At 46.8% G+C, this 71,381-nt stretch overlaps 1 protein-coding gene and 1 pseudogene across 2 annotated transcripts; both read right to left on the bottom strand.

Moving 5' to 3' along the window:
- Window positions 1–14,738: 14,738 nt before the first annotated feature.
- On the bottom strand, window positions 14,739–15,903 carry LOC113195467 (bone morphogenetic protein 4 pseudogene; annotated as a pseudogene).
- An 8,977-nt stretch (window positions 15,904–24,880) lies between these two features.
- Faim2 (Fas apoptotic inhibitory molecule 2) lies at window positions 24,881–53,441 on the bottom strand. Of its 2 annotated transcripts, none has more exons than XM_026407096.2 (12): window positions 53,427–53,441; window positions 50,815–51,010; window positions 47,644–47,747; window positions 47,205–47,269; window positions 46,773–46,826; window positions 41,257–41,307; window positions 40,950–40,989; window positions 40,440–40,477; window positions 39,821–39,908; window positions 39,503–39,598; window positions 37,839–37,892; window positions 24,881–25,030 (listed from the first exon to the last, which is right to left on the bottom strand). In XM_026407096.2, exons 1-12 carry the CDS (start codon window positions 53,439–53,441, stop codon window positions 24,881–24,883), a joined length of 951 nt encoding a protein of 316 aa, XP_026262881.1. The 2 variants fall into 2 exon arrangements, with proteins under 2 accessions (XP_026262881.1, XP_026262882.1); XM_026407097.2 differs by having other exon boundaries at window positions 47,644–47,711.
- Window positions 53,442–71,381: the final 17,940 nt, after the last annotated feature.

Here is a 71,381-nt window from a genome sequence, read left to right as displayed (position 1 = left end):
TTCTGACAATAAACCTGCTTCTTATCCCAGATGTGTGAGTGATCAGTTCTATGTCACTTTTCTTTCATCTGTGCCATAAAATAGGTTCCTCTCATGTCTAGAGATAAGTTTGGGCTCTGCACCAGGACTCTCTGGAGATGGCATTTAGCTTGGGGCCAGTGAATCATGTGGTGATAACCCCCTTCACTGCTGTCCTCTCTCACTCTGGTTTAGTCTAGAGCCAGGAATGCCTGACTCTAGTCACCCCAGCACTCCAACTCCTCCCAATCCAAAATCCCATCTGACTCACTTCTTGCCCATTTAGTTCCCTTCCATTTGGCTCCAGATCTAAAATCCCATCAGCTAATTCAAATTTCCACTCAGCAATGGCCCTTCTATGACTTGGACAACGAATCCTAATGGCACCTTTGATCCCAGTATTTTAGGGATCTTTACAATTTTTGACAGTACTCATGTGAGGGCTTTCTCCTTTCTCTGCTCTAAGCCTTCCCTTTGCCCCTTTTGCTCTTCTGCCCAGCTTTTACTTGCCATTAAGGCTCTGGATTCCTTCAGAGAGCCTACTTCTAGACAAACAAGGGACCAGAACCCTTCTCTCTTCTTCTATTGGCCTGCTATATTGTAAAGCCCATCAAACAGATAATTCCATTGTTATAGCAGGCAACAACGTGACAGATCAAATGGCCCAGCAGGTGGCTCTATTTTTCCTCCCCAACAAAGAATCCAACACCATTCTCCTTTCTACACTCCCAAACACTGCCCAAAACACATCTACACACCCCTGACACTACCCAAGATACCTATCACATCCTCACCTATCTAAACCACTTACTTCACCCTAACCTGTCTTCTCTAAGGAACTTTTTCAAACAATCTCTAACCCTCACCCAGACCAAATCAAATCCCTCCAGGACCTCTCCTCTTCCTGCAAGATATATATATATATATATATATATATATATATATATATATTCCTTTCTCTAACATTCACCCTCCCTCCTTTCCAACTTACCACGCAAGAGGACATTTACCAGCCAGTAGTTGGCAAATTGACTTCACATCCCCACTGTAAAACATTTCAAGTATCTCCTAGTCCTGGTTGACATATTCTCTAGAGTGGTTGAGGCCTTTCCCACCACTCACAAAAAAGAGCACAAACCATTTCTAGTGTTCTCCTTAAAGATCTCATTCCTCCCTTTAGCCTCCCTCCTTCCATCTGATAATGGGCTCCACCCAGCAACTTCAACAGCTTCCTTCACTCTCCTAATGGTACCACTCTTCCTCATCTTTACTAATAATGTTTCATAATTTTATACATTCAAACCTGGCCTAATTACCAATTGGAAAAATAGGGTTAAAAAGCCCTAGGCAGGGGCTGGGGTTGTGGCTCAGTGGTAGAGCACTTGCCTAGGACGTGTGGGGCCCTGGGTTCAATCCTCAGCACCACATAAAAATAAATAAATAAAATAAAGGCATTATGTCCAACTACCACTAAAAAATAAAATATTAAAAAAAAAATCCCTAGGCAGCGATCTCCCTAGCCAAGGCCACACTGAAGCTAACAATGAAATACAAATGGCATACTTAGCAGGTTTGATAAGAGGCCTAAGACTAAAGGAGAAAAAAGTGTCAATTTAACTTTTAGCTTGGCTGCAACACAGAAAAATGACTTCAAAACTCTCTCTCTCTCTCTCTCTCACTCCTTCTTCCTTTTACTCTCTCTCTTTCACATTCTCTCATATCACCTTAATGAAATAATTAATAATATTTTTCCTAGGACTCTTATTTTTTATATTTTTAAAAATATTTTATTTACATTTTAGTTTTCGGCAGACACAACATCTTTGTTTGTATGTGGTGCTGAGGATCGAACCCGGGCTGCACCCATGCCAGGGGAGTACACTACTGCTTGAGCCACATCCCCAGCCCCATAGGACTCTTATTTTTAAAATTGTGTATTTTTGAGCTCATACTTTTGTTCCTGTGCACCAAAATTATAATTTCTGACATTCTGCTTTGCTCAGAGACTAATTTACAAAAGTTGGCTCTTAATCTAATAAGGTTTTTTTTTTTTTTTTTTTTTTTTGTGGTGCTGGGGATAGAACCCAGAGCCTTGTGCATGCAAGACAAGCACTCTACCAATTGAGCTGTATCCCAGCTCAATAAGTTTTAAAAGTTATAAGACCTTTACTCATTTGTTCTGTGTACTGTCTTGTCTACATGTGTGTGTGTATCAAAACCAACATATAGAGTGCTTATAAACTAAAATTCAAGAATAGATCCAAATACCTTTGATTCACATGATTTAAAGTTCAATTTAAATTGGATAAAACAAGGTAATGATATCTTCAAAATCAGTAACACTTTTTTCCAGATGATCAACATTAGAAAATCTCATTTTCTATTAAATATTTTAATATAATGTCCATTGCTTCTAATGTCCATTACTTCTTCTAGGATTATCCTTCAACAGAAAAGGATGACTTAAAATGTTAACTAAATTTGCTTTTCATGGGTAACCTAAATTAAAAATGGGTGAATCAGATTTAACGTAAATGTGATAAACATTATAAATGTGGTTTTCAAAATTTGCTGCTCAATGGAAAGTTTAAGATTGCTTTATTTCTGATCTCTGCTAAAAGCAAGATAATTAAAGGTTCTAACCCAGGTTTTAGGCCCCTCAAAGTCAACAATCTTGCACTCCTGATTCTGAGAATCATACCAGCAATGAGGGAGAAGAAGCCTCTGAGCTAGCTGCAGTGGCTTCCACTCCTCCACCTGCCCTACATCCTTCACTATCCAAGCTAAGAAAAAAATTTGTATGTACAATTTTTTCTATTCTAAATGTTCTCGCCCTGTCAGCCCTCTCATCACCCAATCTCACACAGCCATTTGAGAACTCACCCCTTTACTCCTTGTCTGTGAAGTCACTGGGTCTGAGGGGGTAGTCAGAGTCCCTGGTCCATTCTCTTTTGGTGATCTCTTCCAAATCGATAGATGCCTAGGGTCCTTTACCTCCAAACCTGCCACATACACCAAGGAGTTCCAATACATAACACAGGCCTACAACCTCGCCTTTCATGAAATACACATGAGACTATCCAACACCCTCCTCCCAGAGAAGCACGGATGAGTCTGGGAACAAGCCCAAAATTGTACCAATAAAGTCCACCAATTGCGACTATAATTCCTCTGGAGGCCAAACAAGAAGGGACCAATTCATCACCTGTTTACTGACAGGTTTAAAAAGGGTAGCTCATAATGCCATCAATTATGATAAGAGGTCAGTCAGGATAAAAATGAAAACCCCTTTTCCTTTTTAAACCGCCTGACTCAGGCCCTACTTCAATACACCAATTTAGATCCTGAGTCACCTGATGGTCAAAATTTACTCATGACCTACTTCTTCTCCCAAAGCTTCCCTGACATTAAAGCTAAACTTAAAAAGTTGGAGCGAGGTCCCCTCACCCCACAGGCTCAAGTGCTTGATGTGGCCTTCAAGGTGTACGATGGCAGAGATGAAAAGGCTCACAAGAGTAAATATCAAATGCTAGCCAAAACATTTCAACAACCTGCAACTACAATCACTACCCCTATAACCCACAGAAGAACCCCCAGAACATGCTATAGGTGTGGTCAGTTGGGCCACATTTTGTTTCAATCCTCATCAGCCTCCCAGTTCCTGTCCTAAATGCTGCCAGGCGGGTCATTAGGCTGTTGATTGCCCTCTTGCCCAGCGAGGTGGGAGGTTGGTCACACAGCCCCACCACATTGTGGGCAGACCTTCTGGGACTAGCTATAGACAACTGATGAGGCTTGGAATCCCAACACCCAATGACCACCATTGCAACGCGGGAACCCAGGGTAACCATTATGGTAGCAGGTAGGCCAATCTCTTTTCTTTTGGATACCAGGGCTACATTCTCATACTGTCCAGTTTTGGGAACCCACCTCTACCTCCATGACTTCCATTGTCAGGGTGGAAGGCAAATCATATTAACCACTAAGAACCCTACCTCTTACATGCTTCATTCACAAGATCCCTTTCTCCCACTTTTTCCTCATGCCCCACTCCCTTACTAGGTCGAGATCTCCTAAGTAAATTTGGCTCATCTATTTCCTTTAATCTTCCCTTGCAGGGCTCTCTCCCAAACTTGTCCCCATTCCCACTCCTTTTCCTTCTAGAACCTACAACCACATCCTCATTAATACCCTTGTTCCCATCCTCGGTCTGTCCCCAGGTATGGGACATACACAACCCCTCTGTAGCCACACACTAAGATAGAATCCACATCACACTTAAAAACCCATCTCTGTTTCCAAACCAATACTTACTACCTCTAAACAGCCTTATGGGACTCAGACCAATCATTTCTGACCTCTTAGCCAAAGGGCTATTGCCTTGTACAGACTCCCCTTATAACACACCCATTCTCGCTGTCAAAAGACCTTCAGCTACCTTCCATCTGTTTCAAGACCTTGGCACCATCAACACAGCAGTAGCCCCTTTATACCCTATTGTTCCAGATCCATACACTCTTTTGTCCTTCATCCCTGTCTCCACAACACACTTTTAAAAAAATACCTTTGTATGGGCTGGGGATGTGGCTCAAGCGGTAGCGCGCTCGCCTGGCATGCGTGCGGCCCGGGTTCGATCCTCAGCACCACATACCAACAAAGATGTTGTGTCCGCCGAGAACTAAAAAATAAATATTAAAAAAAATTCTCTCTCTCTCTCTCTCTCTCTCCTCTCTCACTCTCTCTTTAAAAAAAAAATACCTTTGTTTTTATTTATTTATTTTTATGTGGTGCTGAGGATTGAACCAGGGCTTCTCACACTCTAGGCAAGTGCTCTACCGCTCAGCCCCAGCCCCAGCCCTCCACAACACATTTTTCTAGACCTTAAGGATGCCTTCTTGTCCATTCCCTTACACAAAGATTCCCAAGACCTTTTTGCTTTTACCTGGACTGACCCAGACACCCAGGTATCTACTCAACTTCATGGTCCTTTCACAGGATTTTAGAGATAGCCCCCACCTTTTCGGACAAGCCTTGGCCTGAGACCTCACCCACCTATCCTTGTCACTACTATTCCTCCTCTAATATGTGGATGATCTTCTTCTCTACAGTCCTTCCCTATACCATAGTAAAACCCACAAGGCCAAATTACTAAACTTCTTGGCCTTGCAAGGATATTGTGTTTCACTCTCTAAGGTTCAGCTTTCTCTTCCTACAGTCACTTATTTGGGCTTCCAACTAACCTCTTCCCACAAGCCATTACAGTGGGTTGGGAAAAAACTCATTTCTCACCTTCCTGTTCTCACTACCAAGGCTAGGTAGTGAGGTACTCTCATTCCTGGGACTATCAGAATACTTTAGGGCATGAATTCTCAATTACTCTTTGCTGGCCCAACTCCTTTACGGGGCCCCCTTGAAGAGCCCCTCATCAAACCCATCAACACTCCCCTTCAGGCCCTCCAACAAGCCCTCCTTCAGGCCCCAGTCCTTCACTTGCCCTACCTGTCTTGCCCCTTTTCTCTATATATAACAGAAAACCAAGGTTTTACCCTTGGAGCACTGGGTCACCGGTTAGGACCATCCTTTGCAGCAGTGGTATTTCTCTCAAAGTGCCTAGAGTCAATAATACAGGGATGGACACCTTGCCTTCAGGTACTAGCCTCCTCAGCCATTCTAATCCAGGAGTCAAAGAAACTAACATTTGGGTCACCTCTAACAGTACTCTTCCCCCACCACTTAACTGACTCTGCATCCTTCCCTCATTCTTTCCCTTAAAATCTCACTGATTGAGGACCCCTCTCTATCCTTCAAAACCTGCCCTCACCCTCATTTCACTGCCATCCCCCAAACAGGGCCCCTTACCTTGTGGCTCAAACAGGCACAAGTCTCCAAACTTCACCGAGAACCTGAACAACCCAAAGATCACACTGCCTCAGACGAGTAACTCCCTTTCCCCTTCTCATTACTATCAATTTCTTCTCATTCTATGGACAGAGCTGGCCTCTGGCCCAGGACTTCCAAGGCCTATCACTTCACTTTCCTCTTCCAGCTCGTTCAGGACTTACATTTTCAGGGATTCTTTTCTGACTTCACCCCTTAAATACAACAGAGATAAATGAACCTTGCTGGAACACTCAGTCTAACACCCACACCAATCCCGCTTCCTCTCCACACCATATCATCATGGGGTCAGACTTTTATATGAGCCCCCCAGAAACTTACTTCTTAGGCCAAAATAGTTTCCTCACAACATGTATCAATGCTTCTATCCCAGGTCCTGTGTCTTGATCATCCTATCTCCCCAACTCACTCTCTATACTTCTGCTGAGATGGCTAGCCTCATCCCCCACCCCACTAACAATCTAAATGGGAAGTCATTCTTCAGTCCTCTTAGGCCTTAGTTGAGCATCCTTGATGGTAACCCTGGGAACAGCAAGGGGAGCCTCGGACATAGCCTTAACTTGACCTCCCAACTTAACCAACTTGGAGAGGAAGTAACCAGAACCATCGACACTTTAACAGAGGATATCTGCCTCCTAAGGCTCTGATCATCTCCCTGGCAGAAATCACCCTACAGAACAGAAAGTCGATAGACCTAATTACAGCAGAAAAGGGAAGTACCTGCCTTTTCCTAGGAGAGCAATGTTACTATATCAACCAATCAGGAAAAATAGAACAAAACATACGGATCTTATAAAATCTAACAGCTAAGCTTTAAAGTTCTCTGGCAATTCCCTCCCTTCCTGTCTCACCAACCTATGGAACTCTATCCTTGCTTGAGTCTTACCACTTCTGGGACCCCTCACTTCCATTCTCTGCCTGGCTTTTCTGTTACCATGTGTTTTCAAGTTTTTACTGGAAACCATCATGGAAAGGACTAAGACCTTCACCAACCAAGTGATCAATTAGATGCTTCTGGGATAATATACTCACTTGACAGAAGAAACCTCCCTTTCGGACCTGCCTCTTCCCCTGTCGCCACCCCTATGCTAGCAGGAAGTAGCCATAAGAAGAGAGCTCCATCCATAAGCCACCCTAAACCCCAGTATCAAAAAAAAAATTGAGGGATGTTGGCATAATTACAGCCATCTTCCTTTCCCACCCCCACTTTATAAATACTGTTCTTTAAAAAATTTTTTTTATTTATTATTTTTTTATTGGGTTATTCAAAACATTACAAAGGTTGCAGAATCACATCAGTTACACATCCACATTTTTACATAATGCTATAATAGTAACTGTTGTATTCTGCTACCTTTCCTATCCTCTACTATCCCCCCTCCCCTCCCCTCCCATCTTCTCTCTCTACCCCATCTACTGTAATTCATTTCTCTCCTTATTTTTTTATCCCATTTCCCTCACAACTTCTTATATGTAATTTTGTATAACAATGAGGGTCTCCTTCCATTTCCATGCAATTTCCCTTTTCTCTCCCTTTCCCTCCCACCTCATGACTCTAATGTTAATCTTTTCCTCCTGCTCTTCCTCCCTGTTCTGTTCTTGGTTGCTCTCATTATATCAAAGAAGACATTTGGCATTTGTTTTTTAGGGATTGGCTAGCTTCACTTAGCATAATCTGCTCTAATGCCATCCATTTCCCCGCAAATTCCACGATTTTGTCATTTTTTAGTGCTGCGTAGTACTCCATTGTGTATAAATGCCACATTTTTTTTTTATCCATTCATCTATTGAGGGGCATCAGGGTTGGTTCCACAGTCTAGCTATTGTGAATTGTGCTGCTAAGAATATCGATGTGGCAGTATCCCTGTAGTACGCTCTTTTAAGGTCTTCAGGGAATAGTCTGAGAAGGGCAATAGCTGGGTCAAATGGTGGTTCCATTCCCAGCTTTCCCAGGAATCTCCATACTGCTTTCCATATTGGCCGCACCAATTGGCAGTCCCACCAGCAATGTACAAGAGTACCCTTTTCCCCACATCCTCGCCAGCACTTGTTGTTGTTTGACTTCATAATGGCTGCCAATCTTACTGGAGTGAGATGGTATCTTAGGGTGGTTTTGATTTGCATTTCTCTGACTGCTAGAGATGGTGAGCATTTTTTCATGTACTTGTTGATTGATTGTATGTCTTCCTCTGAGAAGTGTCTGTTCAGGTCCTTGGCCCACTTGTTGATTGGGTTATTTGTTTTCTTATTGTTTAATTTTTTGAGTTCTTTGTATACTCTGGATATTAGGGCTCTATCTGAAGTGTGAGGAGTAAACAATTGTTCCCATGATGTAGGCTCCCTGATAAATACTGTTCTTATTCTCAAGAAATAGAAGCTAGCCGGAGATAAAACTTACCAGTCTAGAGACTGCTGGTCTCTCTCTGTTCTCTCATTGATAGGAGACAACGTACCGGCCTCTGAGATGGGGAGATAGTGGTTTCTCTGTTCCTTCTTTTTTTCAATTAAAAAAAACCTCTTTTTAGTTGTAGATGGACACAATGCTTTTATTTTATTATTTTTTTTTTTATTTGGTGCTGAGGATCAAACCCAGGGCCTCACACATGCTAGGCAAACGCTACCACCAAGCTACAGCCCTAGCACTCTGTTCCCTCCTTGAGAGACAGGAGAACTGCCTGTCTCTGTTCTCAAGAAACAAAGTTGCCTTCCACAAAATCAGGTGATGCTTGCTATGCCATTCATCAGGACTAAATTAGCCCCTATTGCATGGCCATGATTCTAGCCTATAAAAAGTAACATTCAAGGTGGGATTGCTGCTGTGTGCTCTCTCTGCTCAGAGCAGCCTGTCAGGCTTCTGACAATAAACCCGCTTCTCATCCCAGGTGTATGAGTGACCAGTACTGTGTCACTTTTCTTTTAGGTTCGATCCTCATCACCACATAAAAATAAATAAATAAAATAAAGTTATTGTAAAAAAAAAAAAAAAGAAAAAGAAGCAGGGGACCTGTCCCAAAGGCTGTGAATCTGCCCATCAGGAGGAACAGGGGGCTCTTAAAGAGGTGGCTCAAAGGCTACATTGCATGTGTTCTCTGTTAGAGTTGTAATTCACTTGTAATTTGGATATAGTCATTTCTGAGATCTTCTGATACCATCCCAGAAATCTGGATTACTTCATTCCTATGATGGGTGTGTACTCAGGGACAGAAAACTGCCTAGATAGGGAAAAAAGGCAATCCTATTTTCCCAGAGATTTGGGAAGGAGAGAGACTAGAGAGGAGCAGGGAGAGAGGAAGAGAAATAAACATGTCCATTTTAAAAATAAGTTGCAGTGGTAGAGCAGCAAAGGCTAAATTCAACTCATAAAGTGGACCACTGTTACAGGTCGGTAAGGCAAATTGTACTTCTGCAGAAGGGTGTGCCCCCAAAGGGAATCCAGGGAACAAGCACACCTCTGCGAGCAGTCTGCCAGTAATCCTAACGAAGAACTGCCCCTTCCTCTGATGGGAAGAGTTCGGAGGTAAGGTCTAAGGGATTAGCTAATTTAAAATTGGGGTGGGCACAGTTGTAATTGGTTACCTGTTAGGGAAATTTAAAATGGCTGCATTCTAGCCCTTGTGGTGGCACACTCCTGTAATCCCAGCAGCTCAGGAGGCTGAAGCAGGAGGATCGAGAGTCCAAAGCCAGCCTCAGCAATAGCAAGGTGCTAAGCAACTCAGTGAAACCCTGCTCTAAGTAAAATACAAACTAGGGCTGGAGATATGGCTCAGTGGTTGAGTGCCCCTAAGTTCAATGTCCAGTACCAAAAACAAAAACAAACAAACAAAAAGCTCCATTCTACCATGTGATTTCCTAACTTAACATGGCTTTATTATACTTTGTGAAAATCTAAGTTACAGTAAACATGCCTGTGTTGCATTGCAGATTTAAGTTTGATAGAAAAGAAAACTTAAATCTTTTTTTTTTAAAGAGAGAGGAGGAGAGAGAGAGAGAGAGAGAGAGAGAGAGAGAGAGAGTTTTTTTAATATTTATTTCTTTCAGTTTTCGGCGGACACAACATCTTTGTTGGTATGTGGTGCTGAGGATCGAACCCGGGTCGCACGCATGCCCGGCAAGCGCGCTACCGCTTGAGCCACATCCCCAGCCCAGAAAACTTAAATCTTAACAGCAGCTTGCCCAAGGTCATGGTTAGAAATGATAGTACCAAGATTTGAACCCAGGCAGTTTAGTTCCAAAGGATATGCTTGCAATATTATGTTATTCCCCTATGCTTAACATAATGCCTGACACAGATACTCAACAAATATTTGAGTGAAAATTCAGTGGAAGATATTGAGCTTTGTGGGGACACCACATACCCAAATCATAACACATGAGGAGAGAGTGGGGACATGGAGTGTGGTTCTTGCTGGTTCAGGTCATAACACAGGCAGTGCTCAGCACAGCGGGCAGCTTCCTTGCAGCCTAGCATTGGAGTACAATTTGGGGAGCTTTTCTTCAGCAATGTACAAGAGGCTGTGAGTTATTTATTCCTCTTAATATATTATTTTTATTGAATATAATGACAGTAGATTCTGTTTTCAAAAAAATCGACAAAATCTTATTAAACTTTAGTCAGTTTGTCATTTTTAATTATAATGAAAATACGATAAATAAAAAAGATAAATTGAAAAAAAATTCAGTGGAAGATGCATGTAAATGACTAAAGCCAGGTTTCTTTGGGGAAAACTACAATGGAAGGGAGAAAAAAACTGAATTGAAACATACGGTGGATTGGAGCTAGGTTGTGAACTGAGCCAGATTAGACAAAAAGAAAAACTGGTAACGAGAAACCAAGGAGTCCGGCCTAGGCAACGTGTTCAGATTAGAAGCTAAAATGGCCCAGCTTATCCAACAAGGTCAGCCGGGGGTCAGCAGAGTTGTGCTCACCTTTCCCCATTAGGTCAGCCCACCTGAAAGAGACCTCCTATTATATGAGATCAGTGATTTGCTAAACTCTCTATAAGGGACTGAAGCATCATATATATATATATATATATATATATATATATATATAGCGTGGTGGCTTAAATAGGACCTGTATCTTTTCCTCCCAGTGTTTACTTTGTACTTTTTTGTGTTTCATCTTTACCTCTTCTGCTATTTCACTATTTTCTAATGACCAAAAATTATAGTGGAATTGAGTAAACCTCAGCACTCTGCACAAAAGGGTAGGGAAAAGTGGGGAGAAAAGCAATAGCATTTCTCTGTTTTTGACAGATTTTGTTGAGCTGATCTAGCCTATTTTTGTCACTAGATGATGCTAGCACAAATACTTGATGACCTTTTATTTTCAAGGAGCTGGAATCACCTGTGTGTGTGTGTGTGTGTGTGTGTGTGTGTGTTGGGGATTTATCCCAAGGCCTTGAATATGTTAGGGCAAATGCCCCCTCCCTAGCCTCATCACCTTGCTTTTCTAAACATGTTTTTCTCCTTCCCATCTTTTTCCCTTTTCTTTCTTCCTTCCTCTCTTCCTCCTTGTCTTTCTTTCGCCAGTAAAGAATTAACTTTTACTAAGGCCATGGGCATGTTTTGAATTCTCATAAAGCACTGTTCACCAGAAGAAAAATAGGCAATACACCTAGATGGAGAATAGCTGGTTCCCCCTGATGTGGGAGTTCCTCCAGAAGCAAAGATAAATGTGAGCTTCGTAATGTTACTGGTGACCTAAAATGCTTCACAGGTAACCCTATAAAGAGATGTTTTAATTTGACCCACTCTGTGATCTTTGTAACCTGTGCACATTTTGTAGAGCCTGATCTACCCAAGTGACCTGACAGACAGTATGCAGCTTCTAGACCCAGGGTCTAAGTAACCAGCCTCAACACCTCAGACAGCTATAACAGACCTTAAGAGCTTGTTTTGTACTTTGTTCAGTCAGGTTTTGTAGAAAATTTGATACTTAAGACATTTCCCAGTTATGTATGATGACAGAGGTGGAGTATCCTCTGTAAAAGAAAAACCTCACCAAATTACAAATATAAAAATAGGTATGAAGGAGAATATTTAGTACAGGCACAGTGGCACACACCTGTAATCTCAATGATTCAAGTGACTAAGGCAGGAAGATTACAAGTTCAAGGCCAGTCTCAGCAATTTTAGCAAGACTCTTTCTGAGAATTAAAAAAGGAATATAGCTCAGTGGTAGAGCATTCCTGAATTCAATCCCCAAAACTGCAAAAAAAAAGGATAATATTTATAACAACTAATATCAAATTATAAAATATTAAAAGCTGACATGTATTCCAACATCATAAAAATTCCCATAATAGTTTGATTAATTAGATATTAGTCATACTCAAATATTAGCTTTTCTTCTTACAAATGTTTTTGGCTGCATACTATTTTTAAAAATATTTTTTAGATGTAGATGGACACAATACCTTTTTTTTTGTTTGTTTATTTTTATGTAGTGCAGGGAATCGAACCCAGTGCTTCACACATGGTAGGCAAGCACTCTACCACTGAGACACATCCCTGTCCCTTGACTACATACTATTTTATTACTTTGCTTAATTATACCATTGTAGAAAGAGACTAGAAAGAATTCAGTCTTCAGCCAGGCGCAGTGGCACAAAGCCTGGTAATCCCACTGACTTGGGAGACTGAGGCAGGAGGACTGCAAGTTCCAGGCTAGCTTAACAATTTAGGGAAACCCTAAGCAATTTAGCAAGAACTTTTCTCAAAATAAAAAGAACAGGGAATGTAGCTCAGTGGTAAAGCATTCCTAGGTTCAATTCCCAGTACTCCAAACAAAAACAAAAACAAAGTAGAACAAGATAGACAAAAGATGGAAAATAGTATACAAAAGATAGAATCTAGCCTCAGAGATCTGATCTAATATTCAATAATGAGAGTTCCAGAGGAGAAAGTAGAGGGAACTATCAAAAATCATCTCTCAAATAACAGTCAAAGAAATTAAAGACAATTCAAGAAAATATCCAGAATTGAAGGCCCTTCAGGTGTCAATGAAATGAATGAAAATAGTTCCATGAAAGACATTACATGGCAAATTTTCAGAACACTGATGACAAAGAGGAAATCTTATATATATTCCAGAAAGAACACAAACAACAACAACAACAACAACAAGAGATTTCATACCAAGCATCAAGAGTCATAATAGCTGTGGATTTCTTGGCAGCCACACTGGAATCTAGAAGGTAATGTAACAATGCTTTGAAATAGCCAAATTGTTACCAAAGGCTCAGTCCTCATCTCTGATGCCAATCCAATAATGAAGACAAGGTTTTGAAAAAAAAGGTTTTTGAAAAGGTTTTTGAAAAGAAGATTTATTGATTTGCCAGCAAAGGAGAAACACAGGAGACTCCTGTCCCAGAGTTTGTGGTTCTCCCTATTAGGAGAAAGTTAGGGAGAAGAAGGTCACAGAAGAGAAGGTTGGGGAAAAGAGAAAAACATGTCAGTTTTAGAGCAACAAGGGATATAATCAAAGCATAAAGTGAACCACTGTTATAAAATGACAGTTTGAAGACATGTTCAGAAATGAATATCTTCCATAAGCTCTTTCTGGAGCTCCTGGAGAACATTCTCCACTAGAATGAGTTAGAAAACCAAGAAAAAAAGTTCATGGACTCTAGAAAAGTGGTTTCTAATAGCAGAGATCCCTGGGATGGAGATGAAGGAAAAGTCCAGGACAACAAATAAGCAGCAGGACTTCAGCTCAAACAATCAGTTTAATTAGGCAAGAGATCCTGGGAAGAAGGTCAATTTGATGAAATTGATAGAACATCTAATGAATCAGGATATATTGAGAGGATATGCACCCATTTAGGGGAGAGTTAAGTGCTAAGTTATTAATAAGGACATAAAAAATTAAGCAAATGAACAAAAAACTAACATTTTTTTTGTGTGTGTATGTGTATGTGTGTACTGGGGATTTGGGGATTGAACCCAAGGGACTCTACAACTGAGCTACATGTCCAGCCCTTTTTAAAATTTTTATTTTGATAAAGGGTTTTGCTGATTTGCCCAGACTATCTTTGAACTTGTGATCCTCCGCCTCAGTCTCTCAAATTGCTGGAATTACAGGTGTCCACTATTGCACCCAGCAATAACAATCAAGTTCCAGAAAAGCAAAACATTGTATAAGAAAGGAAAAGTAATTATCATACATTACGAATGGCCAACATAGTTTACAGTCTTGATAAGGTGAGAATTGAATTTTGATTAACATACACTTATAGCCAAATTAGAATGAGGTAGGGTGGTGGAAGGTAGTAAGAAAAATATGCATGTTTATGTTTGTGTATGTTCATACGTTGATTTCTATATCTCTTTCCCACTTTGTTTTTAATACTTCCTGATTTTTTTCTCTGACTGCCCTTTTTTCCTCTTCAAACATATTTTCCAAGCTGTCTATAATGCACGTATAGTAACTTTGTAGTCAGAAAAATAAAAATAGTACAGGTCATTACAAAGAAAAGGTTAGAAACCATGTCTCCAAACATCCTCAGTTTTTCTTCTTAATTTATCACAGACTACCATCTGTAAATTATTTGAACCTACTTATTTTTTCAGCAAGTATCACTGCTTGGGCATAATGAATTCACAAGTTCACCCTGCTGTGCAAATTATTTCATAGTATTATAGAGCCTTACATTTTAATTTATCATTGTTGAAACCCATTGAATTCCATTCAAGAATTCTACAAGGTGTGTTTTAGGACAACATGGCTCCAGCAAGGTCTGCGATTATAGGAACACATGTTTGTGTGAATGTGTATCCATATTCAAGGACTACCTTATCTCAGCAATACCCATATCCCTTTACCACCCTTGCTGATAATTTTTCAGTACTACCTTATCATGCTCATCCAGGTACAGCTTGGAGATGACACTCATTCAGTGGATATACAACAGGCCTTAGGGATACTGGAGTTGACAGAGTTGACCCAGGTCTGTACAGGGGCAAGTTTGGTTGAATTGAGGTGGTTCACCAGTACAAAGAGGCAGTCCCCATGGCAGTAGAAGGTCTGGTAGCCTGGTGGGGTCGCAATCCAGCCATTCCAACCCATGTTGCTGAAGTACACTCAGAATGAGTGGTGCCAGCAGTTATTGCTTTTCCTGGACTGCTGTGGATGGTGTTAAGGGTTAGCTTGGTCCTCCAGTAACTGGTCAAGGCATGGCCCAGGCCATCAGGGTAAAAAGCGACCAGGAAGGGCTGGAGCTGGGCCTAATTCCCACTCTGTTGAGGTAACCATGAGCTAATCCTGACATGCTGGCCCAGTGGGTCAGCATATGATGATGGTGAGTCACCCCTGTGTCCTGCCCATAGTTGGGCACTTCCCCTGGGTCTAGGAAGGACCCTTCAGGGCTCACTTCAAAAGTTTCCCACCATTTCACATTGTGGTGGACTAACTGGTGTACAATAGTTGTGTGATGAAGTGTTCAGGCACCACTTCCCTGGGACTTCAAAAACCTCAAAAATGTTTAGACAGTGGAAACCTGGCTCCCAGTCTCCTGGTTTACCTGTTCCTGAATGAACTGAAGTTCTGCAGAGAACACCTCTTTCTCTGGGATGCTGCTGAGGTTAAAAAGGACACGAAAAGCAGTTTTCTCTTGTCCCTGGGATGTTCTTCATGATGGAATCTTCACACGGTGTTGGTGTGACTGGAGAGTCACTATGAGTACTCCAGACCTGTGTGGTGGGCTCTCCCTCCTCCTCCCTAGATGTGAGCTGGAAGCAATCGTGCACGTAATCCAGAATGATTTTGCTCTTGCTCAGCTGCGGTGCAGCCTGAACATCTGCAGAAGTGACATCTCAAAGTCATGGCGCATGACTCAGTCTTGAGCGACATCCTCGGTGGGGTCCTGGATCTCAGCAACATTTTTTTGCCCCAATCTCAGGTATCATCAAACTAGCATGGCTCACGCCTTCTAGCAGGACTTGGCATAATGGAATGACAATCAGAATTTGGTTGCCAGCAATCATGGTGTCTTGACAGAAAAGGCATACAACAACAGTCCGTGTTTCTTGACAACACATCTTGAACACACTTGCTGGAAAGGCTCAATAGCTTTGGCAGTGGGTTTTTCGGAATGGCCCCATAAGTCATCCTCTGAAGGGTTGACCTATGGGAAAAGGCCGGGGACTGGGGCGCTGCAGGCTTGAGACACTCGGATGGGAATCCCACCAGGGACATAGGCCAGATACTCAGGTGGGGCTGCAGCAGTGTCTCAGGCTCCTATCCCTCATCTCGATGCCAAACTCACCTAGCTTTCAGCTCTTTCCCTTCTACTGTTCTCTTCTGCCTTCCCAGATTTACTACTGTAAGGGGCTTACTTAGCTCATAGTTGTGGAGATCTAAGATCATGGTGCCAGCATCTGTTTGGCTCTGATGAAGGCCTTCTGTCGATTCTACTCCTAGGTATATACCCAAAAGAAATGAAAATATGTCTATACAAAAAATAGTAATACAATTCATATAGAAAAAAGTGAAAACAACTCAAATGTCTATGTAAAATGTGGTAGATCCATATAGTAGAATATTATTTGGCAATAAAAAGGAATAAAATATCAAGGCATACTACAACATGCATGACTCTAGAAAACATGCTAACAGAAAGAAACCTGTTATGAAAGACTACATGTTGCAGGATTCCATTTCTAGATAAGTAAATTTATAATGGAAGAGAATAAATTAATAGTTGCTAGGGGATGGGGTATGAGGGAGGGAATGGGGACTAAGAGCTAAGGAGAGAGAGGGAAAAAAACTTTTCAAAAATAGATTGTGATGATGGTTGTACAACCCTTTGAATATATTAAAAAATGTTGAAGGGAACATTTTATTTTTTTTTTGTTTTTCTTAAGAGTGTGCATTTTGAATGAGTAAATTACATAGTATGTGAATTACATCTCAATAAAGCTGTTTATACAAAAAGAAAATTCATGTGGAGATAAGTTGAAAGTATAAATTGAAAGTATATATGAAAGTATGTATTTCCTATCAAACGTTCATCTCAAAATTTTAGCATTCATTGATGATTCTTGCCTGAATCCGTTATTACTTTATTATAAAATGCTAATTTTCTAATTCTATCATTCTTTCTACATTAGTTGGCATTTTATTATAAAGAAGAGCCATAAAATCTACTTTCAAAGACAACAAAATGGAATTATACTCTTTATAGTACTTTGTAATTTGCTTTTTAGTTTAATATTATTCAATATTTACCCACATTATCATTTTTAGTGGATGCTAAATATTTAATGGAATAAGTGCATTACGATTGGATAAACAATCCCTTATTGTTTAATATTTTTCCCAACTTTCACTCTTATGAATATAACGTCAATGGACATTCTTTTTTTTTCTTTTGGCATTTGTTCATTTATTTAATTAGGACAAACCATCTAGAAAGACTGTTCTGAGCTTTTTATATTTCTTCCAAATGCTGCTTAAGAACAGAATCATTCCTTCTTGAGTTTTTTGTTTTGTTTTGTTTTGTTTTACACTATCTGTATCTTATGACACAAAGCCAAAATAAACCAACTGATACTTTCAGCATTTTGCATGGAAATCCTAGCAAGTCTTCAGTTAATCAGATATTTTTTTTTGTTTTTCACAGTAGTGCAGATAAAAATTTTGCTAAACATTCCAGTACTGTATAACAAGACTTTGTTCCTTCAAGTTCCAATAACATTATCCTTGATTTTCCCTGAACCTTCGCTTGCAGCCTCCTCAAGGTGCTGTCAGCTTTTCCGGTCTCTTTGAAGCCTCTTGGGCATTTCCTACCACGTGATCCCAAAAATCAGTGCAATAGGTTTTAAGATAATTATGGAAGTACCTAAATTCTATGGACCAAATTCTGTTCCAGCTTTCTGTTTAGTGGCATAAAACCACACCATTTTATTATGTTCATATATCTATAGACTAGGAATTTGGACAGGGCACTGAAGGGAGATTGGGAAAACTGGTTATTCTCAAATGGTTGAGGGTTTGTGATAGTCAATTCTTCCTTGTTGTGACCAAAATACCTTACAAGAAAAACCTAGAGGAAATATTTATTTTGGTTCATGATTTCAGAGTTTTGAGTCCAAGGTCAGTAAGCTCCATTTCTTTGGGCCTGAGGTGAGGCAGAACATTAATAGGGAAGGGATACGGCAGAGGAAAGCTGCTCAGTTCATGGCAATTGGAAAGCAAAAATAAAGGAGCTAGGGAGAAGATAAACCCTTCCAGGGCATGATCATAGTGACCTGTTTCCTCCAACTGGGTCCCACCTCTGCAATAGTTCATTCAGATGTTAATGTATGAATCCACCAAATGGATTAATTCACTGATGAGGTTAGAGCCTTCATGAACCAATTGCCTAAATTCCATCCTCTGAACCTTGCTGCGCTGGGAACCGTGCTTTCAACTCATGAGCCTTTGGGGGACATTCTAGATCCAAACCTAACAGGAACAGCTAGAGAATCTACTTCCAAGGTGACTTTTCCTTCATATGGTGGCCACATTGGTGAGCATTGCTGGAAGTCTAGGCTTAGCTGGGTTTCTTGGCAGCCACCTACATGTGGCTTCTCCAGCATGACAGCCTCATTCCTTCTTGAGTTTTTGTTTTGTTGTTGTTTACAATGTCTGTATCTTATGATAGTGTAAAAAAGAGAAAAAATAAGCTAACAAAGAGGAGTTAAGGTAATGAAGGACAGTGAAAGGCTCATTTAAAAAATATTTTTTTTAGTTGTACTTGGACACAATACCTTTATTTTATTAATTTTTATGTGGTGCTGAGGATCAAACTCAGCGCCTTGCACGTGCTAAGCAAGCACTTTACCGCTGCCACAACCTCAGCCCCAGTCTCATTGTTTTTGACAGGATTTTCCAAAAAAAAAAAAAGAGAGACCCTGGAGAGGAGTTGGGGTTGTAGGCTGAGAAGAAAGTATTTTAGCCATCTGTGGTGTGTGTATGGGGGGGAGAGGGGGCACTATCCATGAGAGAGAAAGCAGGTTTGCTGGGAGTAACCAGACTTGAGTAAAGACAGATGGTATATGTGAGCTGGATTGAGTTGCTCAGCTCTGGAATTTCTCCAGCTTCAGTGAGGGTCAGGAAATGGGAATGAAGAGTGAACACAATCCCAATGGTAGGGAGAAGGGTGCATGGAGGCCACTCTTGGGTAGTAGCTGCTTAAATGGAGTGAATGGAGAAGTGGGCTGTATAGTAGCTCCACAAAAAGATATGCCAAAGTTCTAAGCCCCTCTACCTATGAATATAACCTTTTGGAAATAAGAATCTTGGAGCTTGTCACCACAGTGCATACCTGTGATTTCAGCCACTTAGGAGGATCACAAGTTTGGGCCAGTCTGAGCAACTTGGTGAGATGGTGCCTCAAAATAAAATTTATTTATTTCGTGGTACTGGGGATTGAACCCAGGGGCATGATGCATCTCCCTCAGCCTCACCAGTATTGGGGAATTACAGGATTATACCACCATACCTGGCTCAAAATAAAATTTATTAAAAGGGCTGGGGATATATCCTAGTGGTAAAGTGTTTGCCTAGTGTGCATGAGGTCCCAGGTTCAATACCCAGTACTGGGAAAATAGATAAAATAAGGATCTTGAGATAAATCATCAGCCTGGATTTATCACAGGGCTTAAATCCATAGCCAGTTTTCCTTTTAAGAAAAAGAAGAGATTTGAGACAGAGACTCAGGGAGAAAGGCCTCATGTATGTGGAAGCCAAGCCCAAAGAGTGCCACAGCCAAGGAACACCAAGAATTGCCAAGAGCTGCCTGAGATTAGGAGAACACATGGGCTCTCCATCAGAGCCTCCAGAAGGAACCAGTTCTGTTGAAAATTTGATTTCAGGCATCTAGTCTCCATACCTGTGGTAGAATAAACTATTCATGTTGTTTTAATCTACCAAGTCTGTGATTTATTGTGGCAGGCCCCAGAAACTAAGACTGGGTAGGAGATAGGGGAGGCCAAGGGACTCAAGAAGTTGGAGAACGCTCTGGAGCCCAGTGTCACCTTCACACAATTTACACTGCAACTTCCTTTCCCTTCCACCCTCTTCCAATTTCCACCTTTCAGAGTAGGCCCTGATTCAGAGGCCTCCCTCTCCCCCATTTCAACATTTCTGCACTGACTGCTCTCTGGGGCTACAGTGAAGAGTGTTCACTTGGAATACTAGACTATGTGGTTTCAAGTTCTTGTGTTTTCTGTCCTGTGATGTGGTTGGCATCCTCTCCTATCTCTTGCTATCTATGGAAGTCCTTTGTATACACTGGGTGCTTAAGAAAAGTTATTTACTCTCTGCTGGGTGGTGGTGCATACCTGTAATCCCAGCAATTTGAGATTAGGCTGAGTCAGGAGGATCTCGAGTTCAAAGCCAGCCTCAGCAAATTTGCAAGGCACTTAGCAACTCAGTGAGACCCTGTCTCTATATAAAATATTAAAAAGGGCTGGGGATGTGGCTTAGTGGTTAAGTACCTCTGGGTTCAATCCCTGCTACCAAAAAGAAAGAAAGAAAAGAAAAAAGAAAAACATGTATTCTCTCTTCGGTCCCTTCACTTTTATTCCTGCTTCTTTCCTTGTTGTAGCTGAATTTATATCAAAATCTTGTCAGAGACAAAGGATAATATCCCTTGCTGTTCCAGTATAATGGTGTCTCCTCCCACATACTGCCCCCAGCTCCAAGTTCCCCATGGGAATCTGGTGATGAAATCATTAACTCATGTGTCTTCTAATCCTACTCCTAGTCAGTAATTTGTTCATAAACTTGAACAAGTCACTGCAGCTTCTGCTCTGTAGTTTCCTCCTACAGAAAGAAAAGGGTTGGAGTAGATTCCTTCCTTCCTGCATTCAAAATTGCTTTGAGCTTCTCAGGAGGCTGAGGCAGAATGATCACAAGTTCGAAGACACCCTTAGCAACTTAATGAGATGCCATCTTGAAAACAAAACAAAACAGAAGGTCTGGTGTTGTAGCTCAGTAGTAAAATGCCCTGGATTCAATCCCCGGTTTTCTGGGGGGTGGGGGGAGTGGGGGTGGAGTTGCTTGCTGAGACTGTGTGTTAAAATACTACAGATTCTAGGTGACCAAGAGAGCTCCAAAGAGCTCAGGTTTTATAGTTTTAAAGCTGCTGCTATGGGGGATCTATCCAAGAGCACCACAGACTTTCCTTTTAGGGAAACAGATTTTCACTGAAAATAAGAGTCTAACAGCACTGCCCACGAAACATTAGGTTTCCATACTTGGGGTGAGCCTTGGTGCAGAGAAGCCTCTCAGGAAGTCCTTCCAGCTCTGGGAACCTAAGTTCTCCAGAAAGGGTTTATTGAGAAGAAGACCAGTCACCTTTTTGTACAGGTAAATAAAGGTGGGGGCTTAATTCAAAGGCAGCTGCATGGAGAAACACACTATGTGAGAGCTTTCCCATTGCTCTGAGTTAAGTCTTACACACGCTCTAGGAGACATCTGAGGACGCAAGCAAAAGATAATCAAAGGAAACAGTTCAAATGTCATAACTGCTTTTATTCTTATCTCCAGTCAATCACAGACCCTGGAAAAGTGAGGCCAGGGAAGGGGACGGGCACAGGCCAGGGACCTTGGAGGAACTGAGGCCGGAAGGGCAGCGATTGTGTCTGGGGCTGTGGCAGACAAGTATCCCTGGTGCTGAGCCTTGGGAGCAGCATAGGGGTGGTTTTCAGTAGACAGGTAAACAGTGTCTGAGAGATGTGACAGTCGTTGGTCAAAAGGGAACAGCTGGTGGTTGCTGAGAAGACAGGTCTGGGAGGACTGAGAACTGGGAAGGCCAGCAGGCAGGTCCTGTGCCTCACCACTAGCCATAGCTGCCCTATTTCTTTCCCACATCTTCTCTCGAAGCCACTGGGGGGCAGCAAAGTGCTTGTGTAAAATCTCATCCTATCCCTGGCAAACAGGCCACTTTGTCCTCAGGTAAGCTGGAGAAGGAGATGCACAACCTTCTGAATGAGGGGTCTGTCTGATCCTGAATCCTCCAGGATGAAGTGTAGGAAATTGAAGAATCAAGCTCTTGGGCTTCCCGAAATTATACAGAAGGAGCCAGGCATGTACCCAGCAATTGGTTTAGGGACTTCCCTGTGCCTCCCTGGCTCTGATCTGCAGCCTCCAGGAAAGGATCTCTTTGTCTGTCACCCCTCATCAGGATACTTCTGACCTCACATCACAGATGTTTAGATTTCTGGCTTCCTCTAGTTTATAAAATGAAACCTACCCTTTCCCAGGTCCAGCCTCACCCAGGCCAAAAATATGAAGAGCATCAGGGTCCCTCCTCCTCTATAGCTTATGGCAAATGCCCAGCTTCAATTTCTCATAATCTGGCATTCCTGTTCTCCGCCTGTCCTCCTTTCAAGACCCATCCAGGTGTTCCTGGGACTCCTCACTGTCCAGATGGGAGTAGTACACACAGGCTTCAGTTCTGGCCTTGCTGTCAGCTCTGCAATGCCCTGGACTCTCCTTAGGACCCAGGGTAGAAGACTGCAGCATCTTCTGCTGGGCCTCCCCATCTCCTCAGAGGAGCCATCATTGATTTGAGTGATTTGTGCTTGAGTCACACACATTATAAATGACTAAGGGCTTGCCCTTCCCCCAATCTTTTGGAGCTCAACCTTGGAAAAACTTCTTAATCCCCAGTTTCTGCATAAATTATCCCAGGAAGAGAAGGACATGGACAAGTGAATTCTGGGAAGCTGGCCAGTGTGGGAGTGGCAGGTTAATGACTGGGAAGAGGGGGTTAAACCCTTCTAGTACCAAGGCCAGAGATTAGGAGAGGAATCCAAGGGGCCTTGGAAGAGGGGTGTCAACCGGGTGTGGAGATCAGGGAAATCAGTGTTCTGGTGCTTCTCCCTGCTCCACACTGGCCGCAGACTTCCATCTTGCAAATAGGAAAACTGAATTTTCCTATCTGGTGGGGGGAGTGGGAATTGGAATGGGTGGCACTATCCCCAGAGATGTTGGGGCTTGATCATCCACCTTTCTGGGCTCTCATGCAGTCTCATTCCAGCCCCTCCCCACTCAAGCTGGAAGGAAAGACTGATGCCTTTTGAGCGAGGCAGCCATGGATTTGAATCTCAGATTCACCACTGCTAGCTGTGTGACCTTAGACTCATTATCAAGCCTTTCTGATCATCTTGGCTTTGCCCTCTGCAGTAGGGACGTGCAGAGGACTGCCATCGTAGGACTGCTGCAATGGTTTAATTTAGACCAGCACACAGTGGGCACCCCCTTCCCCTGCCCTGATTGCCTTTACCTCACACACACTACCTGCTGGTTCCTGGTTCATTCTTTTCTCAAATATCCAAGATGGAATAAAACTTCAAATGCTTCTATTATATTTCTTGAAAGCTAGAAGTAGGAAGGGCAGAGAGGGGTGGGGTTGGGAATGGATAGACAACACACTTAGTCACCTCTTCCAGGTGCTAACCGGGTCTCCAGAATAGGAAGAAGAGGAGAGAGCCCAGGAGACAGAGAGGCCAAGGGAGAGTCCTGATATCTACTCAGAGTCTCTTTACCTCCACCCAGTAACTTTCCACTAGCTCTGAGTTGGCCCTGGGTACATGTCGGCTGCACACTGCCCGAGGTGTGGCCCCTTGTTGCTCTCCCTAGCAGGCACCCAGCCAGGGGCCGGGTGACTGACGCACACCCTGCCTGAGATCCCAGCCACCTGAAGGTTGATAAGGAACTTTGGCCTCATCACATGGACCAGCTGGAGCTATTGGTCCTGGCTGTTAGCATCAGCTGGACAGCTTCCAAATTGGAGAGATGTGGAGATAGGGAGGGGTAGGAGTTCAGGGACTCTGAGCTGAGTGAGTGGCCAGAGAAGCTGGGGGAAGGGATATGGGCCTGCCAACTTCTAAGGCCTCAGGTGGCCTGGCTGGGGATAAGCCAGAAAGTGACAGCAGATAGGGTAGGAAATAAGAGGTGCAGAAGGGACTTGGGCATCGCCTCAGGTTAGGGCTGGGGGCAGAGCAGGATCCCTCCACACGGAGCTGACCCATTAACTAGAACTGCCTGCTCTCCAGAACCTCCAGCCAGAAAGGCCCCAGCATACCTCACTCTTCTCAGACCTGTGGGAGCAGTCCTGGGCAAGCGGGGAGAGAAGACAGTGAGAAGATGTGGGTCTTAGAATTATAACCCTAACACCTCCCAAGTGGACCCAGGTCTAGATGGATTGCCCGTGCTGCACAGTTCGGTCTCCCCAGTTGGCTTTTCTGCCCCTACCTCCCTGGGAATCCAGGACAGGCCCTCAGGAGTAGGCCCTCCTACCCCTATCTCTTGCTCCACAGGACTCCCAAGAGGACAAACCAAGGCAAATATCAGAGGCCTTGGGCTTCCTAACCCTTTTCTATTGCCCTCAGCCCTGGGGCCCATTCTCAGAACAAGCCACTGGTCCTGGAGTTGAGAGATGGGCAGCCTGAGACACCTTCCTTTCATCTCCCTTGGTGCCCCCCACCCATTTGCTTATAAGGTGTCAATGCTTGACCTGTAACAGAGAGAACAGCAGGTTGACTGGACACAGAACAGTATCCCTCAGAGTCACCTGGTTGTGACAGCCCTAGGAGGAATCCTGGTAGGGATACAAGTCTCAGTCAGGCTTCTTAGGGTCTCCTTCCTGCCTCTGAGATTTTGCTGAGCTCCTCCCACTTGTCCCTTGGGTTCTCAAACCCAAAGAGGCCTTCATCCTTGACTGTTCCAGTTTGGAAAATGTAACGGGGGAGGGTAGCACAGGGGATGATGTGGTCTTAGTTCTTCAGGCCCCAAAGGATGGCATATGTACAAGCCGCAGAGGGTCAGGTGAGGGCTGGCTGAGGGAGGGAGCAGCTGGCCACAGGCTGGCTGCAGCAAGGTTTTATGTCTGGTTTTGCAGGAGCACAGAGAGGGTCAAAGGACAGGGAAGGGCATTCTCTGGAGGAAGGTGGGAGTGGAGAGAGCTTTTCATTCCCGGTTGGTGCCAAAAAGCTGCAGGAAGAAGGTGAAGATATAGATAATATCTAGGTAAATGTTGAGGGCTCCAAAAATATACTCTTCTGGGCTCAGCGAGTGGCGTCGGTTACCCATCAGCAACTGGGTGTCAAATGCCAGGAACTGGGGAAGGAGGAGAGAGAGAGAGAGGTCAGAGGTCCAGTCAATGTGACACTAAGACATCCTAGCTACCACACTCAGGCCTCCCTGATTTTTTTTTTACCCTCAACTGCTGTTTGGATGTGCAGTGACTCTCCTGTGACAGAACAGAATCTCTTGCTTTTCCAACACCTTCCACCCCTAATTCTATTCAATACCTATTTACCAAGCAACAACTATGTTTCAGACACAGGAGTACAGCAGAGAGCAAGACAGATGGTATTCCTGACCTTGAAGAGCTCTGTGTCCAGTAGGAAGTAAGGGCCTATGCCATGAGTGTAACTAAAAAGGTTTACAAGACCTATGTGGGTGTGGCAGGGAGTTAGGGAAGGAGGGGTCCTTCCAGCTGAGCCCGATCTTCATGCTTCTGGCAATAAAAGCAGGGACTGAGCATTCTTAAGTTATTTGCACACAATAGCCCATTTATTTCTACTAACATCCCCTTCCAGTAGGACTTAGCATCCTAGAGGAAACCTAGGCCAGAGATGTTAATTTGTCCAAGTTTACCCATCTGGGAAGTGGCAAGCCCAGGATTTGAACCCAGACAGGCAGGCTCCAGATCCCCTAGGCTTAACCATTCTTCTCTGCTGCGCACTGGTAGCACCCCGGGTTACTGCATTTCCTCCCAGGAAACATGGTCTCCCATGGACACTGAACAGATTCCTAAGGGACAGTGCCTCTCTATCACTGCTGCCCCTATCAGGCCTCGCCACTGCTCCCAGCAACTCCCTCTCCTCCTCCATACCTATCCTTGGGGTCCAAGCCTACACAGTAGGACTCCCCAGTAACAGGATATAGAATTTGGTAAGCACAGTGCACCTTTCTGGGAAGAAAGGCCAAAAAAGTCCAGCATTGTCCCAAGGATAAGAAGCACTGGTACACATGGGATTGGAATTCTTTAAATCCATTCACATTCTTGTTAACTGGGCTGTGCCCAGCTCTTCCGTCACTTGTGTATGGAAGACTGGTGTTCCTACAGCCCTCTGAAAGTCATTCATTATACAAAAACTATTCACAGACACAGTTGCATGCCAGAGACTTGTGGAGAGCTGAAAAGACAATAAGGGACACAAAGCTATGCCTGCCTTTGAGAAGCTCACAGCTTAGAGGGGGATACAGATAACTACAAGAACATCTGGTATATGCTATAATCAGAGCTCCTGATTGGGGAGGAGGAAGATGTGGTGACATTTTGCCTAGGGTTTGAAGGATGAATAGAAGTTTGCTAGACTGAGAAGACCCAGAGGAGCCTTGAGGACCTGAGGCACCCTGTGAGGAACTCCATGTGGCAGGAGCAATATGGGAAGGGAAAGAAGACAAAGGGGCTGGAGCCTGACCTTGAAGCTTGAACTTTGCTCTGGAGGCACTTTCCTTCACCCTAGCCAGGTTCCTTGACTTCCCAGGACTGATTTCTTGGAGTTGCTTTAGATACAGCCCTATGGAATCCTGGGAGAAGCCGTGCTGATGTTCCCAGTGCACAGGTACCAGGGAGCACTCTAGCATGTGAGACACAGAGTCACACACTTGAAGGTGAGGTGGTAAAGGTAATTGTGAGCTCAGTCTCCAATGTCAGCCTGCTACTCACTAGCTGGGGGACCTGGGCAATGTACCCAATCAGCTTGATTCCCCAGCTGTGAAAGGGAGATGAGAGTAACTTGTCTCATGAGGTTGTCGTGAGAGGAAGATGAGCATGTAAGGCACCTGCACACAGCACTCAATGAATCATAGCTATGACCTTGGTTTTATTGTTATTATCTGCATAAGGAGAGGTGCCCTCTTGAGGACAGGTAGACACCGCTGATGAGACCCAGGTGGCTCCTGCATCTCATCAGGGAGGCAGAGATGTTCTTAGGGGAAGACGTGTGGCGTTAACAGAAGGAAAATGGGGAACCACAGCCAGGATGGAAGGGAGCCTGCATGGGTACATCAGGTTCCTGAGCCCCCCAGCATTGAGGGAAGAGCACCCACAATTGTGGAATTGCGGTGGAAATGCCTTCATATGGGCTGGGGATGTGGCTCAAGCGGTAGCGCGCTGGCCTGGCATGCGTGCGGCCCGGGTTCGATCCTCAGCACCACATACAAACAAAGATGCTGTACCCTCTGATAACTAAATAATAAATATTAAAATTCTCTCTCTCTCTCTTTAAAAAAAAAAAGAAATGCCTTCATATGACCTCAGTGTCCTCATCCACAAAATGGGACAGTAACGAGACAAGGGGACACTGTATATTACAGTACAGAGTGCTATCAACTATGATTACTCTTTAGCTTCATTTTACCTTATTCTACTCTGTGGAATTTGATTTGGGTTCCCAATTAAATTTTCCTTCTGTAGAGAACAAACAAGCAGAGGGACCAACTCAAATGCTACAGGCTGTTTAGCAGTCACAGTTGCCAGCATAAGTTAATAAATTGTTGATCTGCCTTATCAATCAGGAGCTTGCTTGGTTGACTTCCCAGAGCCTGGTCACCCCTGGGTGAGCTAATGAAATTGAATCTCTCAACCTAGAAGGCTTGGACCTGATCAGGCCTGGGGCTGGCTCCTCCAAGGAGCACCCACCCAAGGAGGTCTCTGCAGCCAACTGGCTTTTCTCTTGGAGAGAAGAATGGAAGCATTTCTGCCCCTGCCATTGGCCAGAGGCCATGGATGCTTATCTACTTGGTGCTATCTGTTATGGCCTGCCCCAAATTTCAACCCTCTGCTGGTACCACCCATCACCACAACCTCATCCGTGTGAGTCAACTGAAGGCTTGTCACCCATTTATCCTCAACAATATTTATTGAGAACCCATTTTGTTCTGGTGAAGTTGCCCTGATAGAACTGACAGTTTAATGGGGGAAAAGACATGATCAGAGATTTTGTTATGTGTATGCATTCATTAGAGGGAAAAGTAGTCCGCTGGTATCTTCCTGGGTGATGGGAAGCACTGTTAACTAGTGTCTTAGTTGAGAGCAGGTATCTTGGTTTTGGTTAACATCTTAGCTGGCAGCTAAAATTTTAGTTGAGAACTAACAACTGAGTTGACTGCTAATACCTAGAAGGAGAGCAGGTGCCTGAGTTAGGACCCTACTGTACATGAGACTTTTAGAAGGACTACATGATATGAGGCAAGAGGCATAGGGGGCAAGTGGTGCTAGGATGCTATTAATAGGAATAGTCCTCATCTGGGCTAATACTCTATCATATCTTACTCCCTCAATTTTCCCTGGAAGGTAGGCATTGTCACTAACTATCTTATATATAAGGCAAGGAGTCTCAGAAAGACAAGTGACTTGCTGTTGGCAAGTCACTTATCTAGCACTGGAACCACATCACCCACTTTCTATTCTGGTGGGGCTGGGGGAAGAGCAAGCCTGCAGGGAGACACAGAGAGGACCACACAGGGAGCAGAAGGGCCAAGGTAGACTTCCCTGGTTCCTCCACAGTCCAGGGCTGCACCTGCTCAGAGCCCCCTGGTCACACATCTGGCCTGACCTGGAATACAGCCTCAGAGCTGAGGCTGAGGTATTCCAGGAGCACCACTCTATAAAAAGGCCAGCTCAGAGCCACCAAGAGACAGGCACTGAATACAAAGATCTGGGGTTGCAGTGTGTTGAGTCAGCAAAAAAGGGAACATGTGGACCGCATCCGTCCTACGGAAATGCCAGCATGGTGCACAGAGCGGCGCACCCCAGGCCACTCTCTCAGTGTTTGTTCTAACAGTGATTCACTGGCAACAACCCAAACTATCAACAGGGGACAGTTAAATAAACTGGCACGAGTACTGAGGTGGAAACAACTCTGATATATACTACTATGAGAAAAATGCAAGTTGGTTTTTTCCCCATTTTTAAAAATCTATATTATATGATCTCACAAAACTATGCACATCACAAGAACCTATATAGAAATGATCTACATAGAAAGGTTTGGAAGGAGAGACAACTGCCCACAGTGGTTACCACCAGGGGAAAGGAATAATAGATGCTGTCAAAATGACATTTCTTTTATCCATATTTAAGATTAAAAAATATCTTAAAAGATGTATTTATGGGGCTGGGGATGTGGCTCAAGCGGTAGCACACTAGCCTGGCATGCGTGCGGCCTGGGTTCGATCCTCAGCACCACATACAAACAAAGATGTTGTGTCTGCCAATAACTGAAAAATAAATATTAAAAAAAATTCTTAAAAAATGTATTTATAATTATGAAACTAGAAATTAAAAATAAAAGGAGGAGCCAGGTACTGGGGCACAAGCCTGTAATCCCAGCAGCTTGGGAGCCGGTGGGAGGAGCACGAGTTCAAAGCCAGCCTCGGCAATGGTGAGGCACTAAACAACTCAGTGAGACCCTGTCTCTAAATACAATACAAAATAGAGCTGGGATGTGGCTCAGTGGTCGAGTGCCCCTGAGTTCCATCCTTGGTAACCACTCCCCCAACAAAATAATAAAAGGAGGAGCTTATGAACTGCATTGTTCAATGTTCATCACAAACCCCTGTGCCAAGTGTTTCATGATATTTTTTGGCATTGGCTGAGGAGACTCAAGCACAGAGTGTAAGTGACTAGCTCACTTCATGCAGCCAAGAGAATAGCTGTTTTCTGACCCTGAAGCCCAAGAGAAGCAAGCATGGTGTATGTGTGTGTGTGTGTGTGTGTGCATGTAGAAAAAATGAAGAGTTGGGAAGAGAAGCAAACTGAGTTCATGGCCAGAACACAGGCTTCATGGACAATGCAGAATACTGGGCCCACCCTGCCCCCATGTTTTCAACTAGAGGGTTGGCTTGGGTCTTGAGGATTCTTTTCTGTTTCCAGTACTGGGGATTGAACCAATGACTTTGAACATACTTGGCAAGGGCTGTACCATGGAGCCTCACTCTCCCCTCCCCTTTGTGTTTTGAAATGGGGTCCCTCTAAGTTGCCCAGGCTGGCCTAGAACTTGTGGTCCTTCTGCATCAGCCTTCCAAGTCACTGGGATTATAGACATGTTCCACAATGCCCAGCTGGGTAATATTAAGAGAAGACACTACCATCCTTAAGTCCTGGTGCCCCAGTCTGGGCTTTAGGACAGTGTGAGGAAGCAGGGGAGTGAGGAGAGGTTACTGAGTGGGAGTCTGGGTTCCATTTTTTTTTAAAATATTTTTTTAGTTGTCAATGAACCTTTTTGTTTATTTATTTTTATGTAGTGCTGAGAATCAAACCCAGTGCCTCATATGCTAAGCAAACCACTCTCTACTACTGAATCACAACCCCAGGCCCTGGGTTCCATTTTTTGTTTGATGCCAATAGAAGGTACTTCTCTCTCCTTGGTTGACCTGACACAGCATTTACATCCTCAGGCAGACCACCGAAGTGGCAAGGTCTGACAGGCACTTGATCCCAAAAGCCTGGCCCAGGATGAAAATGGAATAGTGTACAAATGTGTATGAAAGAGCCTATGTGGCCACATAAGGGGTATGGGTACAATATAGTTAAGAACACAGGCTGGAGAGATATGCAGAACTGGGTTCAAATCCTGGCTCTGACTTTAGGCAACTCACTGCCCTGAACAAGTAAGAGTCATTGATCACCGATGGTATGCCATGCACTGCCCATGTGCTTCATATATATCAGTTCTCATAAAAATCACAACCTCCTAGGGAATGGATACTATTATCATCCCCATTCACAGATGATGAAACTGAAGCACAGACAAAACAAATAAACTTGTTCAAGGTCACTTGTTCAAGGTCACACAGTGGTAAGGATGAGCGAGGCCTTGAACGAAGTTTGGTGGGGGTGCCTTGGCCAGCTGCAGAGCTTCCCCCTACTCCACAAGCCCCCTGGCACCACCTATGGCACTGCTTCTGGCTCTGCCCTGGAGGATTGCATCCTGGATGCTATCTGCCTGCTGCCCGCAGGGCCTCATCCCTCCCTCAAGCCTGTATCCTTGGAGATGAGGGGAGTTCTTTCACTTCCTCCTCCCTAGCAGGCTGTCCTGACCATCCAGGCTTGAGCAGGGTGTTGGTTCTGAGGATTAGCCATCAGAAGGTGAGACTGAGGTGAGGCCTGGGAGGGGGATGCAGCACCCAGGTCAGTCCAGCCCCCACCCCTGAGGAATCCACTCAACCTCCTCCTGTAATGTAGGTGAGGCCTCAGTAAGGCCACAGTGCTATTTCCTTTCTGTGATGAGGGTGGGTAGCTCTCACTGATGTTTTAGGCTTATGTAAACCCTAGAGGCAAAGGAGCCTCTAAATTCCGAGTGAAAGAGATACGCCTAAGATTATTCTGTGGCCTTGGACTTGTGCAGTGATCATTATTTCTGCAGTGTTGTTCCAATTGCACAGGAGGTCGGGTGCACATCACAGCTCACTGGTGGGGTAGGGCCAAGGGCGGGGGAGATGGGAGTGTTTTTCTTAAATCTTCCAGAAGCTGTGGGCCGGGCCTAAGCAGATCATGGGTGGGGAATACAGATTCTCTATTGGGACTGGATGAAAATAACTGCCAAAAGCCTCACATTATAGGTAACAGGGATTGAGAAGGATTCTCTGGTCTGGAGAATCTCTCTAGGACTCCATTTTCACATCTTTGAAATGGACAGAGAGATGCTGGGCTGATAGTCAGGAAAGTTGGGCTTTCATCCAGTGTGGCTGTTTATACTGTGTGTGTGTGTTTGTGTGTGTGTGTGTGTGTGTGTACCTTTTCTCTCTGGGCCGAGGAGAGATGGCTGTGCTTTAACCTCAGGGTGAGGAGTCTGCACACAGTGCTAGAGGCCTACCACCTCTACAAAGCATCTTCCTAACACTGGCTTTGGCCTTCTATCAGACGTCAAAGCATCTTCTTGTGACCATACATATACTCCCTGCTACCCTGACTCTGGGACACTGTAGTGGTTTCCTATCTGGTCTCTGGTTTCCCAGCCTCTGACTGATTCACTTGGTTTCTCCCTAATCTTCCCTGAAGCATGGTGACTGGGATGTTTTTTTTAATCAACTCTCAGTGGCTCCCATAGTTCTCAAACTGGCTAGGTTGGTCGGGAGGGAGAGTTCTATCCAAATGGGCCCATCATTTGATTTCTAAATACCTATGTCTAGCTTCTTCCCTAGGTCTCTCAGACTTGGCTTCCTGATTTAGGTAGCTCAGTGGTCTTAGCTTCCCCCCGCAAAAGGTACAACTCTAAGATGGAGTAACCTTCAGAGTCATGTGACCTGGAAGATTAGCCCGCTGTTGCTAGAAATCAGCTGATCAGGCCCTTGACCCCATTCCTCTCAATTCCTACTCAGGCCCCTCAATACTGTCCCATTGTCCCAGACCAGCCATGAGTTTCTACAAAAAAAAAAAAAAAAAAAAAAGCAGCATTCAAGAAGAGGGCACCAGGGCTGGGGATGTGGCTCAAGCGGTAGCGCGCTCGCCTGGCATGCGTGCGGCCTGGGTTCGATCCTCAGCACCACATACCAACAAAGATGTTGTGTCCGCCGAGAACTAAAAAATAAATATTAAAAATTCTCTCTCTCTCTCTCTCTCTCTCTCTCTCTCTCTCTCTCCTCTCTCACTCTCTCTTTAAAAAAAAAAAAAAAGAGGGCACCAGGAGGTGAGAGGAGAATGCAGTCACTCTAAGGCCAGTGCCTTTTAGCTGACTCACCCACTTCTGGCATTTGAGTACTGGCATCCAGTAGTGGGGCTGGGTGGGAGTTGCTGAAAATTCAAGGTTTCCTGACCATGTACCAAGGATGGATGTGGGTGAAGCCTAGGAGAGGCCTGTTCCTCAAGGCTGAACCAGAGCCCTAAGAAGCCTCGACTCTCCACCCCCTGAATTGCAACACAATTCAGCTGATTGACCCTGCCCTCAAAAATGGCAGAATGTCTCAAGGCAAAGACTGAGGTTTCTAGGAGAGAAAAATCACTGGATTCTCCCAGCCCCTTTAAAGTCCAGGCTGGTGGGAAGCAGGAAGAAACATCCCACTGGGGATCTGCAGCCTCCTAGGACACTTCTCTTCATCCTTTTCTTGCATATCCTTGATGAGGCAGCAAACAGGTCAAGGATACACTGAGCTCTTTCTGCAATTCTCATCTAGCTGCAGGGCTAAGAGAACCCTCCATTGTGCTGAAGATCCACCCCCTAAAGGCTAAGTTTGGGGATGATAGTAAAGGCAGGTGGACACCAGGCACTGGGTTGGAGCCAGAAGACCACAGATCCCACAGGATACAGTGATGCTGGAAGCAGGATCAGCACAAGGCTTCAAGCACACAGTGAGTGCTTCTGAGTTGAGGTTAATGCAAAGGCTTGGGGATTTTAGTTAGTTCTGTGGAGTGAACTCTGAGGGTCCCTGTCTACTTGAAACTAAGAAGAGGAGAGTAGAATGAGCCTGGAGGCTCCTCGCCTCAGCTTTCTCCTGCCTCCTGGGACCCAGGGACCCTGTCTTCCCTCTTTTGACCAGATGCATCCACCCATGTGCTCTCCGCCAGGTTTATGCAACCTGTAGGATGATCCTAACAAAGCTCCTCTGGTGTATTAATCTAATAAGACATTAACGGGTAATTGGACATCGCAGTTCCTTCTCCTCCCCCATGATTCACCAGCGAGTGCTGAGGCCATGCCTAATTCAACTGTGCAACTCGTGCCATCTTAGCACCTCATGGACCCAGCCCTACCCTGGCCACACCTCTCAGGCATCCATTCAGCCCAGAAACATCTATGGGTGCCTGCTGTGTGTCAGGCACTGTGCTAGGTGCTGGGGCTACAGCAATAAACAAACCAGACAAAACCCCTGCTCTCAAGGAACTAATTTGTGCTAGAAGAGAAAAACAAAAACCAAAAACAATGAACGACAGAAAATAATATAGTGTGTCTGAAGAAAATATGTGCTAAACAGAGAATTAAATTTGGGGGTGGGAGGGAGCGACGGGGAAGCGCTCAGGCACACAGCGTTGTAAAAGAAGCTAACGGAAAAATGTTGAGAAGACACAAGGGAAAAAAAAAAAAAAAGACACAAGGGGACAGGGAAGCCACAGGTGGGGGGGGAGGGGCGCTGGGCGTGGTGAGCCTGTCATACTCAGGCAGCCAGCAAGGTGGCAGTAGCAGTGTGGGCTGGGGGAGGTCAGAGATGGCCTGTAGGAAGAACTTTGGGATGTCAAGGAGAGGACTGACTTGGTCTAGCTCACTGCTGTGTTGGTGCACAGCCTCTGGGGCCAGCAGGGCAGCCTGCAGGAGGCCATTGCAACAAGCTCAGAAGCAGATGATGGTGACTAGCATCAGGGAGAACCATGAAGGTGGACAGAAATGGTCAGGTTTTGGAAAGAAAGTAGAGCCAGGGGATTTGGGGCTGGGCCCATGCAAGGTATAAGGAAAGGTGAACACTTGAGGCTGTCACCAGGACATCTGTCCTGAGCAACATGAAGAAGGGGAAGGCTGTGGGAGAAGGAGGCACCCAGGGAAAGAGCAGTAGGTCAGTTTTGCACATGCTGAGTTAGACATGTCTGTCAGATTTCAAATGGAGACACTAACTAGGCAATTGGATTTTCTAATCTGGAATTCAAGAGAAAGATCATCAGCATAAAAGATGGTATTTAAAGCACTGGGGCTACCTAAGACTCCTAGAGAGGGAGGCAAGAGAGAACAGTCAGGGAACCAGGGTGGGGTGGAGGAAAAAAAAGGAACAGGGCAGGGTCCTGGCCTGGACACTCCCAAGGAAAGATGATGTTTCCAGGGAAGGGAATGAATGACTGCATCAAATGGTGTTAAGTGACAGGCAATAGGAACACTGAAACTTGAAAGCTAAATTTGGCAACATGAAAGCCATTGGTGATATGAATGAAAGCATTTTTTTTTTGTACTGGGGATTGAATCCAGGGGTGCTTAACCACTGAGTCATTCCCTAGTCATTCCTTTTTATAATTTTATTTAGAGACAGAGTCTCGCTGAGTTGCTTTAGGACCTCACTAAGTTGCTGAGGCTGGCTTTGAACTCACAATCCTCCTGCCTCAGCCTCCTGAGCCACTGGGATTGCAGGCATGTGCCACTGCGCCCTGCTGAATGAGAGCATTTAAAAGAGGGTTAAGGGCTGAGAGCATAGCTCAGTGGAAGAGCACGTACTTAGCATGCATAAGGTCCTGGATTCAATCCCTAGTCTGGAGTGTACACACACACACACACACACACACACACACACACACACACATAGGGTTAAGGGCATGAATTGAGAAGAGAGGAGGGAGAGAAGGAGGAGAGGATTCAGAGTAGTGAGTGTAATTTCCTTCTAAAGAGTTTTGCTATATACAGGGAGAAGAATGGGGCAGGATCTTTAGGGAGATGTGAGCCAAGAGTGTTATGTGAGTTTTTTCTTCAGATGGGAGAAATTATAGCCCATCATGCTGATGGGAACAATTCTGTAGAGAGGGCAATACTGACCACCGTATCAATGAGAGAGAAGAAAAATAGCTGGAGAGCCCTTCCTAGTTCCTCCCCAGGCCCAAGCCAATAGAAGCTGTCCTCTTTGAGAATGACTACCAGGCTGGGCACAGGACATCTGGGTCCTGCTCCCAGATTTGTCCCTTACCAGCCATGGGACTGTGCTAACCCCATAACCCACAGGGCTTCTGATGTGGAAGGCAATTCTTACAATAACATCAGTGATTCCTCCCTCCCTGGACCGTGGTGGCAATCCAATGAGTTAATAGGTGTGAAAGTGTCTTGCAGAACATAAGGAGTAGAACAGATTACTGGGATTATTTTTATTATTCTAATAACGCAAGGGATTATTAAGAAGATTTAAGGGCTTACCATTCACCCAGTCCTACCTGGGTGTGCAGGGAGGCTTCCCTGCCTAGCTCCGAACTCACTGTGACTGAACCTCCTCAAGCAAGCAATGCCCTGACCCTCCATGGACACTCACCCTCCCTCCAATTCCACCAACCCCACTTTCCCTGGCTTGACCTTTCTTCTGTCCCTGGCAAATGCTATCCTCTGAAGCCCCAGACACTACTGCTCAGGCTTGCTCTCCCAAATGCAGTCCTCCTCCTTTCCTTCCAGCCCAATTCCCCACCCCATCCTTTTCTTTAGAAGGTATGACCTGGAGTGCAGGGCACTGGCCCAAGAGTCAGGAGAAGTGGTGTCTTTAGGATGACCAGGTATCCCAGTTTGCTCAGGATTTGGTGGTTCTCTTAAGAAGTGGGACTTTAAGTGCTGAGCCCAGGAACATTCCAGGTAGACTGGGAAAAACTGGCAGCCTAATCTTGACCAAGGCCACACTTAATTGATTTACCATTATCTTGCCAGAAAACCTTGGACTAATTACTGAAATTTAGTTTGCTCATCTGAAGAGGAGGGCTTGGAGTTCCAAGTTCTTCCAGCCATCAAATTTAAAGGCTGGAGGTCATTGGTTTATCCTACAATATTCATCTAGTGCTACTATGTGCCACACACCGTGCTCTTCCTGTTGACCAGTGTCCAGGCATGCAGCCCAGCACCCCACACATGGTAGATGCTCAATAAAGACCTGCAGAAAGGATGAATGCATGAACCTCCACATCCCAATTCCTGGCTTCATCTTCATCTAACCTCTCTAACATCTGCTCACAGTTCTGACCCACATCCTTCTCCCTGTGTTGAGAGAGAAGGGGTTGGGGATTGATGGAGAGGACTCATTCTCTTCCCAACCCCAAGTCAAAAGAAGCTTGCCCTCTTCGAGGGTGTCCACAGGTAGGTGTCCTTTAGGGTATATGCAGGACATCCGGTTCCAGATGTTCCCTTACTGGCAGTGAGACTGTAACAGCCCCTTAACATCCAGGGATTCAGATGTGGAAGGCAGTGCTTCCTCCAGCTGTGGTGGAGATCCTGTCACCCATGAGCCCTGAGAGCCTGTGACTAAGCTGGGAACTCTGGCCCTTGTGTTGAGCTGAATATGCCAGTGAGGGAGAGGGGAGTCTGGTCCACTTTCATTGGCAGTGGATGTTATCTTGGATGCCTTTCCAAGAAGATGTCACCCACATGAGCTTGCCCGTTTGGATCCTGGGGCAGTATCACATTCATTCAGCTTGAAGCCCACCTATGCAAAAGGTCTGCATTGCGCTGCTCTGGGCAGGTGTCTGTCCCAGGTCATCTTTTGTTTCCTGAGCATCTGCTTCCAGGTACTCCCCACCTAGTTTTGACCCTGAGCAGAACTCTGGAGCCAGACAGTCTAGGTTCCCAGATTGGCCCTACCATGTCCTAGGATGCTGTACAACCTTGGGCATGTTCTTTGACATCTCTGGGCTTCGGTTTCCTTATCTTAATAACAGTAAAATTATAGACTTATGATAAGAATTTAGCACACATGGAAAGCTTGCTGTGGGGAAGCAAGTGCTCAGTAAACACTAGCTATTATTATTACCATAGCCACCATCATCATCCTCAACACTCCCAGTTTGGTGAGAACTGTAAAGAATAAGCTCATTCAGACAGTGTCCCTTTCACAGGATACTTGGAATCTTTCTAGCTCCCAGATTATCCCTAGGGGAACAACACTAACACGGCAGGACATGTCCACACTCCCACCTCCACAAGCAATGCTGGCACTCTCCAGGAGGGAGGAGCAACTTCTCCCAGATCTGCCTCTCTCTACGGCTTCCATCCTAGGGTTACCATCTTTCAGCCTCCCTCCCCTGTCAGCTGGTCTGTCTTGGACACCAGATAGAATTCCCAGCATGCAGCACTGAGCTAGTCCCACCCACAGGCATTCCAAAAGAGTTCTGGGAGAAAGTCGGGGTGGCAGAGGGGTCTGGGGAGATAATCACGAAGTGGAAAAGGTGGCCCCAAGGGAGCGGGGCCCAACTCACCAACGTAAACACGCCTGCTCCTAGCACTGCATAGACAGCATGCAGCCAGGGCACCTGTGGAGCAGAGGAAGTATGGCTCAGGGATGGCCAGAGCAGCAGCAGGCACAGGGGCCAGGAGGAGGGCTAAGTCCAGAGAATGGAGGATGTAGGGTAGCCTTCCCTGGTGCTCCCTAAGAAGCCCCAGGATTGAGGGGGGCCTTGATTTTCTGAGTGCTCTGATGGGTGGGGTTGGGGACCCTAAGATAAACATGGAAGAGCTGGCAGGGAGCTCCCAATCAACCTGGTACTTCTTCCCTCAACACACAGCCCCAGGCTCAGGCTGGACAAGAACAAGTCATCCTGCTGGGGCCCCGTCATCCTCCAAGCCTGGGTCTGGCTTGAGGCTGCTCCTTCCTGTCATTTCTGTCCAATATGGAGTTTGTATGTCCCTCTGCCAGGGAGCTCCCTGGCTCTGCTTTGGGGGTAAGGGACTCAGGTGGAAGGGGACAGAGACTTGAACTCAGCGTGTGTGGGGACTTTGGAGACTGCCAGCTGTGCATGACATTGCTTGCAGAGGCCAGAACAGCACCCAGTCCCAGTCTCTTCTCTCCCAGGTCTCAGGGACACCCGTCTGTGTGTGGAAATCATTCACACAGGAGGTGCCACATTAGCCTCTGCTCTCTGTGGGGCCTACTGGGGGAAATTTCCAGAAGATTCCTGGAAACAAAGGCATCCCATCAGCCAGACCTGGGTCAATAAAAGGTTCTTTGAAGTTCTGGGGCCCCTTCCTGTCACCTCCCTCTCCATCCTAGATACATAGAAGGCCCCCAGGCCAGCTCCGGCTCCTCCCTTTGTCAACAGGATCCTGAGAAGAGCCAAGGAAATGCCAGAATCGATCTTGAGGTTGGGGAATGGGAGCCAAATGCCTGAGGCTGGGGCTAGGCAGGATGGAGGTCGGAAGGGGGCAGTGAGGAATAATACCCCACCAGCCCTGGCAGACAAGGGGCAATGCGGGACCAGGAACCCTGAGTTCAAGTCTTTGTCCACTTCCATGTGGTACCAAATGTGGCTGGGGTCTGAGCAATGAGTCCCCATCAGCACCCAAACTGCCTCCTCTCTTGGGTTTCTAGGATTCAAAATTCAAGGCCTCCTCTCTGATGCCTCCAATCTGTGGGGTCTAGTTGGCAATGCCCAGGGCAGACTGGAAATCCGTACAAGAGCTAAAAATTGACCTCTAGCCAGTGGATGCTGTGTGGGGTGAGGTCGTTCTGGGACCCCTGCCCTATCTATCACTGGCTGGGCCAGGAAAATTCTGCCTCTTTGGACTTGGTTGATCTCCCAGAAGGCCTGGTGGGTCCCAAGGAGCCCCAGTGAGTCCTCCCCTGTTCCACACTCTCCCCTCACCCTCCCCTCCACCCTACAGTGGAGGATGGAAAAGGTGAAGCCGGATGCAGGTCATGGGGCTGGGTAGGTGCCCGGGCCTGTCAAGAAAAGCCTCCTTGTTTGCTCGCTTACACTGCCAACATGCCCTGGGCAGGTGCCAGCAGGGGCTGGACAGGATGGCAGGCTGTGGGGCTTTGGCTCTGGGACACAGAAGGGAATCTCAGGAGGGATCCCAGGAGGGAAAAGCACCCCAGCAGAGGTCCCTCCCTGGCCTCCCCAAGGGCTGCGGCCTGGAGACTCACATATTGGAAGGGTAGAAGGATGGCTAGGATGAGTCCACTGAAGAAGAGGGTCATGAGCAGCACGAAGAGAACACCCTGACAGGAGGTGAAGTCAAACTGCAAAGAGGAGGGCTGTCAGCACCGTGGCTGGGCAGCACAGAGAGCGCCACTCAGGCCGTGCGCTGACCAGAGGGTGAAGTCTGAGGTCTTGAACTCACCCCTAGAAACCAGCATTGCCCTCCTTCCCCCAGGTCTCCCCAGCCCCAACTCACCCCTTTACCTCTCCCAGCCTGGCTCCGCTTGGAGCCCTGCCCCATGTGCCTTCCCCTGCCTGCTGACCTTGGTCTGGAAACTGAAGATGGTGACTGAGAGGCAGACCAGCGCCGTGATGCCCAGGCACAGCAGCACAGATGTGGTGTTGTAGTAACTGAGGACCGAGGACCTGGGTCAGCTCCCGAGAGGGCTCTACTCTCCCCCAGCCCTCCCGGAAGGCCACCCTCTTCCACCAGGACCTGATCTTATGACCTCTGGCCCCAATTCTGTTCCCTTTCCCAGGACCCTCCCTCTCTCAGCTTTCTAGCCTCTCCCCTGGGCCCTTGTGCTGAGACTCATCATGTTAGAAAGACCTTAAATAGGAGATAGTAGGAATGAGAGGGGCTTCTGTAGATTCCTGGAGGTAATTTACAGGTAAATTCAGGAACATGAGTCTGAGGTCTTTTATATCACAGCTTGAGAGAAGCCCCCTTGTTCCCCACGGTCCCCCACCTCTGCCCCACCAAACTGGTCAGGTCCTGGAGCCACTGGCCAGGGGGTGCCTGAGAAGAGGGATCCAGGCCTGAGCTCCCTCCCCCACCCGAGTGCTTCCAGGAAGGATGTGTTTTGAGGACAGCTCCCCTCAAGTATGGCCAGTCCCTGGCTTCAGGCCCGGCCCTCCTCTCCTACCATCTGACTCCTTTACCTGGACAACATCCCAGTGAGGTAGGCCATGGACAGGGTCTGAAAAGAGAGGCAGGAGAAGAAATGTTAAAGTACTCAGATTTGGGGGGCCCAAGCAGCTTCAAGGTTCAGCTCAGGCCTCTACCCTGTGCATCTGCCCCTCGACAAGTACACAGGACTAACCCAGCTATACAGTGTCTCCCAGGCCAGCTGTCCCTTTCTCTCTTAGGCAGCCTGTCTTCCCCCAGTAAGAGCCCTCTCTTCCTTCATTATCCATAGCTCTAGGACACCCCTTAGGAACCTCTTAAGGACAAAAGCACAATAAGGCGACAGTGGACATAGAGGGGAAAGCTAGGCCCACTTGGAAAGAGAAGGTAGAATGTTCTGGTGGAAGAGATGGAGTGAAAACATTCATGTCCCCAGGGTCCTCACACTGGATGTCCCCAACCCAGACTCCCTGGCCCTCAAAGCCCATGCTTCCTTTCCTTCATCCCCACTCAGCATCTGACCCCAGTTCATCCCAAGAACTTACAAAGATGGTCAGCAGAATCAGGTTCCAGGGAAAGTGCCTCCTGTAAAGCAAGCCATAGGTTGGGGACGGGGTCTCTGCTACCCTCCCCCCACTCCTTGAAACCTCTTCCTTCAGCTACCCCTTCATATGCCACTTGTCTATCAACTTTCCCCACACATTAGAGGTGCCAAGTGAAGGAGAGAGGGGCAGGCTACTTGACAGAGGCCCAGAGAGGGTGCACAGTACACTGACAGTGGGCAGGGCTGGGTCCAGACTATCAAAGTTCTGCTCATATTTCAACAAGTTGATCCTCAAGCCATTAACATACCTGGGTCCAGAACAGCAAGCCAGGGTCAGGTAGGTAGCAAAGAACACAGCACTGTAAGAGACAGACAGATGGCTAAGTCAGCCAGTCGCTCTTGAAGCTCTTCCTAGTCTCCTAGCTCATTCACTTGGCTACCCCTGCCCACAAAACGTGAGGCAGGATGTTGGGGTGGGGGCAGGGAGCAGAGAGAAGGCCACAGTCGTCCTAGAAACCTGGCAATGGGCAGGTTCTAGGTCTAATTCCAGAGGAGAGGAAGGAGGATAGGATAAACCTGTTTCTAATAATTTTGAATCTTGGGTGCCATGGGACAGCTGCTCCTGACCCGCCAACCTAAAAGAACCACCCAGATATCACCTTGTTACTTTAAAAGCTCATGTGCAGTATTTTTGATGTGGTAGGCAGAGTTTTTAAACAGCTTTACAAATATTAACTGATGTGATCCTTGCATCTTTTCTTTTGAGATGTGTTCCTCACTTTAAAGCTGAGGTCAGGTGACTTGACTGTCACACATACCCTCTTGCAGAAGCAGGATTGGAGCCCAGACTCTGGCTCCAGGGAGATCACTTACATCCACCATCCCACACGGCTTCTTTCAGCCTATCATGGCCTGTAACGATCTTGTCAGTTACTTTATTGTTGCTCTGCCCTACCAGGCTGTGAGCTCAGCATTTTGGCGGGGAACAGTGAAGGCAAAGGCCAGTCCAGGAGCGGGGAGATGAGGACCCAAGAATGGGGTTAGTGCCACCACCAGTGCACGGTCTCCACCTCCCACGAGGCTTCAGCTCGGCATTGCCGTCCCTTCTCCATCCTTTCCTCAGTTCTCCCACCCACCCTCCACAGCAGCCATTCCAGACTTCCTCCTCCTTCCCAAACCTCCCAGACCGCCTCACTCTCCAGCATAGTCTACCTGTTGTGTTCCAGAAAGATCTAAGATAATAAGGTGGGGCTCCCTTGGCTTCCTGCCTGCCACCTGCCAACCTCACGATATGGGTCCTCCTGTGTCTCCTCCCATCCCAGGCCAGTCTCCCCTGGCTTGGCCTCTGGGGTCCACCCCCTCAAAGGCCCAGTCTCCCTCACTTTAATCTTCCTGCTGGCACCTCTCCTTCCACACAAACCTTCTCAGGTATTCTCCATCTTTATCTCCTGTCTTCCCATCTCTAGTTACAGCCATTCCAACTGCCTCATAGCCCAGCTTCTAAAAAAAAGGGGTTTCCACTCATTCTCTTCTCGTGTCCCCAACTCAGCAAGCCCCATCTCAACCCTACTTAATGAGAGATGGCTGTGCTACATCAGGGTGACCTTGTTGAGTCCAAGACACTTGTCTGTCCTTACCTAACCTCTTATGTCTGATCACTCCTATTGTTTCTCTGGTTCTACAATGACACACTTTTGGGTTCCCTCCTCCCTCACTGGCCACTCCTTCTCAGTCTCCTTCAGGGAGTCTCTGAATGGGCTTGATTCCTTCAACACAGACTCTGCTCCCTTCATACTCTCCCTAGGTGGGCTTCCTAACCTATAGGACTTGCACCCCCATATTTCAGAACTACATTTTCTTTCTCAACTCCAGTCTGAAACATCCAGCTACCAATTAGGCAGACGTAGTTTTTCAGAAATGTGTCAGACTCAACAGGGTAGAGCTGATCTTTCCATCTTCTCTGTTCCTTCTCCTGTATCCCTGCTACAGAGGACGCCATGTACCCGCCAAGCCATCCACCCAGAGGCCTCCGGCATCATCCTTGACTCTCACTCTGCCACTCCCAATTAATCACCTGGATCTGTTTATCCTCCTACTCTGGCAGCTCTCAAATCTGCGCTCTTCCCTCCATCCCCACCACCACCCTTTGAGGTTGGGCCACCTCTTTCTCTTCGCTCTCTGGCCTGATCTATATGGTAGTCCGTCTGGTCCTCCTGCCTCCCGCCTTGGCTTCCACCTTCCAAGCTACTGACAGACCCGATCATGTGACTTCTCTCTATAAAATTCCAGAAGGCCTGGCAATAAGGATATGGTCCTCCCCGCCCACCTCTCCAGCCCTGCTCTCACCTCACTCGGCCCTGTACTCCACCCTCTTCCTCACAACCTGCTCTGCACGCTGGAAACGTGCTCACCACACTGTTCCTGCTGTAAAGTACTGGCAAGGACACCTGAGGCTTCCTCCTCCAGAGGGGTTTCCTCTGTCCCTCATGGGTGTACCTCAGCTGAAGCCTGTACCCCCACACCTCATGGGCCAGCTCATCAGACTCCCCAAGCAGATGGAGCATCCAGGGGCCAGCCTGCAACTCCCATCCAGGGGCCATTTTGCACTCCCACCGTCTAACCCAGGGCCTTGCACCTGATAGGAGCTCTTTAAGTATTTCTGAATGCAATGCAAAAATAAAAAACAGGCAATGCAGGGGTCAAGATATGCCATATTGAATTTGGTGAACAAGATCCCTCCATCCTGACCCTTTTCTTTTCTTTAGTGGATGTTGAATAATGTGCAGCTAAGGTCACAGCAATTGCGGGGTGGGGGGGGTTCTGCTGGTAGTTGGTGCCAGGTGCCAGACCTGCTGAACACCCTGCCCATGTGGGACAGCAGCACCCATCCTGCCCCAGTTGAGAAACATTCCGGCCTCTGCTCTCTTTTGCTCTCACTTGAGTCATTAGCCAGTCACCTCAACAATGATAATAGTACCCTTGTCTACGTGTGTCCTTGGTAAGTCCTGCTCCTGGCCAGACTAGAAGCTCCCTGAGGGCAAGGGTCCAGTCTCCTTTTCTCTCTGATCCCTACTCCTCAACCCTCATGACAAGACGTCAGAAGGAAGGGCAGAGGGATCCGAGACCAGGACTATGGTGCGGCTCTGGAGTCCAACTCGGCATTCATGTGCCACTACCACTGTATCTTGGATGAGCTACTTGATGGCTAAGTCCCAGTTCCCTCCTTCGTAAAACAGGAGGCTGCTGGGAAGCCCGAAGAGAGAATGCAGGTGAAGCACTCGTACAGGGTTTGGCGCAGAGTTCGAACTCCTCCTCCACTGGAGCTGCTATTATTGCAATTAGAAGCTGGCTGACGGATAGACAGACAGACAGGACGGCCCACCTCCACCCCAGCTCTAGCCTCAAGTCTTCCTTCTCAGCTGTGCTGCAGACACCATGGCTCAGTGGGAGCAATCAGACAATAAGGCGAGAACCCACGGACGGGAACCTGGGACCTTGAGAAAGCCAAGGCTGGAGTCCCAGGGGGCAGAGAATGAGTTAGAGAAGGCAGAGAGAACAGCTGATTTGTACTTCAGAGCCTGAGCCCCAGGGCCTGGGATAGTCTGTTTACAGAGTTTCAACGACAAGGGAGTGAGGCTCAGATAAAGGCCAGCCAAACCTAGTGCCCCTCCTGACTTGTCCTGCTCTAGAATCCAGTGTTGTAGGCAGCACAGCAGAAAGGGGAAGTGTGGGATTCTATCCTGGCTGTGCTGCTTGGGAAGCAATGATCTCTCCACTCCAATTTTCTCATCTGTAGGATGGGGATAATAATAGTACCCACCTGATAGTCTTACTGGAAGGATGAATGAAAATTATATGTACTCATGCACAGAAAAAGAGCTGTTTTGTTCTCACTGATATTACTCTCCTCTACAAGGAAGAGACAGTGATGGAGCCCTCAAAGCATTTGGTGTGTTGGAGGAAGTGAGACCCTCTGGAATCAGGAAACAGACTCAGGCACAGGATTGGAAGGGTTGAGGGTGAGGAAGGGGCAGGGCAGAACCCCAGGTGGGCTTTCTGGAGGAAAGGACAGTTGAAACTCCTAGGTACCTTTCATGCTTTGTGACACCCCATGAAAAAGCACATAGCCCACGCCCACTTCTGATTTCTTTCTATCCGTACCACCCCCCTCCAGGCCTGAAGATGGTGAGGAGGAGGGACTCCAAATCTCATCACTCAGAGGCCAGATTCTCCTGACCTCTCTTCCCCTGATCCCCATTCTCCACACACACACACACACACACACACACACACCCACACACACACCATGGCGTGGACTCTGCCCTACTTCCTGAGGCTGTCCTCTTGCCAGGTGCTCAGGGCATGGGGTCCTGGAGACCCTCTCACAGAAGGCCCAGGGACCTAAGGACTCCATTCCCGAGTTCTCGGGGGGCTGAGGCTACTAGGCAGTGGTGACTATGTGTTGGGATCCATGCCAACCTGCTGTGTGGGCTGGCTGGGGTGGCAGTCCCTGGGGCCTCATTAGCTTTACCAAATAATGCCTCTCCTCTCCAAAGACACATGCCTCGCTGCTTGCTCTGCAGACAGGGCCTCTTCTCCTGTGACCTAGGACAGGCTTTAAGTATGAAAATCTCTTCCCCTGGACCCACAACTTTAAAGAGGTTGCCCAGCTTCTTCAAGAAGCCCGAGGCCAGGAAGCGTCTCTTTACTGCCAGTCTTTGGCCGGTTTGTGCCAACTCTAGGTCCAACTCTGAGACTGCTCTGGGCTCAAGGTGGTCCAGGGGGCTTTGGGTTAACCTCCCCACCAGATCCCTATCCAGGAACCGCCCTGGGACAGCCACAGTGTGCAACTTCCTTAGTCGGGTGATCACAGCTTTGACCCCTAGGGCTGAGAAATCCTTTCAGCCCTTTGCCAGTCCAGTCTCTCCTTCATCAAACCATTGTCTTTCACTGCAGAAGCCTCGTCCCTGGTAGCCTCGGTACAGGGCTGGGCACTCAGAAAGCCTATGGAAAGAGCAGCTCTTCCCTGAGTTCCAGAGTGGTTCTGGCCTGGAATTATCCAAAATTACTCCTTAATTACTCAGAAAGGAGGGTCAGAATCACCTAAAACTTCACACCTCTTCTCCCAAGCTACCAGCTATGTTCTTTAAAAGATTATAGGACTAGCATGAGCCAGGTGACTTGAGGGTTAAAGAGAGACTGCCAAACAGAAGGATAAAGGTCACAAGTTTTAACCTGAATCTTGGGTTTGTATTCCAATCATCACTGACTAGCTGTGTGACCTTGGGCAAATTACTCAAGCCCTCTGAGCCTTCGTTTTCTGAGGTAATCATGCCCAGTAGATTCAAGGATCAAATGCAATACTGTACATAAAGCACACAGAAGAATGCCCAGCCCTTATTAGGCACTCTTTAAGTGGTAGCTATTATGATTAATAATTTCGTAAGCATTAATAATAGCAATGCTAATAAGAATAGCAACATTATCATTAGTGTGGGTCAAGGTGTTCCCCCTCCTCTGTTAGGGCCAAGGCACGGGGGTCTCTCCAGCCATGACCCGAGCCCCACCCTTTCCAAGTTATGTAGGTACCAGAATCTACCCGCATCTTCTGTCTGCCCTGTTCAGGCCTCAATACTCCAGAAAAGTCCTTCTGGTCATGTGCTGTAGCCAGCAGAATGGGGTAAGGCAGAGGGATCTGGGAGGACAGTCTCCATGGGGTATGGGGAAGTCATGTGCTTGGATCTGTCAACAGAGACACAGAGATTCCCTCCTATTGCCATTGGATCTTCTCTGGGAGGGGGCTTCTGGGGTGGGGTATACTCACTAGGAAGCCCAGTACCATCCTGGATTGGCCTGGACATAATCCTTAACAGGGTCACTGCAAAGAAGAGAAGATCAAAATTTACCATAGGTCTCTATTTCTGGTTCAACATTTGCACCCGTCACATACAGTTCACAAGACTCCAAAAGGAGGAAGAAGGAGGGATGCAGCCCCCGGAGACTCAGGGAGTTACAGCCCAGGCCCAAGCTGGGACCAGGGGTTCCTGGGTTTCTAGCTGGTGGATCTGTAAGAAAGACTGCCCCTTAGACACCTGCAGGCCTAGAGCGCAGCAAGTCTCTCTGGATAGAGGACTCCTCAGGTGTCCCCCCAAATCTCTCTTGGTGAACATTCCAAATGAGGTCTGATTGGGAATTCCCCTGCCCCAGGATTGGCCATGACCACCGTGGACGGTGCCAGTTCACATTGTCAACTCACCAAAAGGTAAAGAGAGCCACGACTCCCAAGGTCACCAGCAACTGAATCAGAAGGATGGTGTAGACCTGGGGAATAAATGGGGTTCTTCTCAGTTTGAGGATCCCTGTTTGGGGGCCAGGCAGGCTCAGGCTTCCAGCAAGGCTCAGGGAGATCCCAGACTCTCAGGGACTCATTTGAATCTCCAGACCCACTTCCTGGGCACGCCATCCTCCTTCTTAGGAATCACTGGGAAAGACCCAGGACAAGTGGAAAACAATCATGGAACCCAGAGGTGGGAGCAGCAGGGGCCTGGGTGAAACTAAAAAGCTCTTCCTAATAGGGATGTCCGTCAGCTGGAATCACAAGAAAGGGGGGAAGGTGGCTTCTGCAGGCAGAGGTTAGGCCAAGGGACTTTGAGAGGCAAGCCTCCAGTTCTGGAGAGCCAGAAAAAGGCGCTTACCTTTCTGATGAAGACCCGCCTAACTTTCTGGTCATCCCAACTGTAGATGGTGAAGAGCTCATGGTGCCCCGAGGGATAACCACCTTCATAGCCGGAGCTGTTGCCTGTGTGGGCAAGTGGAGGGTCATGAGGGTTCCTATACACAAAAACACTGTCCCTAATGGCCATCTGCTCCGTCAAGATGGCTCTCTGGACTCAGCAAAGTCTTTTTCTCCTGCTCCATTATCAAACACCCCACTCCAGCCCATACCTAGATCTCTCTCCCTGGTCACTTCTTAACTTTCCTGTTCTGGGTCCTGGAAATGAATTGTCATCTCTCCTCCCTTTCCCTCTGCTTAGCCTGGTTGGGGCTCTGGGGGCTGAGCTCTGCCACACACAAGTGTCCCTTCTGTCTTGTGTCCCCATCCTCCTCCCTGGGTACCCTGGCTTCCTTGTGGTCAAGGATCAGAAAAGGATAGCCATTCTTCAAGCCACTCAGCACATCCCAGGGTCAAAGATTCTGACCCTGGATTCCTCTGAGGCCCTTGGAATGGGCTCTGGGGACTGGTGGTTTGATGGGTCAGACTTTCTGGTGTTCCAGAAATCAGGACCGGGTGGGATCCTGGAGGGGAAATAAAGCCAGGACAAGGGCAAGAAGTGGGAGGTCAAGTGAGGATAAAGGTTCAGGGCTTGGTCCCAGAACTCAGATTTTGGGAAGAGCATGTACTCTGTGGTCAAACAGACCTATAGGCAGATTCATTTTCTAGGACTGACTGGCTGTGTGACCTTGAGCAAGTCACCAGCTTTCTCTGAGTATCTTCTGCTATGGGTTGGTGTACTCATTTTATGTGGATCAAATAAGATAAAAATTAAACCCTATGTCCTCTGTGCTTTGTGTGGGGACTACAATACCCTGTCCTTCCTCAGGGCCATTCCCAAGTCTTCATATGTGTCCACTCTGTTTTCCTCCATTGGCCCCACCAGGTCTCCCTAATCTCTCCCTCACTGCCCCCTGCAACAATAACCTCTTTCTTGGTCCTTTAAAACTGATATGGCCTTGCTTTAAGCTCTTCAATGGCTCCCCACAGCCCATCACTCAAGTTCAAGTTCCTTAACAAAGACTCCAATCCCCTTCAGGAGCAGGGTCCTCCAAGCTCCCCTACACATCCCTCCCTCCCACTTTTCTTGGCCTGAGTACATTTTTTCAGTCACATGCTGGCCTGCCTGTGCACATTCTATTCTTTCTGCCTCAAACACTCATTTTTCTACCCTTCCCTCGGCTAACTCATGGCATCTTTCAGGACTCAGTGTGGATACCCCTTCCGCTAGGAAGGCTTCCGTGCCCAGCAGACGGGTTAGATGAGCTGCCCAGGCCTCTCTCACTCAATCTGTGCTCCTGGGTGGTAGTCATCATTTCCTTGCACAGTCTCTTGCATCCTTTGAAATGAGCTCAGAGCCAGACATTGCCTGGCATACACCTAGGAAATGTGTATCACACGCTAATTGAAAGGAGTGCTCTTCCTGACCGGATTGTTCCTTGGAACACATTTCTTAAAGTAAAGCAGCCCAGGGGCTGGGGTTGTAGCTCAGTGGTAGAGTGCTTGCCTAGCACATGTGAGGCACTGGGTTCAATCCTCACACCACATGAAAATAAATTTTAAAAAGCTGGGTATGGTGGCGCACGCCTGTAATCCCAGTGGCTAGGGAGGCTGAGGCAGGAGGACACAAGTTCAAAGCCAGCCTCAGAAAAAAGTGAGGCACTAAGCAACTCAGTGAGATCCTGTTTCTAAATAAAATATAAAACAGGGCTGGGGATGTGGCTCAGTGGTTGAGCACCCCTGAGTTCAATCCCAGCACCCGAAAGAAAGAAAGATATTGTGTCCATCTACAACTGAAAAAAAAAAAAAATATATATATATATATAGTAAAGCAGCTCACTCTAGCAACCAAAACATGAGAAATGAAGAAGAGGCAGAGGGGCAGGTCCACTGTAAACCTAAACCTAACCTGGGGCCTCCCTCTTATCTTTCACTCCTCCTTCACATTCTGCCTATTTTCTTTGCCAACCCAAATGGCCACGGAGAAAAGGAGAGGGAAAGCAAATCTGTGGGTGTCAGGGGCAGAGGAAAGGGCGCCCACAAACACCAGACCTTTGGCCTTCCAGTAGTGTGAACCACGAGACATCTGGGTTCCAGGTCCAGGAGGTTGGTATTGGGAGCCGTAGACTATGGTGGCCACTTCCTGTAAACAGGGGCTCTGTCTGGAGCATTGTCCCTGGGGTCCCTTCTAGAATTCTGCAGGTGGTGGAGGTGGGGATGGCAAAATGGGGGAGGGGAGGCTGCGGGAGGACGCAGAAGGGGTTGAGGAGTATTTGAGGGGCTCTTCCTTACAGCCTGTGGGAAGCTGCCTATTCCCAGCCCCGAGATGAAGCTCCTGCAGGGAACCTTGGCCAGAAGAAGCTGGCACTGGCCTTAGGTGTGGCTGTGAGTCGTGCCCAGTCTGGTCTGGCTAGGGGAAGGGAAGGGAGACAATGAAAGTACTTGATGAGGTGGATCCCCAGGCCCCTAACTCCCCCAAACCATGGGGTCTCCATGGGGACCTTCCCTGCTAGGGTTTCAGATCCATCGATGTGTGAATGTTGTACCCCCACTCACAGGGAACCAGATCCAGCTAAGGTCATGACCAATCCCTTGCTTCATCTCTTTCTTCTAGGAAGGCTTTTCTAGACCACATCCTGGCTTTTGTCCTCCATCAGTCTGTTCTACTTGTTCTAGCCTGATGACTTGAAAAAAAAATCCCCTTTTCCCTGTCAGAGAGCACCCTGACTACAGACATCACCTCTCCCTTTTCATGGGAGTCCTCTCCAACCTACCCTTAGAATAGTCCTCCAAATTCTAAGTCTTTTTTTTTTTTTAATTTTGTAGCTGTAGATGGACAATTCCTTTATTGTATTTGTTTATTTATGTGGTGCTAAGGATTGAACCCAGTGCCTCACACATGCTAGGCAAGCGCTCTGCCACCCAGCCACAGCCACTGAGCCACAGCCATAGCCCTTCAAAGTCTTTGATAGTGCAACTGCATACAACAACCACACAATGCATCTGGCATTTGGGCAACTTCTTCCCACCCAGGTTTTCCTTGTGGGCCCACTGCTCCCCACATGCTCCATCTTCCAGGAGCTGAGTGACTTACTGGGGTCCACAAAGGCCCAGCTGGGATGGAGAGGCACAGCCGTGGGGGCTGGGGGGAAGGCTCCTGCCTTCAGCCCCTCCCCAGAGGTGGCCTCCTCATAGGAGGGTGGGGCCGAGGGTACTGCTGGAGTCTCCTTTTTCTCGCCATTCGCCTGCTGCTGCCCCTCCGTCCCAGGGGCCTTGTTAGCCACAGAGAGCTGTGAAGTGGAGACAGAAAGACAGTCACCAGGGAAAGAGAGCCTTCCAACCCCTCCTTATCATCCCAATTCCTGGAACTTCCCCGGGTGCTTTCACCTGTACTAGGAAGGACAGTGTGTAGACAAAAATCTCCCCATTTTATCGATGGCAGAACTGAGCTCCAAGAGAATGGGGGCTAGCCATGGGTGGACCATGGAGTCCCGCTAAGAACTCGGAAAGGGGAAAATTCTTAGCAGTGTCCAGCATTGGTGGTCACTGTCCCTGAGGAGCAGGGCCTGGGTCTCTGTGGTCCCACTGTTTCCCTGGGGTCCACAGAAGGGCCTGGCCCATAGTAGGCACTCAAAAACATTACTGGATGAAAGATTCTCTCATTTCATCTCCCTGCTGCCTTGCTGGTTGTATTTTGATCCCCGTTTTAAAATCAAGGAACTGAAGATCACAGAGGAGTGATTCATCCACGGGCACAGGGCCACACATGGCCTGCTGGGGCACAGGGCCTAAGTCCCACAAACTGGGACTGGTCTCTTTCTGCTGGGCTAGAAATGACACGAGGAGAATAGGGACAGGGGAGAGAAGGGCACAAGAAGGGAAAAGGAAAGGGAGGAAAGAGAAAAGAGGATGGAGAGGGCCGGGTGCAGGGAGGACACGAGCCCCTGGTCGGGGCCCTGTTCTGGCCTCATCCTATGGGAACCTCGGCTTCTCCTCCAAACAGACAGAATTTCAGAATGCCACTGCTGGAGGGGACCTCAAAAGACATCTAGTTTAGCCCCTTCCTTCACTTAATGAATGAGGGAAGGAGGCCCCTGGAAAATGTGCCCATGGCAAGTTGAGAACTCAAATCTGTTTATTCTCAGATATGTCCCAGCCCCATCATGCCTACATTTAGCTTTGTTGGGAGGCTATGAGCTGTGAGGGTCTCAGTGATGTGGCCAGAGAAGGAAAGATTGGTGTGGAGGAGGTGATGTGAAAACAAGAGCCACAAAGAGACCAGACTCAGAAGGTGGTATTTAGGTCTGATTCCAAGTTGACCTAAGCTGAAGTTGATAAGTCCTAGGGAAGACCGCAGGGCTCCTGAGCAGGTTGTCTGGCCCAGAGAGGGGGGAACACCAGAAGACTCCTGGTTCCTAGCTAGCTCAAAGGACTACTGGACTGGAGGAGTCTTGTCTATCCCAGTGGGTGAACTGAGGCAAGGGATTGAGGAGGCAGGAGGTAGCAAGTTCACTCTAAGATAGAAAATAGTACCTGCAGAGAGACTGGTGGGGGGGCGAGTTGGGGAAAAGAAGTGAAGGCTCAACGTCCCCAGACCCCTGGGGAAGGATCCAGGAACCCAGGCCTGTGAGACTGCATTTCTCCCCCTCCCAGATCCCTTCATCATGCAGACCTCAGGGGTTGAGCTTGGGAAAACCTATCTCCGCTCCACTTTGACACTCACTCCCCAGAATACACACACACACATATGGCATTCCCAAGTGATGTCCGGCCAATGGCAGGAGGTGGTACCACCTAGTGATATCATTTTGAGGCCCAAAGAACCTAAAAACAGGGAGAGGAGGATCTGAGGGCCCAGGGAGGGATGCAATTGGCTCAGAAGCTCATCTCAAAGCTAAGAAGGGGGAGGGGAGTGGGGGAGGGCCTTCTGTTTTCTCTGCCCAATCCTTAGCCCTCCAAACAGCAGACTGGAGGACCCTCCCCCTTTGCCCTAGGCCCTAATGGTTGTATAATTCCACAGGCTGTTGATGTTACATAACCCTACTGGGCCAGCCAAGTCTCTGCCCAGCCCTCCCCCACAATTCAGGCCTAAAACTAGAAAATAAGATTATATTTTTATCAGTCTCATGCCTGGCCAAAACAAAAACAAAAACCAGAGCATCCTGATGCAGGGTTTCCATAGTAACCCCCAACCATAATGTACTTATCCAAATATCCAGATATCCAGATAACCAGATGTGGAGTAATGACAGGGAGTTAGGGGTGATGGTGGGGAGAAGGATTCTTTGAGGATGTGAAAGATGACTATAAAGTGGTTGGGTCTGCAAGTGGAGGGATGCCCACAAGCATTATATTATCCCTCAAGGTTCATCCTAGCATACAAATACACACGCACATAGATACAGTTATGCTGCACACCCAGGCTGGCTGGTTATGGAGGCCATGGCCTTGTAAAGTCTTGTGATACCAAAGTATGGGGTGGAAGAGATGGGAAGGGAGGAGAGCCCAGGGGTCCAGAGAGGTGCCAACCCATTTCTAGAGATGGGCCTTTTGGTTCTCTGACTTCAGCAAGGATCACAGAGGACCTTTGCCCTGGAGCCAAGGGAAAGCTGCTTAAAGTGGTCCAAGGGAGCTTACTCAGAATGACAGGGAGACAGGGAGCCCAGTGGATAGAGGATGGTGCAGGTGGGGGGGAGATGCCGGTACCTTTCCCTGGGTCATGGTGCCGTCTCTCGGGGAAGGGGTCCCTGAGGCAGGGGCTGCCGCTTGGGTCACCGCAGCCTGCCTGCGTCTCTTCCTTCCTCCGCGTGGGTTCTAGCAACATCCACTGCAGCCGGGCCAAGAGGACCGGAGCGTACCATCCGCGCGAGGGGGGGTGACTGGGGGCAGGGGGGCGGGCCTGGGAGGATGCTGCGGAGGACGCTGCGGATTCGCGAGCTCAGGGAGGAGGTGCTTGCCGCCCCCCTCCTCCGCTCTCCTCCTCCTCCCCTCCTCAGTACCTTCCCCCTTCCCCCGGGATTAGGGAGCTCGGTGCTGCGGAGAAGCCCAAGTGGATGGGTCCGCGGGGGAGGGAGGAGGCGCGGGGACTCCGTGACACCCGACCAGCTGATGCCGCCTGCCCTTAGCCAGAGCTGTGTCAGGGCCTCATCTCTCCACCATCAATGCCGCAATTAGGCTCCAGCCAGGCTCCTGCCTTGTTCCCTCTCCCTGTGTGATCACGGCCCTGATTTCTATCTCCGTCATCTATTTCATCATCCAGGGTAGAGGGGGGAAATCCTGGATGTCTTGTGCACTCTGCCTGCTTCTAACAGGGCCTCTGGGCCCCAAATTCCTATGGCCCTTGGGCAAACCATGTAGCCACCTCTCCTTACTTTGGTTTTCTCACCTGTAAGGTGGGAGAAATAGGATAGGCCCCTGCCTCCCTTGTCTCCCAGAGAAGTGGTTGGGAGGATGCAACGTCTGTCTTTTCAATGCTGTTAGGACATTTAACCAGGTCTTTCTGGAGACACCGCTAGTTCTATCTCAAAGCCTCTCCTGTCTTCCTGCCTCTGCTCAGCCCCCATCACCCAGTCTCCATCCTATACCCGCTCCAGAGCCCAATCCACCCCCTTCTCCAGCCTTGTCCTTGGGACTCAGTCATCACCAGGTCCCATTCGCTGCAGTTGCTGCAGCGTCACTGTGAGGTTTGCAATCTCAAGAGTTGGGCTGGAGTTCCAATTTAGTCACCCACTGGTTGTCTAACCTTGGTAAGCCCTTGACCTCTCTGAGCTGCAGCATCACCTATGAAAAGAGGGTGGAAAAGAGCTCTGTCCTCCTAATTTGACTGTAAGACACATAGGTCAGGGCAACACATTGAAGACCAGGAGGTGCTGCTGGTAGGTAACCTTTTATTTACTGAAGAATCTCCTACCCATGCCTTGGGCTGCCCTCGGGTGAGGACTCATAGAAGACTAAAAGAAGGGTCTGAACCTTCTAGATGGGGTGAGAAACCAAGATATAGTGGGGGTGCCGACTTACTTTCTGATCTCCTGTCATCTCCCAGCTAGACTTCCCCTCTAAAGACCATAGAGAAAGAGGATCCTCTGTGTGAGGGAAATTAGGGAAGACTTTATTCTACCACTTTTCTCTCTTCATCCTCCATTCCATAAGCAATTTGTCACATGCATGTGTAAGCCTTGGCCCCCACTTTCAGATGCACTTACAGTCCCACACACTCAAGCCCCTCCTCCAGCAAGCTATCCCTAGGTCCAGCACTGCTGTTTGAGTTGCTCCCTAGCCAGGCCAGGTCTGACCTGCCTTCCTTCTCCACATCTGTGTTCCAGAGGTGTTTCCTTCTCTTACTTGATGGCTCAAGTGCCACCTCCTCAGGAAACTTCTTTGCTCTGGAGTCCAGGCTAGATGCTCCAGTTTTGTAGTTTCAGTTTTGCAGCCTGATGTAGCGCCTACCACATGGCACTATGGAAATCTTTGTCTGTCTCCCCATTAGACTCTAAGGATCCTGCAGTTTTTGTGTTGGCAGGACTGAGTACAGTGCCAGGTGTGTGGAACACACTCAATAAATTGTAGCTATTAATATATACCAGACATGTGGCATTGCGCAGAACCTGAATTTATGTAGGCCTCAGTGTTTGCATGTTTGCAAATCCACCTATTCCTTGTCTTTCCATTCACTGTGCTCCAGTTGCATGGACCTCTTGGCTGCTCCTTGCCTGGGACAAGCAATTCTTAACTAGGAATGATGCATGGATCCTTCCTCACAGCTAGACCTCCCCTCTAAAGACCATAGAAAAAGAGGACCCTCTGTGTGAGGGAAATTAGGGAAGTCTTTATTCTACCACTTTTCTCTCTTCACCCTCCATTCCATAACCGATTTGTCACATGCACGTGTAAGCCTGGGCCCACTGCTCTGCTCAGACATTGCTTTCACGTGGAGGTCTTCTTGTGCACAGTAGAAGTGCCACCTGCATACCCCACCTAGAACATTGGATTGTTGCTTTTTCCTAACCTCCTGTGTTTTTCCCATAGCAATTGTTATTCCTGACTTTTATTTTTTGTTTCCTTTTTCTCTCATACACTCTGTGCATCTCCTATAAGAATATCAGCTACTGGAGATTAGAATTTGTCATTGTTCTACACTTCCAGGTTAAAACAGCTACACTGTTTACACTTGGGTTAAAACTTGATGTGGTTGAGGCTTTTTAAATTTTGTTTTGTTTTTCAGTACTTGGAGATTGAACCCATAAGTGCTCTACCATGGAACTATATCTCCAGTCCTTTTTATTTTGAGACAGGGACTCACTCAGTTGCTCAGGGTCTCGCTAAGTTGCTGAGGTTGGCCTGGAACTTTCAATCCTCATGCCTCAGCCTCCTGAGTTGCTGGGATTACAAGCATGCACCACAGTGCCCTGCCAATGAATGTAGTAAATTAATGAATATCAGGATGAATAAGTTCTTTAAACAAAATCCTTTATTCCTCAGACATTTTTATGTTGTCAGTGCAAGAGACACTGAAGAGCTGGAACATCGTGTGACACTCCTCTGGCATCTAGACGCAGTTAGGCATGGTGGTCACAGCATGGCCCACAGAAGTAGATCCTACCTCCCCCACTTGGAAGCTGTATGACAAGTGAGTTCCCCTCTTTGAACCTCAGATTCCCCATCTGTAAAATGGGGAACTGACTTCATGGAATTAAATAACACTGTTCAATAACACTGTGGGCAGCACACAGTAAGCTTTTGGCGTGAACTGTTAGTGTTAACCTTAAGGGTTGCACAAATGTTAGTTAATGAAATAATTACTTTCCACCCTCATCAGGCAACTCAGTTCCACAGTTACTCACACGTTCATTCCTTCATCGTGTTTGTTGTGCCTATCTCTGTGTGACATACTCTGGTAGGAGCTTTGGTGGTTTAAAGGGGGGAAATCACATGCTTACCATTTCAAGGCAGATGCGGATCCCCTTGGGCTCTGTTCCCACTCCACTCTGGGAAGGGTGGGCAGGCCTGGGGGGCTTGGAGGGGCACAGGCACAGGCAGAATGGTGCTAGAGGAATGAGTGCCTGAGGGGAGCTGGGAATGGTGAAGGGGTCCCCAGGGGAGCTGGGGAGGTCGTGGGGTCACATTCTTGAATCCCCAGCCCAGGGATGGACTTCATTCTGTTTGCATGATATGTGGAAGTCTGAGGAGTTTCAAGGTTTTTTGAGCAGAGTAATGACATGTTCAAAGACATGCTTCAGAAAGATGAAGCATTGTAATAATATTTGTTGTTAAACATTTTTCTTTTTTTAAAAAAATATTTTAGGTGTAGATGGACATAAAATCTTTATAATTTATTTATTTTATGTAATGCTAAGGATCAAACCCTGTACCTCACACAGGTAGGCAAATGCTCTACCACTGAGCTACAACCGCAATCCAGCATTTTTTTTTTTTTAAAGAGAGAGAGAGAGAGAGAGAGAGAGAATTTTTTAATATTTATTTTTTTGTTCACGGCGGACACAACATCTTTGTTTGTATGTGGTGCTGAGGATCGAACCTGGGCTGCACGCATGCCAGGCGAGCGCACTACCACTTGAGCCACATCCCCAGCCCCCAACATTTTCTTAGATAGGAAAGGAAGAAGGTTTCATCAGTGAGTGTCATGTGTGAGAAGCTGAAAGAGGAAGAGGTTAAAAGTGCAGGACAAGCCTTCAGACTCTCTCACAGTTCTTGTGTGAGAGCTCAAAGTCCAGGCTCTGGAGTAGTCTGCTTGGGCCCAAATCCTGGCCCTAGGCAAGATGCTTGAATTTTTCTGTAATTCAGTTTCCTCATCTCTATGCCAAGGTCGTGAGAGCTAAGGAAGGTAGGATCTTTAAAGCACTTAGGACAGAGTCAAGCAACTATGTTCTATGCATCTTTCATAATTAAAAAAAAATGAACCAGTGGGCAGAAATATGAAAAGAAGCAAAAAGCTTGGGATAGGATTGACAGGACTTGGGAAGAACTGGGTGTGGAACTAAAGGAAAAGGAGAGTCAGAAGGGATGGAAGTTTGGAGGCCAAGGTCCTGGGAAACTAGTGGCACTATTAAAAGGAAGGAGGAGCTGCTGTGTTCAGGCTGAGTTTGAGTTATGGGGGTGTCTATAGGTAGTGTCCACAGGCAGCTGGAAGGGGCCTCTTAGAGCCAGGAGAGAGGTCCAGGTTGGGCCTCCTGAACAGCCCCAGGAGGCACCATGCACTATATTGCAGGGAAGGCTGTACCCGTCTTGCTCTGGAGCTCAGCTCAGGTTTTTATGGAATTAGGCAGTGAGAAGCCAACTCTGGCTCATTAGTGTATGGACAGTAGCTGACTGAACCTGGCCATCCTCAAAAAGTGAGGTCAAGAAGGAGGGGCAGAACAAGCCCAGGGCAGCTGCTGGGTCCAGGGAGACAGAGGGGAATTCTTTTCTTCTTCTGCAGTCCCCCCACTGTCTTCAACAACCAGGCTAGAGTGGAGAGATTCCAAGGCCAAGTGTATTTTCAGGTCTTTCTTAGAGGATGAGGAGGTGGTAGGTGTCGGATCAGGCGAGGGCCCCAGTCATTTCTTCTCTCCTTCATTCAGGCCCACACCGTGGCAGCCCATCCCACCTGGTTCTGCTCTGGTTGCCAGCCAGATCTGTTTGGTGGCAGTGCCAGGAAGAGGAGGGGGCTGAAGGTGTGGACACTTCTCATTTTACAGATGTTGAAACACAAAGCCAAAGAAGTTGAGTGACTAACCCAAAGTTACATGACCTGCTGAAGGCCAGGGTGGGAAGAGAGCATTTGACCCCAACTCTGGGGCCCTCAGCACATGGGGGTTTTGATGCTCATATGCAGATTGGGGTAGGGAAGGAGTTGGGGGTTCTCAGACCTCAGGCTCTCCAGGCAGAGAGCTCTCCAGGCACACATGTGCGTACACACACACGCACACACACACACACACACACACACACGTGCACAATTTGCAGGTTCTCCACCCCCTTTGGGTGAAGAGAGAGCAAGTGAGACCAGTGATGGGAGACAAGGGCAGGGCAGAACCCAGATCTTCACAGGGGCTAGGTGTCTCAGGGTGGGCCACAAGATGTTGGGCAGGCCAGGCCAGCTCAGGCATCAGGCTATTCTGACTGACCATCCTCCTGGCTAAACCCATGGCTGCCCTTCCCCCCACAAATGTCAAAGCCTGTCATTCTTCTGTAGATCCCCCCCTTTTTCACTGTTATTCACAGGGACCCTCCCTCACAGGGACCCTCCCTCCCTCCTTTCCCCCCAGTAGCCCTACAGCCCCAAACTGACACTCCTCTCCTAGTCAACTGTAGCTTGATTGCACAACCCTTCTTTGCTGGGATTTCTATTCCTGGCCCCCCACCCCCTTACCCCAAGACACCTTGCACCTCCCCAGATACAGTCTCCAAAACAAGACACAACGCCCAGGCCTTGGCAGGTGTCAACATCCTGAGCTATTCAGCTGCAGGGATTGCTCAGTGAACCATGTTCCCTCCCTCCCCTTTCTTTCTGCTCTCCCATGCCTGGGCTTTGCTGGGAGCTAGACAAGGGGCTGAGGCTGAAGCAGGCTCTCGCTGAATATAGGAGGACAATCCCTGGGCTCCTAATTCTCAGCCTCACACTGTGTCCCCTGTGATCCAGCAGTGTTAGAATATTTCTTCATAGGCCTGGTTCAGGCCCCTTAGAAAATAAAGTCATGGGAAAAAACAAACAAACAAACAAACAAAAAAAACCACAAAAAACAATTGGTGTACTAGTCCAGATTTGACCATTCACTTGCAGGAGGCCCTAGAGAAGTCGTTTCTTTCCTTTGCATCTTGGTGTCTGCCCTGCCCAATTCCTGGCCTGTTTTGTGCATGCATTTCCAATCGCCTACCAGATGGAAAGCTTCTTAAAGGTACAGGCTATGGATCTCGATCCTTGATCCTTCCAGTCCCTGCCCTATCCCTTGCACCTGGAAAAGTTCAATAGTAAAGAATAGAGGCTTTGGAATCAGATCAATCTGGGTGCAAATTCTGGTTCTTTGCTAATGAGATGAGTGACATTGGGCAAGTCATTAAAGCTCTCAGAAGTTCAGTCTCCTCATCTATAAAGCGGATATTCATTAATTAATTCAATGAATATTTATTGAGGGCCTACTTCATGTCAAACATTGATATATACACACAACAGTGACCACATCAAACAGAAATCTCTGCCTGTGGGGCTTACTTCTTAGTGGGGGCTATTAGTGCCTGTGATTGTGAGGGCCCAGTGACATATCTACAGGGCTCAGCAAAGTGCCTGGCACACTGTAAGCCAAACAAATTAGAGCTGTTGTTGTAAACATCATTGAGAACCATTTATCAAAAATGGACCATGCAGCAGCACCATGTTAGGTGCTAGGGAATCAAAGATGTGAGAGACCATCCACTCCCTCAAGGAACCCACAGTGCAGTGTACCTGCCATTGTCAAATGGGCACTATCATGGCTCAGAAACGTATAACCAGCACCAACTTGTTGTGCACGCTGCAAAGAATCATAAAATTCTAGAATGCCAGATAAGCAAAAACACTATTTATTCCCCAGTATCTTTCAGACAAAGTCATACATGATTGACAATTATCAGCATTGGGCTTTTGTGCGGGGAGGTTCAGAGAAAAGGAGAGGTTATATGTTATATCCAGTTGGGAGATCAGGAAGAACTGGAGGGAAAGAGGGGTGACTTTTGAACAGTTTTTTTTTTTTTTTTTTTTTTTTTTTTGGTACTGGGTGCTTTACCACTGAGCTACATCCCCAGCACTTTTTTTATGTTTTATTTTATTTTTGAGACAGTGTCTCACTAAGTTGCTGAGGGCCTTGCTAAGTTGCTGAGGCTGTCCTTAAACTTGAGATCCTCCTGTTTTAGTCTCACAAGCTGCTAGGATTACAGGCACTGTACCTGGCATGAAAGCATCTTGAAGAAAATAATAGAATACAACAGAGACAGGGGTGGAAGAGGAAAGAGAAGGAGACACTTTAGGGGACCAAAATGGTGCACAAAGAAGAGCCCAGAAGAAGAAAAACATGAGGCACCAACTTTGTGCTTAATTCCAGGAGGAAGAGCACTTATCCCAGGGGGAGACTGGAGGCTGATCTAGGCAAGGCAGCTATATTCATACCCACAGGTGGGGTTTGAGGGACCCCCCTTCCCTGTCCTCACTCTTGGAGGGGTAAGACTTCCAGGACTACCCCAGGCTCAAAATTCTACCATTAGAAATTCTTGGGTAACCATTTAGCAGGCTCCAAGAGGCCCTGGTAGGGGACAAACTATTACCTTCATTGGTTAACCTTGAAGGATGAAGGATGGCTGGGTCAAAGAGGAAGTGGTAAGGAAAAGAGACCTGGGAACAGTAGAGAGCTAGTGAGGGCCAGAGCCTTTGGCCTGCCAGGCCTTGTATGTGACCTCAACTGTAAAGGCCAACTGCCTGGCTGTGAGAGGCTGGTCACTAGGGAAGGATGAGTAGATGTCAGTTCTGTTCCCATGCACTGCCCCCACAACTCAGCCAGGGCTCCTTAGCCTTTCCCACTGTGACTACTATGGGAAGTGGGAGGTGCCCAGTCCACTTGGCAAGGCCATTTCTCAGTGCGGTTTGTCCTTGCAGCATTGTGGGTAGCCCTTCATGTGCTTGGGTGAGGACCAGCACTTGTTCATTGAACCACTTGGATTCACTGTAGCCTCAGTGCCCTGCAATAAGCTGGGAAGGTAATAATGAGCAAGAGACCTCCACCCCTGCTCTTCTGGAGCTTGAAATATGGAGGGGGAAGCAGACCTTAAAGAGCCTGTACCCATGTCTAATCACATGTGGCCAATCCCTGAAGCCAAAGCCCAGCTGCCTGGAGGGAGAGGGAGAGGGCGGTGGTTTAGATGGGGGAGGGCTGCATTCAGGGAAGGCCTCCAAGAGACCTGAAGGACAGTGGGAGTGAACTGGTGGAAGAGGGTTCAGAAGAGCAGGAGCTCCATGTGCAGAAGCTCTGAGATGCGGAGGACTTGTGGGCTGAGGAGGAATTTGGAGAGTTATGAGGAGGGGTTGAAGGCAGAAGTGACCCATGAAGATTTAGATTTTACAAGGGGGCAGACAAAGAAGAGACTGAGGATACCATGAATGCCTTCAGGGGAGGTAACCATGGCCAGGGTCCTGGGCGTAGGTGGGGCAGTGAAGATGCAGGAAATTCACAGATTCTCATGCACAAGTTATTTAAGGTAAAATGGTCAGGATTTGGTGAAGGGCTGCCTGGCATTAGAAGGTGAGTAAAAGGAAGAGGTTTGGGGGTTGAGCACCCGGGTAGCTGGACATGAGAAGGGCTAGGAGGCCTGGCCAGTTCTTGAGTGTTGCCATTGGTAGGAAGTGACCTGGGTGCCATCCCCTTCACTCTCCAGCTGTGTGATGTGATTATGCCTATTAGTTACAACAGCTAATGTCGAGGGGGCGCGTCACACAGGCTAGGCACTGCTAGTGTGCTACACAAATGGTTCTGCTTAGGCCTCACAACAGTGTTAGTCCTTCTTATCATCTCCATTTTACAGACACCAAAACAAGAGTTGGAGAGGTTAAGTAACTTGCCCAAGGTCACTCACAGTTGGCAGGGAATGGAGCCAGCTTCCCCGTCCCGGCAGACACCAGAGTCCAGCTCTCAGCCTCCATGCAGTGGTACCTCAGAGACTCAGGGCTCCACTGGTTGAATGGGGTTAGTTAGTGGCAGCTCCTTCATGAACCGGGAGGCTCTCTGTACAGTGTGAGGTGATGTAAGCACTCAACAAGTACTAAGTCTCCTCCCTTTCTTCTGAGCTGAAAGTGCTGTTTTGTGAGCCAGGAGCCTCGTAAATATTTCAGTGGTGTGTGTGGCGGAGGCTGTGAAGCCTGTTCTCAACAGCACTTGACGAGTGAGATCTGGGAGACGTCTTGGGGCCTGTTGCAAGTGTTTGATCAGCGCATTTTCAAGAAAAGATTTTTCTGTGGATCAGCTGACAGTTGCTGGCCTGAGACAGATTTACAGACTTTTTCTAGTGAGAGGCCAGAGCATGAGTTGGCCCAGGGTCTCATTTTCCAAACAAGGCCACAGCCAGAGCCCAGCAGCCATCCATGGGCTCTTCCACCTGTAACTCAAGCCCAGACTGTGTACCATGTCAAGGGCTCTGTCACACTAGCGGTCCAGGAAGGGCCGCAGAGAACCCAGAAAAGAAAAACAAAGGAACAGGCGGTGTCCCACAACAGGAACTGAGGCCAGAATCCAGGGCAGGTTGATCTGACTCTGTCTCTGGGAAACTGAACTCCCTATAGCCTCCCCAGGTCGAACCCAGCTGGAGGAAGCACATAACCTAACCAGAGGCAGGGAGGAATTTGGACAGTGTGACCTCTTGAGATGTCCTGTCACTTAAGGATTTTGATTTTTAGATATTGGAGGAGTAGAGTTACTAGACTGGGTCATCAAGAAAAGGGAACATCTATGTATCAGTTTAAAAAGTAAAAATAATTAATTAAAAAAGAAAGAAGCCAGCTGCAGTGGAGCATGCTGGAACCCCCAGTGATTTGGGAAAATGAGATAAGAGAATATCACAAGCTCAAAGCCAGTGTGAGCAATTTATCAAGGCCCTAAGCAACTTAGTGAGACTGTCTCAAAAAAGAAAGAAAGAGGGGCTGGGGTGTGGCTCAGTGGTAGAGCCCTTGCCTGGCACATGTGAGGCACTGGTTTGACCCTCAGCATCCATCTACAACCAAAAAAAATTATATATATATATATATATATATATATATGTGTGTGTGTGTGTGTGTGTGTGTGTGTGTGTGTGTGTGTGTGTTTTCCTTAAAGAAAGAAAGGGAAGAGAAAAGAGAGGCTGGGGTTATGGCTCATGGTTAAGCATCCCTGGGTTCAATCCTCATTATAAATAAATAAATAGATAAATAGATTGATTAATTAATTAATTAATTAAAGAGAGAGAATGTAGAGTCCCAAGATCTCCAGACCAGTGGAAGGCTTTGGGCTGTAGCTGGCTTCAGTCACCTGGCCCACACTGTGAGCCCCTACTTGATGGCAGACGGTATGCCAGGCTCTGTGATATTGTGGAGATGCAGACTCCATGCTCAAGATGCTGGGGAAGAGGTAAGACAGGACCACAGCAAACTCAAGAGGGTGGTATAAGAGCCACAACAGAGAACAGCAATGCAGATGGAGGCCCAAGAAGTCCTCCACGGTTGCTGGCACTTTAGTCTCTGGAGATCAAGTAGAATTATATATATAATTTTTTCAAATTATAAAAGTATTTAATACAAGCTTATAATTTAAAAAAAATTTTTTTTAGTTGTAGATGGACACAATACCTTTATTTTTGTTTATTTTTATGTGGTGCCAGGGTCGAACCCAGTGCCTCATGCATGCTTGGCAAGTGCTCTGCCACTGAGCCACAACCCCAGCCCACAAGCTTATAATTTTAAGACTTTTAAAGGTCTTGAGGTGGGCTGGGGATGTGGCTCAAGCGGTAGCGCGCTCGCCTGGCATGCATGCGGCCCGGGTTCAATCCTCAGCACCACATACAAACAAAGATGTTGTGCCGCCGAAAACTAAAAAAATAAATATTAAAATTCTCTCTCTTTAGAAAAAAAAACATATTAAAGGTCTTGAGGTGTAGCTGTGTAGCAGAGCACTTGCCTACTTGCAAAGCGTGTGCAAGGACCTGGGTTTCATCCCCAATACGGGGGGGCGGGGGGGTGTCAAAAGAATTTACAAGAAAATGTAGAAAAACAGAAAGAAAAAACTAGTTACCTAGATTCAAAACCCAGAGAAAAGCTTGGTTAAAATATAGGTGTATTAAAATATTGGTGTGCTTTTCTCTGATTTTTTCTCTGTTGCACTGCCTTCTTTGTTCTAAATTTTGTAGCTGAGGCATTTTGAAGGGTAGCATTTTGGCAGATGCAGTTGAAGGAGACAACAGAGCAAGGGCATCTCTGGGCTCTGTGTGAGCCCACATCAGGGCAATGGAGCCCATAGGCAGGCAAGACTCAGCAACTCCCCAGAGGGCCACCAGCCTAGGCTCTCTGATTGTCTAATAGGCCACACTCTCAGCCTGTTTCATGCCTGGTACCCCAGGCTGGGATTCCAGGCAAGGACAGGAGACTGTGGTCACTCTTCTTCCTGGCATCATCTTAGGGGGAGATGGAGACTAGAGTTGAGTTTCCAGCTTCAAAACTCAGTAAAGCAGACCAAATCCCAGGATAATGTATATCTATACCGTTCCGATACGACAGCCACTAGCCACACGTGGCTATTGAGCATTTAATAAGTGGTTGGTCCAAATGGAAATGTACTATAAATGTAAAATACACACTGGGATCAAAGACACTGTGAAAAGCCAATACAAAATACTTTATTCATAATTTTTATATTGATTATACATTGAAGGAATAATATTTCAGGCATATTGAATTAAATAAAATATCTTACTAAAATTGATTTTACCTGTTCTTTTTACTTTTTAAAAACTGTGGCTAGTAAAACAATCTGAATTACTTATGTGATTAGCATTTGTGTCTCATGTTCTATTGCTTTCTATTGAACAGAGCTGATCTAAAGTGTACTGTTCCCAATTCCCCACTCTTTTAAGGAAACCCCCCCCAAGGAGATGTCGTGGGGAGGGTCAGGAGAGGGCCTATGATGCATTGAACTTAGAGCTGATGGATGGGGAGGGATGTGAAGGGGGTGCACAGCTAATCCCTAGGAGGCCGCCAAGAAGAAGGGTGTATAGTACAGGGATTTTCACTTTCACCCTCATATTTCTCTGTTCATGTGTCCTCCTCCCTACTAGGCTGTGAACAACCTGAGAGAAACAGAGCTATGCTTCACTCATCTTTGCATCCTCAGGACCAAGCATAGGGCCTGCCATGGAGGAAGTGCTGAGAGCAAGCCTGTAATGAATGATGTGGTGAGGGATAGGATGGGGAGAGAATCATACAGCAAAGAACTGTGCTGAGATGGTGCCAGGCCTGCCTGGATGGCTCCAGGGCTAAGAGTATTTGGAGATTTTAATCCTTAAATCCTTTAGGTTATAATCTCCCAGAAAGCAGGGAAGCCAAACCCTACACCCACATACATGCTTCTGGGTGGCTAGAAGACAACCAGAAACAGGTAGCGAGGAATCCAGAAGTCATCGAAGTCATCGGGTCCAGCCTCCAGCTCTCTGCCCCCTTTAAAAGAGGAGATTCTCCCCCTCCCGCAGTCAGCCTGCGATTTCCCTCAGTGTGAGGGCACATGCAAGTGCGTGTACACACACACACACCAGAGAGAATGTTCAGCAGGTCTCTCCAGAGACAGCCCTGGTGGTAAAGTCTGCTCCTGCAGCGGGGAGAAAGAGGAAACGTTCAGCTGTCCCAGTTTGGCACTGCCCCACCCTTGCCCACTTCATGGGTCAGTGACTTTCAGGGTCACGCTGTTCACACACCTTGGCTCTCGAGGTGGGGTCCTGCCAGCCAAGTTCCATAGTCCCCACCCTCAATCAGCCTTTCCTGGCCCCATATCAGGCAAGGCACAGATGCAGCAGGATCAGGGAGGGCCTCTGAATACAAAAAGAACACCAAAGTGGCTGGGGGGCGGGGGTGATGTTTGGCTTTGCATGTTTAGAAGTAGCCCACTGCATACTGTCGTAGCATATTGCTAGAACTCTGAAGGATTGGACTCAGGGCTTCACACATGCCAAGCAAGACTCTACCACTGAGCTACATCCCCAGCCCCTTTTTTAAAATTTGAGACAGTGCCTTGCTAAGTTTCTCAGGCTGGTCTTAAATTACCAAAGTTCCTCCCTCAGCCTCCCATGTCTCTGGGATTACAGGCCTGTAATCCTAGCCTAATTAACTTCTTAAAAATCTTCTAAAACAGGCACAATCCAAGTCCTCTGCTCATGATTTGGTGACTGAAAACAAGTCAAGTGCTTAGAATAGCGCTTGGCGCATGTGAGCATTCAGTGACAGCGGTTTGCCTCTGGTGGGGGGTTAGGTTCCTTGGCAGCACCAAGTGAGGCTCATTAAGGAGCAGCTCCTGAACACACTTCTAAATACAACATAGTTTTATATTATTCTGACTTTTCGTTTCCATTATGGAATATCTCCAACATATACAACAGTGAAGAGAATAACACAATAACCCCCACGTACTCATCTCCCCACTTCAGTAACAATCAACTCAGTCAGTAGAGGTTCATCAAGCCCTGCTACACCTCTGGGTGGTGGTGGTGGCGGTGGTTGTTGTTGTTGTTGTTGTTGTTCTTCTTCTTCTTCTTATTATTATTATTATTATTTATTTATTTTAATTTTAGGTGGACACAATATTTTTTTTATATTTATGTGGTGCTGAGGATCAAACACAGTGTCTCACACGTATGAGGCGACCACTGTACCTCTGAGCCACAACCCCAGCCCCTTTCTTCTTCTTCTTCTTCTTCTTCTTCTTCTTCTTCTTCTTCTTCTTCTTCTTCTTCTTCTTCTTCTTCTTCATAAAGAATTTAGCCTTTATTTTATTTATTTGTTTTTATGTGGTGCTGAGGATTGAACCCAGTGCCTCACTTGTGCTAGGCAAGCACTCTACCACTGAGCCCCAGCCCCAGCCCCTCTGGGTTCTGTTGAAACAAGTCTCAAACATCATACATTTCGACTGTAAATATATCAGCATATAATTTCTAAGAGAAGAATACTTTAAAAAATAATCACACTATTATTACACTCCCCCAAATGAACAATAATTTATTAATATCAAATATCCTGGAGCTGGGATTATGGCTCAGAGAGAGAGCATTCGCCTCGAATGTGTGAGGCACTGGGTTCGATCGATCTTCAGTACCACATAAAAATAAAATAAAGATATTGTGTCCACCTATAACTAAAAAATAAATATAAAAAAAAAATCCTGCGGGACACAGTGGCGCACACCTGTAATCCCAGCGGCTTAGGAGGCTGAGGCAGGAGGACTGAGAGTTCAAAGCCATCCTCAGCAAAAGCGAGGAGCTAAGCAACTCAGTGAGCTCCTGTCTCTAAATACAGTACAAAATAGGTCAGGGAATGTGGCTCAGTGGCCAAGTGCCCCTGAGTTCAATCTCCAGTACAAAAAAAAATCAAATACCCAGCCACTGTTCTAATTCTCCAATTTCTTCATTTCTTTTTTTTAATTTATTTTTAAAGTTGTACATGAACACAATATATTTATTTATTTTTTAGTTGTAGTTGTCGATACCTGTATTTTATTTATTTATTTTTATGTGGTGCTGAGGATCACACCCAGGGTCTCAAATGTACTAGGCGAGTGCTCTACCACTGAGCTATGACCCAAGCCCTCCAATTTCTTCTTTTCTAAAATAATTTGTGTAAATCAGCATCCAAGTAAAGTCTGTATATTGCTAATGATTAATACCTCTTTAAGTCTTTTTAAAATAGGTTCCCTTTTTTTCTTTTCCCACTCCCTTGCAATTTATTTACTGATGGAACCATATCATTTTTCCAGTAGTGTTTCCCCCAGCCTGAGGTTTGACTGGTCCCTGAGCTGGATGGGATTAGGTTCAGGCGTGGGGTCAATTCCTCCACCTGGGTTGGTGTTCTTCCGGCAAGAGACATGGTTGAGCAGCTGCGGAGGATTAATGCTTGGACCCATCATTTTATTAGGGGTTGCAAAGTATTGGGGTTCTATCACTCCTCTTGCATTTAGTAAGCTGAAACACTTTTACCAATAGACCCTTCCTTTCTCAACTATCTAATTGTTTTTATATTCTTTCTTTCTTGTACTAGGCATTGAACCCAGGGGTACTTTACCACTGAGCTTCATCCCCAGCCCATTTTATTTTTCATTTTGAGATAGAATCTTGCTAAGTTGCTGAAGCTGACCTTGGCCTTTTGATCCTCCTGTCTCAGCCTTCCATGTTGCTGGAATTATAGGCGTGAACTTGGCAGTATGAGTCAACTTTTATAAATTGTACTAGAAAGGTAGAATCAATGTTTCTTTCCCTTTATTTATAGTTTCAAAATAATGAGCTAGTTTCCTACCATCTCTTAAAATAATCAATGTTTTATTTTTCTTATCAAGAACTCATGGATTCAGGGCTGGGGTTGTGGTTTAGCAGTAGAGTGCTCACCTAGCATGTTCGAGGTGCTGGGTTCAATCCTTTGCACCATATAAAAATAAATAAATAAAATAAAAAATAAAGAAAAAAAAAGAAAGAAATAAAATAAAGATATTGTGTCCTACTACAACTAGAAAAAAATTTAAAAAATTAATTCATGGGTTCAAATATATATGAAATGTTTCAACCCATTTCCAATGTAATTAGTGAATTTAAAAAAAAAAAAGTTTCTCTACTTGGAATAGAATCACCATTTGACGAAGTTATACTACTCCTTGGCATATACCCAAAGGACTTAAAATCAGCATACTATAGTGATGTGGCCACAACAATATTCAAAGCAGCTCAATTCACAATAGCTAAGCTATGGAACCAGCCTAGGTGCCATTCAGTAGATATATGGATAAAGAAAATGTGGTATATATACACAATGGAATGAGTAATCTCAGCCATAAAGAAGAATGAAATTCTGGCATTTTCCAGTAAATGGATGGAACTGTAGACTATCATGCTAAGTGAAATAAGCCAAGCCCCAAAAACCAAAAGGTAAATGTTTTGTCTGATATGCAGATGCTAACTTACAATAGGGGGATAGGAAGAGAGTAGTGGAGGTTCACCGATTTGTCAGGGGGTGTGGGGGGGAGAAATGGGAGATGGGAATAGGAAAAATGGTACAATGAATCATACATAACTTTCCTATGTTCATACATGTATACACAACCAGTGGAAGTCCATATCATGTACAAATACAAGAATGTGAAGTATAACTTCACATTCTTCACATATGATATGTCAAAATACATTCTATTATTATGTACAACTAAAAAGAAATAAAAATTTTAGAAAATTTAAAAATCAAGTAAAACTAAAAGGAAATGAAGTTTTACTGAGCCAGGTATGGTGTTGCACTCCTGTAATCCCAGCAGCTTGGGAGGCTGAGGCAGGAGGATCGAGAGATCAAAGCCAGCTTCAGCAATTTAGCGAGGCCCTAAGCAACTTAGCAAGAAAAAGCGCTTGGGGTTCAATCTCAGCTACAAAAAAAATTTAAAAAATTAAATAAACAAGTTTTTCTGGCTTAATTTTAGGGAATAAGGGTAATAAAGATAAGAGGCAGCATGGAATAAGGGGTTTGAGAATACTCTGATTTTGGAGTGAAGCAGCCCAACGGTGGAATCCTGGCTCTGCCACTTATGAACTGAGTGACCTTATACAAGTTACTTAACTTTTCTTTTCTTCTATTTCCTCATCCCCCACATAGGGAAACAGTTAATAATAACTAACATTTACTGAATGCTTGCTGTCTTCTAAGCCTTACACTTAAATGCTTTAAAGACATGAAGACATTTTTAATCCTCTTATCAGCTCAATGAGGTTGGAGCTATTATTATCATCTCCTTATTAAAGACAAGGAAGAAGTGGGAGCCAGAGTAATTGAGCGATTTCCCCAATGTTATACACTTAGAAAGTTATGGAGCAGAGACTTGAACCCAGGGTGGTCTGCCTCTGAAGCCCACTGTTCTCTAGGGGACTGACTGTGGTGTGGGAGGGTGATGGTGACCACTCATCACATGCTGCAGCACCCTGGGCACCATGCCAAGCACATGCCCTGGCTCCACAGCCCATACCCTAGGCCAGCGCTGTGGAGCAGGCCTGAGATCATCATAGCACTGGCCTGTAGTGGCTGCTCATTAGCGAGAGTCACCAGTGGTCATAGAAGGAACCATCATGGGAGTAAGGGATGGGGCAAAAGAGGTGACAGAGGGGGAGAGCAGGGCAGGACTCAGAGCCCCTCAGGAGTGGAGCACAGTCAGGCCTGGCATGTGGGGGCCGGGTGAAACCCTTATTGCAGCTATATCCTCCCTGCCTCCCCAGATTCCCCACCTCACCTGCTGTGACCCAGACCCTTGCCTGAGAGCATACCTGTTCCTGGCGAGCTCCATTGCCACGGCCATTATGGCTCCATGGATCAGGGTTGACTGCAGGGAATTTCCCTCTGGTTCTCCAGAGTTAGTTGTTGGTGGTGGCAGTAGTGGGGGTGGGGGTTGAGTGGTGCAGTGGGGAGGGTGAGCTGTGGATAAGAACATTAAGAGCAGCAGTGGCCGCCACTATTTCCCAAGTCCCTGCCACATGCCCAGCAGGGCCCTGCCCTTTCTTAGCTCACCCTCACAATGGGAGGTGTGGCTGGTTATCCTCTCCATTTTGTAGATGAGAAAACTGAGGCTAAGGGTGGTTAAGCAATTTTGCCTGAGGTCACTCAGCCAGGAGGTGGCTAGCAGCAGTCTAACCCAGCTGCCCAACTCCACATCAAACACAGGGTCTGCAGAGGGAGGGAGGCCTGTGATGCGGGAATTCTCCAGGCAGGGGAGGGGGGCATTCCCGGCAGAGGGAACACATTGTGCAAAGAGTGAGGTGTGAGGCGGTGTGGGATGCAGGTTGGTGACTAACACTGTGGCTGCAGTGAAGGGTGTGGACAGAGGAGTGGCAGCAAATGTGGGGAGGGATTAGGGGCTGGGGCCAAGGAGGAAGAACCCTGGGTTCCAGGCCAGGGAT

Source organism: Urocitellus parryii, chromosome 5 (assembly GCF_045843805.1).
Source record: "Urocitellus parryii isolate mUroPar1 chromosome 5, mUroPar1.hap1, whole genome shotgun sequence".
NCBI lineage: Eukaryota > Metazoa > Chordata > Mammalia > Rodentia > Sciuridae > Urocitellus > Urocitellus parryii.
Note: the sequence above shows the minus strand (reverse complement) of the source record. Positions and strands in the feature narration are given on the sequence as shown.

Coding starts and splice junctions, on each gene's coding strand:
- Faim2 (XM_026407096.2), bottom strand. Junction 47,748..50,814: donor CTGGGCCTTTGTGGACCCCA/GTAAGTCACTCA, acceptor TTGCCCACACAG/GCAACAGCTCCGGCTATGAA. Junction 46,827..47,204: donor GTGGCTCTCTTTACCTTTTG/GTGAGTTGACAA, acceptor TCTTCTTTGCAG/TGACCCTGTTAAGGATTATG.